Genomic DNA, 54,966 nt, shown 5'->3' with positions numbered 1-54,966 from the left:
TTAATTATTTGTTTAAAATGAAAATTGGTAGGTAAGGATTCTTTCACATGGATTGGCACAACTCCAAGAGTGTATATAACAGAGCCTGAACAAGTGAAGATTGTTTTCTCTCAAATTAATGATATTCGTAAGACATCTTCTTTTCCTCTTAGACGTAGAAAGGGAAGTGGTGGGGTCGTCTCTCTTGAGGGGTCTAAATGGGCTAAGCATAGAAAGATCATCAACCCTGCATTTCACATGGAGAAATTAAAGGTATAATTCTTAATTGTGGCCTAATTTTGATGTACTCCCAAAAAGTTCATTTGGGTGCATTTAACTTTTTAAAAATGACTATTTTAGTCTTTGTTTATAGATTCTAACACGAATTCTATAACGGAGTAGAAGCTAAGACTATTAGTATTTAGAACGTTACCATATATAAATTTTCCTTGTATGCTTCATAGCTTTAGTATATATGTCTGTATTATGCAATGGGAAAAATAGGGGTGGCTATTCAAACCACAAAAACCAAACCATTTCTAGAAATTGAACCGAATCGAATCAAAAACTCAGTAAAACCAAAAAATGTGGTTCAAATTTAAAATCAAACCATTTTTAATTTGAAGAACATGAACCGTTTCCACCCCTAGTGAAAAATTAGATAAAAGGCAAGTATAATGTTGTCCACTTTAGATATAATCCTCATGACTTTATTTTTGGTTCATTTCAAAAGGTCTCATATTAATAAAAATAATTGTTCTCACTTATATATCGATGATCATTTCCATCCATGATGAATGTGAGATTTTGTTCGCACTCCTAACAAAGGAATAATGACAAGGAGCTCAACATAATGTCTAAAGAAGAAAATGAACAGCCAATACAATTGCAATAACATAATCATTCAAATTAATATTAAATGAAAGAATATACGTTGTGAATACTCTATTACCTCCTTTATTCTCTTATTCATAAATTAAATGTGGTTTCCCATCTCATGAAAGCATAGGAACCACACACGTTTCAAAAGTGAGGACTAGAACAATGAAGAATTTTTATGGCTTGTAATGACATTTAAAAAAAAAAGTTGTGAAATATTTGCAGGATATGTTTCCAGCATTCTCCAAGAGTTGTAGGGAAATGGTTAACAAATGGGAAAAGATGATTCCTGCTGAAGAAGGAAGTTGTGAAATAGATGTGTGGCCTGATTTGCAAAATATGGCTGCTGATGTGATTTCTAGAACTGCTTTTGGAAGCAGTTTTGAGGAAGGAAAAAAGATCTTCCAGCTCTTGAAACAGTGGGCCATGCTATTGATGACATACCTAACAAAGGGAGTTTATTTCATTCCAGGCTTTAGGTAAGATAATTCAGTCCATCATTTAAATATGTTGCTATTATTTATAACTCGTCAATTTATTTCAGAAAAAAAAAAAGTTAATAATTCAGTCCATTTATTTCAGAAAAAACAAGTTAATAAATGCTGGTTTCATCTTTATGGAAAATAAAATAAAATAAAATAATATTGCCAACATGAACGTAGCTCAATTGGCATAGTGTTCGTACCGACTATAGTGTCGTTCACGATTGTGTCTCTTTGAGTTCACTATTTTTTGGTTGGATTCCAATATTTTGGACCACCAAATGCACCTTTGAGCATAGCATATTAAGTTTAGTTTCTATTTTATGCTTTTTTAGTGTTAACTTTTAGTTACTTAATTTATAATAATTATGATGATTTTTTTAATTATTTTTAATAGAGATGGAAGTTAATGGAAACTAATTTAATTATAATTAATTGAATTATTTTAAATTTATTAATAGAAAACACAATTGACCAAAAAGTAACTTTTGGAAACATAGAACCAAACGGAAACTATCGCGATGGAAATGAAAACTGAACTCAAAACAAAGCGGTAAAAGTACACTCAAATTTGTGAAGTAATGACTTTTTAGTCCATAGGTTTTGGGTTCTAGCTTCTATTTGGTCCCCTAAATTTTAAAATGTTACGATTTCAACTCTTAAGTTTTGAGTTTGATTTCAATTTAGTCCTTAGGTTTTAAAATGTTATAATTTTACCATTAAGATTTGAGTTTGTCACGATTTGGTTCTTATGTTCAAGATTTACCTTTTTAATCTCAATTTTTCACTATGCACTCACTTTAGATAGTTTAAATTAATTAATAGACATTAAAATTGAAGACTGAAAATTAATAATTAGTGAAAAATCGAGGTTTTAATAATATAAATCTTGAAACTTATGAACTAAATTGAAATAAAACTCAAATCTCAAGGATAAAATTGTAGCATTTCGATACCTAATGACTAAATTGAAACCAATGTCAAAACTTAAGAACCAAAAGTGTAACATTTTGAAACTTAATAGAACCCAATGGAAACTCAAACAAAAAATCTAGGGACCAAAATGATCTTTTTTTTTCTTTCACTAGAAATAAACTATTTCGTTGGAGAAAGCTTTGTGCATTTTTTTCGTTTGAAAAATGGTGTAAAATATAAACTAATAAGTGAAATGATTGGAATGCCTTGAATCTGTTATCTAGCATTCCAAATGATCGAGTACAGGATCTTGTTGCCCAATCAGCGAGTAAGGGTCTAGGCGTGATGTGCCCTGGTGCAGACTCGGGGGCAATAGCTTCGAAACCTAAATTGTATTAGTATTTTATGTCATTTACGATTATATGAGCTTAAAGTTTAGAGAAGTGTCAAATATAAACCCTACCTTATTGACACCTCTATAATCTGTATTATATAATATTTCTCACTAATAATTAATTGATGTAGAAGTAGCTAACACATTGTTATTAAACAACGTAAATCTCTGTATCATTCTTTACTATTTATGTTAATTTCTTACTTTCTTTATTTGTCGATTTCATAACCGAAATCATTTTCATTAAATACATTAATTCTTGATGAATTGTACACATTTTTTTGTAGGTACATGCCAACTAAATTAAACAAGCGGATGGAAGAGATTGATAGGAAAATACAAGATATGGTTTGGGGTATTATAAGGAAAAGACAAAATGCAATGAAGAAAGGTGAAGGTTCCAATAATGAAGATCTATTAGGCATCCTTTTAGAATCAAATGCAAGCCAAATTGAAGAACACAAAAACAAGAAAGATGTTGGAATGAGCATAGAAGAAGTAATTAGCGAATGCAGGCTTTTCTATTTTGCTGGCCAAGAAACCACAGCTGCATTGCTTGCTTGGACAATGGTTCTGCTTGCTCGATACTCAGAGTGGCAAGATCGAGCCAGAGCAGAAGTTTTGGAGGTTTTCGGTGATAGCAACAAATTGGATTTTGATGGTCTAAGTCGTCTAAGAGTAGTAAGTAATCATCATTAATTTTTCAACTTCTTTTTTGGGTCCTTTCCAAATAAAGAAATATGAGTTAACTAATTTATAAATATCAAAATGTCATTGTCATCATGATCGATCGATCGATCAGTGATATAAATCTATCGCTGTCTATTTAGACAGTGACATTTTCTTGTACTTTAAAATATTTTCATTCATTTTACCATTTAAATTAATTATTACCCTTAATCTTTTATTAAAAAGATCAGAAGTTTAGCTTATGAATTATATATTGGTTTTGTGTATTTGGTCTAAAAAAGTGTTTAATCGATATTTGCACTTAATTTTGTGCCCACTTGACCTCTACTTTAAAAAAAGTGTAGGATAGGTACTTAAGACGCTCATAATTTTTTTATCCAATGGGTTCCTTTTGTCTAATAATCATCCACCTATTTGCCGTTTTTCTAAAATAATTCATGAATGTTGTAGACTCAAAATTAAAAGTTTAGGACATTATTGAACATAAACTTGAATAATATATCTATGAATTATTTAGTTTTAAAATATTAAATAAATTAATGATTTTGTGAGAGAAAAATTAAAAGTTTAATAATTTATTAGACATTTTAAAGTTGAAAAGCCTATAGGCACAAATTGGAAGTTTAGGCGTCATTTGATTACTGGTTTTTCAGTTTTTAAAAAATTAAGCCTATAAATATTACTTTTCTTTGTCTTTTTGTCTATATTTTGGGAGTGCTTTTAAAATTCGAGCTAATATTTGAAAACCAATGTCTCGTTTGGTAACCATTTTGTTTTTTGTTTTTGTTTTTAAAATTAAGCCTAGGACACTACTTCTACCTCCATAATTCTTCCTTTGTTATCTATTAATCACAAATGGTTTGAAAAACCAAGTCAAATTTTGAGAACTAAAAAAAGTAGCTTTCAAAAAGTTGTTTTTATTTTTTGAATTTAGCTAGTAATTCAATCATTGTACTTGAGAAAGATGCAAATCATGGTAAGAAATGTAGATGATGTAAGCTTAATTTTAAAGAAAAAAAAAATGGTTACCAAACAGGGCCTTAGTTTTTTGTTTTTATTTTTGAAAATTAAGCCTATTTTATCTACATTTCTTATAAAAATTTGCATATTTCTTAAGTACAATGGTTTAGTTCTTAGCCAAATTCCAAAAACAAAAACTTTTTGAAAGCTACTTTTTTTAGTTCTCAAAATTTGACTTGGTTTTTTAAACCATTAGTGAAAAGTAGATAACAAAGGAAGAAATTTAGAGGGGAAGTAGTGTCCATAGACTTAATTTTAAAAAATAAAAACAAAAAACAAAATGTTTACCAAACGATGCCTAAAAAAAAGTAACTTTTAGAAATTCATTTTTCTTTTTAGAATTTGATTAAGAACTCAAATGTTTATCAAGAAAAGACGAAAATCGGGATTAACAAATTCCGAAAACAAAAATATATTATCAAATAGGACCTTAGAACATGCTAGGCACTTTACAAGTAAGATTTAAACTTGAAAGTTCATGAATATAGACTTGCAATCCTCTTTTTTTAAGTTCAATCTTCATTGCGAGGACTTCAATGTTTTTTTTCTTTTTCCACTTTATAGTTGGACTGAAATAGTATTGTTATATATTGATTAATCCTTTATTGATGTGGTTAACAGGTCAATATGATACTAAATGAAGTTCTAAGGCTATACCCTCCCGTTGGAATGCTAGCTCGAGAGATTCACAACGAAACAAAGTTAGGGAATCTAACATTACCAGTTGGAGTATCAATTGGAATACCAATTTTAAGCATACACCAAAATACCAAAATATGGGGTGAAGATGCAATTGAGTTCAAACCAGAAAGATTTTCAGAAGGAATTTCCAAAGCAACAAAGAATCAAGTATGCTTTATTCCTTTTGGATGGGGTCCTCGAATCTGTCTTGGTCAAAACTTTGCGATGATTGAAGCCAAAATAGCATTATCCATGATCTTGCAACAATTCTCGTTTACACTTTCTCCAGCCTATACTCATGCTCCTATCTCAAACATTACTATTCAGCCACAACATGGGGCTCATCTCATCCTTCGTAAGCTGTAATTCTCGTTTTCATTTGTGTTATCTTTCTTCTCCAGAGTACCTACTTTGTTTATTTCTACTATAGTTTTGATTTTATAAATAGGTTCTTTAATGTTAGTTCGGTTTATTGGGGCAATTTAAATATAGCAATCAGGTCCAGAATATTAGCAGATAAAGCTCAATGCAAAAATATTTTCAATTATGACAAAATTTAGATATAACTCTTAAAGTCTTTCAATAATAGAATCTTGGTGATAGGAGTTTGTCTGTTTTTATTTTGTTAATAAAGAAAAGATAATTTACGATATTTAAGAGATTCAAACTCCATCAATTTACTTGATTTTATGGATAAAGACGAGTAATTATGAACTAAGCCCAATATTTCATATTTAAAATGAAACTATAATAAAGATTAATGACAAAACCAAATAAAAAATAGGAAGAACTGGTAAGCAATGGCACTATAGGAAAAAAATGTCTACGATAGCTTAAAAAAAAATTCTATAAGATATCTTTTGTAGCATTTTCTGTACAGTCGTAACAATCCAAGCTATTAAAAGTATGAGGCTTTTTATAGCGTTTTTAAAATGCTATAAAAAATCTAACTTTTTTATAGCATTTTGTAACATGCTATGAAATACTTTACTTTTTATAACATTTTGCAAACTATATTTGATCTTTGTAAAATGTAATATAACATTTTGAAAAAGTTATAAAAATACTCTTATACCCAAAATATGAGGTTATGTTTGTCTATTATAGCATTTATTTGTGGCTATGACTATTTGTTTAACGAAAGCTATAATAAGTCTTTGGATGTTAAAAAAAACTTCTTTCCATGGCTTTTTTAGGAAGAACTTTTTATAGCTTCCCGATTATATTCCTATTATTATTATTGTGTTTTATACATTACTACACATAAAAGTGAAATAAAAATTATTTATAATCCAAATAATCAAAATAAGCATTCATACAAGATTTATATTGTAAAAAAAAAAAAAAAAAAGACATCAATTATTATCATATATTTGAAGATGAACAAAACATAAATTTTGTAAATTACAAAATGTTGATATAAAAAATCCAATTAATTTCAACTTAGTTATGTTGTTGTCTAGACATTGCATGCTTTCATAGTCCTTCAACAACCTACACAAAGTCATTAAGTAATAAAAAGATAAGTAAAATCATTGAAATAAATAATAAAAACAATAAATAGATATACATACAAGTTAAAACTTTATACTACCAATTGCATCTTCGATGTGTCTTATGATGATAGAAAAAAAAAAGATGAAAAAAAATAAAAATGGAATAAAGATGGAAGAAACAAAGAACCTACTAATATCTATAAAAACAAAATGCGTAAAATAATTTTCCACGAATTTTAAGCGCATAATATCTATCTAAACAAATTACAAATATAGTCACAATGATATCTCTCCTAAACTTTTTCACCCTCGACAACATAGCAAATCCTTGAAGTTATTTTTAACCAAATACACCTATTCTATAATCAAAAGATCACAAAAGTGTCAGATAAGATCATGCACAGATTTTGAAGCATGTTTAAGAGCTAAGACTAGAAGTGAACAAAATTCAATTGGCTTCAAAACTTCACTACAAGAATTTTAGTTTTTCCCGACGAAACTTTTTCCTACGAAGAAAAAAGCTTCGGGCATACCTATTTTTCCTGACGTTCTTACTGCGGCATCGGGATAAAATCATCTCCAGATAGGTATATGATAAGGGCCAGTATAAGTCAGCTCTCTCGATGGTTTTTTGGACCCTCATCGGGCTTGCCCACTAAGCCCGACGATTTTTTAGATCATCGAGTTAGGTTCAATTGTAAAAAAGATTTGAGAAATTTTTATTAGAATTATCCCGACAGTTGTCCAAATGACCGTCGGGCATACCTACTTCGTCTGATGGTTTCCTTCACCGTTGAACTAGGTTCAATTGTAAAAAAAAAAAAAAATTGAGAAATTTTTATTAGAGTTTTTCCGACGAATGTCAAAAGACCATCGAGTGTACCTACTTTGCCCGACGGTTTACTTGACCATTGAGCTAGGTTCAATTGTAAAAAACATACGAGAGGTTTTTATGAGAGTTCTACCAATGGTGGTCCAAATGACCACTAAAAGTAGCTATTTGGTCCGACGATTTCCTACACCGTCGGACAAGGTTCAGTTGTAAACAAAGTTTGAGAAATTTTTATTAGAGTTCTTCCAATGGTTGTCCAAACGACCGTTGGGAGTACCTACTTCATCCGACAGTTTTCTTGACTGTCGGATGAGATTCAATGGTAAAAAAGATTTGAGAGATTTTTATTAGAGTTATCCCGATGGTTTTTCAAACGACCGTCAGGCGTACCTACTAAGACCGATAGTTTTCTGGACTGTCGGGAGAACTTCAATGGTAAAAAAGATTTGAGAGATTTTTATTAGAGTTCTCCTGATAGTTGTCCAAAATAATTGTCGGGAGTAGCTACTTAGCCCGATGATTTTTAGCACCATCGGAAAAAGTTCGACGGTAAGAAGATTCAAGAAATTTTTATTAGAGTTCTTCTGACGGTTGTCCAAATGACCGTCGGAAGAACTCACTTAGCCCGACGGAATTTACATTGTCGAGAGAACTTCAATTAAAACCCTCGAACTTCCCTTCATTTTCCCCACCGTTTGTTTCCCTCTTTCTCTCGAACCCTCGTTTTCTCTCCTTCCCTCACACCCACGACTACCACCGTTCGTCACAAATTGCCACTGTTCGTCGCGGTTTGTGCAGTGGGTTCATCATTCGCCGTTTGCTGCAAGTAACTCTCTTTTCTTTCTTTCTTTCCCACTCCTTTGGATATTTGCATGTTCCCCCCTCCCCCTTTTCTGTTTATAGGAACATTCTGTAGTGTTGTAGCTAAACGAGATTCAATTTATTTTGACCATTTAATTGTTGAAACAAATTTATATGATTAGTAAACACCAAATTCTTCTCTAGTTTAAAGATTTGATGATCAAATTATTAACAATTTATTATTATTATTATTTTATCTTTACTCTATTAAGAAATGAGATGCTTGAGAATTATTTGTAGACATGTCTTTTATTTAATTTTAACATTCAAAAAACACTTAATATTAATAATTTGTATACTTTATTATTTCATGTTTTTAATTAAAATAAACGTAACATATTTATGTTCTGAAACTAAATGTATTACAGTAAGTTGAAAATGCTCTGAAAATCCTAATCAACATTTAAATGGAAAAAAACCTTTTCTTAGCAAGGTCACTTGTGAAACTTATATTTGTATACTTTCAAAAGCAAGGCCACCTATGAAACAACTCAAAACCTTAGCTGAATTCTTGTCCATCACCTTTTTCTTAGCAAGCCTATTATCATGTTGTGAGACTTTTTAAAAGGAAGAGAACTTCATAACTCAAGGTTAAGGTATAATCAATACATAGGTGGTACACTATTAAACTATTTTTGAAACGAGAATATATAAAAATAGAAACCAAATGGGTGTAGTTATTCAAATTTGATGACTTTTTAAAAAAACTTTTTTTTTTTTTAAATTTAGAAAAAAGAAAATGTGGAGGATTATCACACAAGTAAAAATGAAAAATAGAAACAAGAATGTTATCAAACGATCCCTAAACTTTCATCAAAATAATAAGTTAGTCTCTAAATTTTACTTTGTAATTTTTGGCCTAGTAATGAGATTTATTAATTTTTTTATGTAGATTGATACCTTGATTGTGAATATTAGTCACTACTTAGAAAACAAATATACTTAATTTCGATGAGACATTTTATGGGTAGATTCTTAATTTAACAAATTAAATTGATACTTATTTTTAATAAAATATTTTTCAAGTAGAGATTAAATTTTTACCTACTAAAGTTTAATAACAACAATGTTATGAATTTGAAAGTATAAGAGGTAATTTGTTTCTATTTAAAGTTTATAAATTAAAGTTACAGTACTCCTCCACTATCTCTACTCTCCATAAATTATCTTTACAATTTTCATCTTTATCTATCACCTTTTGTCTTGTATATTCAATTATTAATGAGGCACAAACTTAGCCCTTCAAATCCAATATGGTGACATAAGAAAATTTTTTATTTAAATATCCGATTGAGTAATTGTGTTGTAGCAATTGTCGCACAAATGTATTTTGAATCTATATGAGGTATATAAATATAAGGGATCCAATTGTTACTATGAGAAACATCCACATCAGGAAGTTGCAAATAATAGTTTATAGAAGTCAATAGAAGGAGTTGAACGACATTTATTCATTAATGAAATTTCTCCATCGTATTATCAAAGGATATATCATGAAGACCCAATCGACTTTTCTAGGGAATACGAGAGTCAGACATCTCAATCGACACATGATGATGGATTAAGTACGATAGAGATGAATGTTATAGATGAAGAAAATGAAATTTTGAATATTATAATTGATCTACAGTGTCCAATTGCCGATGTAAATGAAGAAGATAATGAGAATGAGATGCACACCAATGCCCAAGAAAGAGATAACACTTCAAGCTTATTTTAAAACTTCATAAATGAAGCACGTAACAAATTATACCCTGGTTGTACAAAATTCTCTTCATTGTTGTTCTTGGTGAAGTTGATCCATATTAAAGTACTTAATGGATGGACTAACAAGTCGTTTAATTTGTTATTTAAATTGCTAAAAGTGATGGAGATTAAACATGTAAAATGTGAAAGCAAACAGAATCAAGAAGTACTCTAATTACACTTACTTTGAGTTTAAAAGCATGCAAAAACAGATTTACAAAAGGAGAGAGTTTCATGTGAAGTATACCTTTGTTGAAACTCTTCAAATCCTTGCTGAATTCCACGAATTTAATCTTCAAATCAGAAGTAGACTACCAAGAGAGTCTTCTCTACTATTCTCAGTCTTGGATTGAGTGATGGAAACTCTCAATTAAGTTAGAGTTCAAAGGGTTTCAAAGAGAGTTGAGAGTCAAAGTAAAAAATTGAAAATTCCACTAATTTTCAATGCATGATCTGAAAAATAGCAGATAATGTAGCTTTTATCAAGCTTAATCATGGAAGCACTATACTCATTCAGCAAAATGACACTTCAAATTGAACTAAGTGCATGGCCTAGGTGTCAAGAATTGGAAAACCCCACTAAAAAACCCAAATGTGGGACTTTTCCACTTACAAATTTAAAATTCAAATTTTATTTAAATTAATTAATTTAAATAATAAAATCAATTTCTAAAATTGAATTTATTAAATTTGAAAAATAATTTTATTTAAATAATTAATTAAACAAAATTAATTAATTAATTAATTGACAATAATTTAATATCAAATATTATGAACGGCCTTATATAATGAGACTAAGCATTTCGTGGTCTGGTCTTATACAAACTTCTTTGTATAGAGTATCCTCGTTCACATATCTATACATGAATGATCAGGATCAGATCATTTGTAGAACTTTACAACAATTGTAACACCTACAAAGTGGGCCATACTCGTAGTGTCATCGGGATAAGGTACCCAGCCTTATCCATCTACTACAGACCATTTAGGTTATCACTTAAACATGATCCACTCGTATGTCTCTACATACATGTTTAAGTTACCCTGGATGTTAGTTTATTGGTTTGTGTTTAATGCTACTAAAATATTATATATTTTATAGACAATAAATAAAATATCATATCTATTATTAAATACACAATGAGTTTGTTCAATAATGTTTATAAACTATAGGACCCTATGAGATTTAGGGTATCAACCCCAATAATGTACACAACATAGTGTACATCAAGCTCCCTACTTCTGATGCATAAGGAATTCTTTTCATTTCCTCAACTTCTTGAGGTGTTTTGGGATATTGTTTCTTAGACAAATGAATATCGTGTCTAAAAGGTCGCATACCCTTTTTGGAATTTTGCTTGTTATAACTTGACAAAATCTTGTCAATATAAGATGCTTGAGATAGTACTAGCGTTATGTTATTTCGATTCTGAACAATTTGGAATCCAAGAACATATTGTGCATCTCCCAAATCTTTTATTTGAAATTGCAATACTAGCCATCTTTTTACGTCAACAAGGAACCCTCTCTCATTTCAAATAAGTAGTATATCATCAATATAAAGAACCAAGAAAGTTACAATTCTGTTGACTATCTTTTTGTAAACACAAGGTTCGTCAACATTTTGTTCAAAGCCATAATATTTGATCGTAGTATCAAACCATATATTCCAGGATCGAGACGCCTGTTTCAATCCATAAATGGATCTATTAAGCTTGCAAATCTTTTGCTCTTGACCCTATTCTATAAACCGTTCTGGTTAAGACATAAATACTTACGTCAAGATGACCATTCAAAAGGCGATCTTGACATCCATTTTCCAGATTTCATAATTATAAAAGGTGGCAATGGATAAAAGTATTCTAATTGATTTAATCATGGCAACATGAGAGAAGGTTTCTTCATAGTCTACCCCCTCTTTTTGGGTAAAATCTTTTGCCACGAGTCAGACTTTATAGGTTTGCACTTTACTAGTTTGGTCTCGTTTTCTCTTGTAGATCCACTTGTAACTAATAGGTTTAACCCCATCTGGTTGATTTACAAGTTTTCAGACAGAATTGAAGTACATCGTCTCTATTTCTAAGTCCATGGTTCCAATCCATCGATCTCTATCTACATATTCCATGCCTATTTAAAGGTTAATGGATCCTTTAAGCTATCATCAGGTATGATGAAATGAGTTTCCTAAACCCATATAGCAATCAGGCTGTTGAATAATTCTCCAACTACGTCGAGGCATTCACATCTCATGCGAAGGATGTGATAGAGCAACAACTCTTGTTGAAGGACCAGCTTGATCAACAACTCTTGTTGATTTATCTGAGTTTCTTTGGTTAAGTAATACTAGTTTACTGCAAGGTTGATGATTTGTTATATGATTCTCTTTTAAGAATGTGGCATTTGTCGATACAAATACCTTATCTTCTTAAGAATCATAAAATAACCCACCTTTTGTTTCTTTAGGGTATCCTATGAATAGGCATATTTTTTAATGTCGTTCCAATTTTTTAGTCTTTTGCATTAACATGTGTGTCGAGCATCCACAAATTCTGAAGTGACGTAAACTACCTTTACGTCCTCTCTATAACTCATACAGTATTTTTGAAACACTTTTTAAGGGAACCATGTTTAGTATATGTACAGTAGTTTGTACTGCATACCCCCAAAAGGACTGAGGTAACTAGGCATAACTCATCATTGAATGAACAATGTCTAACAAGGTTTGGTTTCTACTTTCTGCTACACCATTTTGTTGTGGTCTACCAAGTGTTGTGAGTTGGTATTGTATTCCATGTTTTACTAAATAGTTCTAGAATTGTATATATATATACTCACCATATTGATCTAATCAAAGTGTTTTTATCCTTTTACCTAATAGGTTCTCAACCTCAGTCTTATATTCTTTGAACTATTCAAGAGTTTCAGAGTTTTGATGCATTAGGTAAATATAGCCATATCTTGAATAATCATCAACGAAATGACATAATATTCAGATCTTCCTCGAGCTTTGACATTCATCAGACCACAAAAGTTTGAATGTATAAGTTCTTGAGGTTCTTTGGCTCTAAGACATTTTGCTGAAAAAGTTTTTTTTAGTCATTTTTCCCTAAAGACATGAGATTTATGTGGCAAAGTCTTAAGTGCCAAAGATAGGCTTTAGGAGAAATATTTCTTTTCTTATTTTGAGTTCTTGCCTTTTAAACATCTCTATATTTAAAATGGCTTTTGCCTCAGTTGTTTTAACACATACAAGTTATTTCAAGTTTTGTTGTACACATTTGAACAACATTTGAACTAATGAACACTTCACTTATATCAAAGTCGCTTTATACATATGTTCCAACAAAAAAGATACAAGAATTAAGTTCCTTTTCATTTTTGGTACATAATATAAATTTTTAAGTAAAATGTAAAAATCTCCTAAAAATAACTTGATATCTCCCACTACTTCTGCTAAAATGACTTCACCTATTCCCACCTTAAAAGCCATTTCATTTTCTAATAGGTGCTTCCAAGAACAAGTTTCATGCAAGAAAGTGCAAATATGATTAGTGGCGCCTAAATCCAGTATCTAGATTAAGTGAGAACTTTCCACTAAACATGTTTCTATTACAGGTAAATCAAAATTTACCTTGATTTGCCTTCTCAGCTTTCTTCTCTGTAAGATACTTAAGGCAATTGCATTTCCAATGTCCGTCAATGTACAATGGAAAATTTTTCCTTTTGCAACTTTCTTTTTGCTTTTAGTGGTAGGTGACTGTTTCTTCCCTTTTCCCTTTTTCTTCATCTAGATACTCTTATCTTTTGAAGATCCAGACTTCTTTTCAGTGGGCCTTAAACTAGATGAAGCACCCTTCTGAAATTTCCTTTGGGAAACAACATTTGCTTCCTCTTCTTTATTTTTCATTAAAGATTGAAAAGTCTGGAGCTCTTGAGAAGATTCGTTAAGTTGTAATCAATCTTATTCATTACAGCATTTGCACGAAAATTTAGAAAACTCTTCAAAAGAGATTCCATTATCATACTAATTTGGCTCTTCTCATCTATGATAGCCTCATTTCCCTCCGCGATATTGAAGTCGACCATCATGTCCAGGATATGTTGTCTAACAGAGGTTCCTTCCTTCAAACACGAATTATAAATGTATTTGATAGCATCATGTCGTGCTGATGAGGACGGTTGTCCAAACATCCCTTGCAACAATTCCATGAACTCTCTTGCAGTGACCATAGATTCATGCTTTTTGTTAAGCACATTAGATATACTTGCAAAAATATAGGCTCGGGCTTTTTCATTTGTCGAAACCCATCTGTCATAGCTATCCCAAACATTTCAGGCTCCATTAGGATTGGGAAAAGGAGGACGTTCCTTCGTTAAAAAAAATTTCAAATCGTTAACTACTAGTATTGTGTTTATGTTCAACTTTCAATTCGAATAACTCTCTCCATTGAATTTGTCAAAAGCTAATAGTTGTATAATTTAGACATGTTGAAACATAAACAAATTCTATAAGTAAATTGCATCTAAATCAAATTTTAGCAAAAATAATAAAGTACCCGTGTTTCTTTATTTATTTGCCACGATACTTTAGTTATTTAGAATAGATGCTATCAAGGAGCAGTCAAATACTCCTTCACTAAAACAAGACATTGTTGACCAAATACTATATCCTAAGTGTATGGAGAAATGAGTTATTTACACTAAGGTGTTATGTGTGTGTGCAAGAAGATACAAAAGGGTAGAGTAGAGAATGATGGGTCGTGTGAAAATGGATTTTGATGCAAGTGATATGCATCGATCTAAGTTGGATGTACACGAACAAAAATATAATGCGAATGAGATGACTTGTTTATCTTCGTTTATGCGTTAGACTCTATTCAACACTTCTCAATGCGAATATCATACAATACCTATCTCTAGAATGTATGCGTCAAACACAGGATGTAATAAAACACTAGTGCGTCTATCTCTAGAAGTACTAGGCATTCTAACTTGATGTTGACTTACTTATTCTCCCGAATAGTTTATGCTAAAGATGATTTTATCAATTGATTTAGTTGGCTTAAGCGTTTGAAATGAAATTTTGCATGAAGTATAGATGCATCCAACATAAACAAGAAATAAACAATGGAAAAGTATGATAGATTAAATATGTGAATTTATAAAGAAACTGATTGTCTTTACAAAACCAATACTTAATCAGATGGAAAGATGAAAGCAATAAGTAAGATGAAATAAAATAAGTCAAGCCGCAGAGTACAATCTCTTGTCCTCTTTGGCTCAATTCTAGTTGTGTACAACCACTTGTGGAAGAAATGGAAGAAGTGTCTCTCTCGAGCTCGGCTTCCTCCGTTCCTTGATCGGCGATGACAGTGGTTCTTTTCCCTCTTGTTCTTCTCGGCACCACAGCACAGCTCTAAAAATCTAAAACTAAGACTAAGCTAAAACTGAGAGTTGAGAACTTGGAACTTCGAACTCTAGTGGGATTTCTTCTATTTATAGGTGTTGGTCTTCTCCAACTTGATGATAGGCAGCATTAAATTCCATACCTTGGTCAGCCGCCTGACACTCAAATGCTTTTCAGACGCCGCCCGTTACAGGTGCCCATGCTTGCAAGTGGTGATTTGACACAAACAACATGAATCAATGAATCTTCCTTGCGTTGAATCCCTCCGACTCATGCTCATGCATTAGACTTTGCCTGCGACACTTTTCTTAATCATGTGTTAGCCTCTTGTTGAGATCCTGCAATATCATGCGTTAGTGCTACAGTACTTTAGCAATATACATTCTTTTGCATGAGTTTTATAATGTTCGAGTAATTCCATGCGTTTTCTCTAAAAATGATGAGATTTTATCACTAAAGACCCTAATTTTTCCAACTTATGAGCCACAATAACTTCTATTTCTACAAATTATCAATGTCTAGGTGATAAATCAGATTTAAAACCCCACACCGCTCACGCATGCTCATAAAATCGATTAATAACGCTCAGTTTATCGGCTAAAATCCCCAAGTAGGAGGTGTTATGTAAACTGTCAACTTAAGTACCTCCAGCCTTAGACAGGATTATAGACCAGTTGAGTTTGTATAAGTCCACCCATTTTATAACTCTTATAAGAAAAATAGACATACTATAACATTCAAAAAAGCATTTCATACATTAATATACCACTTATATTAAACTTATGAAACCTACTGATGCATATTTATACATTATAACTAATTTATAACATATATCAATGCATAAAACATGTTTTTCTATGGGGGAGATTTTAAATCTACATGGCATACAATACGCACATACATGTTTAAATTACATATAACATACATCACATGCATAAGATATTTAAACAAAACATGATATGGTTCAACTTAGGCATCCTAAGCAAGCAATAACTAAATTATTACAATAATAAATTCAAAAATTATTTGAGGAAGCCTCTAGACTGCTCAAACCACCCCCAATCAGACCCGAACCACCCGAATGGCCCTTCAAAGCTACAAAAATGGCTTAAACAATCCAAACTAGGTCAAACTGGACCCTAAACCACCATAATGGTTGAATTCAACCATTCCCACAAACTGATTCACGGAAGCACACGATTCTAGGCTAGGATGAGCAACATTACAATGCTCCATCCCAGCGTTGCAACGTCACAGTTTCTAAGAAGAACAACATTGTAACGGTATCTGGGTAGAGTCGCGACACTGCTTGGCAGAAGCTTTTTCTCCAGTTTTTTTAGCTGAGCTTGTCTGCTTCAATCTTCAATTACAACCTAATTTCGACTCTATTCGCTCTTGTAAAATTACAGACCCTTAATCAAACATTAAGTCTCATTAACCAAGAGCCAATTACAAATATAAAACTTGAATCAAAGAGAAATCTAATGCCAAAGTTGATTGAAAAATCACGTCAGTCATCAAACATGCAATGTTAGAAATTCACCCATCAAACTCAAATTAACGTTAATTGAGTGTTTAAATAATGCTTTGATACCAATTGATAGATTAAACATACAAAATGAAAAAGCAAACATAATCAAGAAGCACTCTAATTACACTTAATTTGAGTTTGAAAGCATGCAAAGACAGATTTACAAAAGGGGAGGGTTTCATATGAAGTATACCTATGTGGAAACTCTTCAAATCCTTACTGAATTTCATGAATTAGATCTTCAAATCAGTAGTGCACTATCAAGAGAGTCTTCTCTACTATTCTCAACCTTGGATTGAGTGATGAAAACTCTCAATTAAGTTAGAGTTCAAAGGGTTTCAAAGAGAGTTGAGAGTAAAAGTAAAAAATTGAAAATTCCACTGATTTTCAATGCATGATTTGAAAAATATCAAATAATGTAGCTTTTATCAAGTTTGTTCATACAAGCACTACATTCATTCAGCAAAATGACACTTCAAATTGCACTAAGTGAGTGGCCTAGGTGTCAAGAATCGGAAAACCCCACTAAAAAACCCCAAACATGGGACTTTTCCACTTACAAATTTAAAATTCAAATTTTATTTAAATTAATTTAAATTAATTTAAATAATAAACACAATTTCTAAATTTAAATTTATTAAATTTGAATAATAATTTTACTTAAATAATTAAGTAAACAAATTTAATTAATTAATTAATTAACAATAATTTAATATCAAATATTAAATTAATAAAACACCTAATTTAAACATGAATCATATTCATGTAATTAATATTTAAATACTTTAAACTCTCCAATTTACGTTTAATTTCAATAAATTAAAATGTTTAATTATATTGAATATAATTATCTAAACACTTGAATTTGAACATTTCAAATTCAAAACCCTAATTTCGAATTTTGAACACTTCAAAATTTGCTTAATTTTGTAAGCCAAGGTGCTAATGTTTTACGAGGTAGTAAAGAGAACTTATGGACCTATAGATCATGAGCTCCAACAATTTGAGATTAATCGGTTACTCTTTAACTCGAGTCAATCAATATTCATTAACCACCAAGACATACCCCTATAGCTCGATGGTTGCACTCTCCTCATTGTAGATATATTTCTGTCCACCTGATTTAACAATGATCAGTAAGTAGATCCTTCACAGGTCGTTCGTATTTACAGCTGGGTTAAAATTCTCGTTTTACCCCTATAAATACATCTTGCTACTTAAGCTCCCACTGATCCTCTATTGAACAATTGGTTTATAGTCCAACTAATAAACCATGTCCCTCTCGGCCATGTGAGGGCGGGGCCCTTTTGTTCAACTGTAGGAATCAACACGTAAGAGAACAACCTATCTGCTAATCCTAAACTGAGTAGAAGTGAATTCCCTCGTGCAAAACTATGGCCCCAGCTATCTATCCGATCTTATCCTCAAAATGGAAGACTTATTGAGCAGTGTTGTTGAACTACTTTCACCTATGTAGATCAAAGGATAATCCCAAATAAACAGGAGTTTCTAGTTAGCTAAGGATTAAGATCGAGTTACCCTAGGTCATCGAATTGAAATAGTCAGTTCTAATAGTAAACGGTCATTATAAAGAAAAGTGACTATTTCGTGGTCCGGTCTTATGCAAAACTCTTTTGCATACGATACACCTACTCATATGTCTCCACATGAACAATTTCAGGATCACGTCATTTATATTATTATACAAAGTACGCCGCATTCATAGTGTTCCCAAGATGAGGTACCCAATCTCATCCATATATTTATAGACCTTTTTGCCTATATACTATAACTTGATACTCTTTTATGTCTCTATAAAGTTACAATATTCATGCAATAGTCATGGATATATTTATTGGATTTTTACTACATAAAGTGATTTCAATAACACTTTTATTGAATAAAAACTTCAACAATACTTTTATTGATAAATAGAATATGTTTCCATGATTTACGAACTATAAGGTTGAGGACATTCCCAACAAAAAGAAGCATTTTTCATCAGAGCATCTATACCAATTTCATTTTACGAAGCTAAAAGAAAATTACGTGACTTAGGACTAGGCTATGAATCTATTCATGCTTGCAAATACGATTGCGTCCTATATTGGAAAGAATTTGTCAATTGGCAACAGTGACCAGTATGTGGTAAGTCTCAATACAAAGTTGAAGATGGAAAAAGTAAAAAGATTCCACATAAAATTTTACGAAATTTTCCTTTAATACCAAGATTGAACCAATGATTTGCATCTAAACATAGTGCACCTGAAATGAGGTGGCATAAAGATAAACGTGTTGAAACTAATGGAGTGTTGCGACATCTAGCTAATGCTGAAGGGTGGAAGCATTTTGATTGTTAGTTTCCTCAGTTTGCTTCAGACCTACGAAATGTTCCTTTAGGACTAGCTTTAGATGGCTTCAATCCATTCTGGAATATGAGTACTTCGTATAGTATGTGGACAGTGGTGCTCATTCCTTACAATTTGCTACCTTGGAAATGCATGAAAGAGACAAATTTCATTGTCTCCCTTCTTATACTCGGGCCGAAATCCTAGAAAAGAAAATTATATTTACTTATAACCATTGATTGAATAGTTAAAGAAGTTATTGAATGATGGTGTGCACACTTATAATTGTGTTAACAACGGATACTTTCAACTATGTGGGAGTTTATTGTGGACTATTATTGGCTTTCCTACGTATGGTGACCTATTTGGATGGAGTACTAAATGTTACCAACATGCCCTATTTGTAAAGAGGATACTGTTGGGGTTTGTGCCCTAAAGTCTCGTGTCCAGTAGTTTGTAAACAACTTTGTACAAACACTTGTGATGTATAATATAAATGATATTTACTTCACTACTTCACTTTGCACATTTAGATGTTTTTTATTTTTACCACAAACCAATAAACTTAATATCCCTGGTTGTCTTTATGTAACTTAAGCATGTATGTAATCACATACAAGTGGATCATGTCTTAAGTGACAACAAAAATAGTCTGTAGTATATGGATAGAGGAGGGAATCCTTATCTTGGTAACACTACGGACGTGGCCCGCTTTATGGAATTGTTACAAATGTTGTGACTTGTCATAGATGGTCTGATTCTGATCATTCGTGTAGAGGACATGCGAGCGAGGGCGTCCTATACAAAGAGTTTGTATAAGACTTGACCTCGAAGTATTAATGTCTTGTCATATAACTCTGTTCATGACTAAGACTTCACTTCACTAGGATGACCATAGGTAACATGACCTCAATCCTGAGTGAGTTGGGAACTCCCGCCATTGAGGGCAGTCCTTTGATTTGCATGGGTGCGAGTGGCCAGAACACCGACACAAACCTACCATTTTGAGGATTCGTTTGATTTGGGAGCTGGGAAATCAGCTTCACAAGATGAAGTTCACTCATTCTCCAAAGTAGGGGTAAGTAGATAGATTGCTCTCTTAAGGGCTAATCCTGTGGCTTGAACGATGTGGCGCCACAAACCTTCTCATGGCTCGAGAGATGTTCACACATAGTAGGACTACTTTGTATTGTTCATTAAAGGGGTCAGTGGTACTTAAAGAGGAAGATGTAATTATAAGGGTAAAATGGTAAATTGGCTTGCTGTAATTACGAGCATCTGTGAATGGTCATCGTACTGATGATTGATTATATCCAATGGACATAGAAATACATCTATGGAAAATTTTTCTGTGATCTGTGTGCAAAAACAATATCTATAGGGGATTTGGATTGATTGCAAGGAAACATTATAATCATACTTTGTAAGTTAGAAAAAATATTTCCACTGACATTTTTTGATGTAATGGTGCACCTATCAGTTCATTTACCCTATGAAACAAAAGTTACAGGTTTAGTTAGTTATAGTTTGATGTACTCTATCGAAAAAAGTTTATGGATATTAAAACAATACGTAAAAAACAAAGCACGTCCTGATGGTTTTATAGCAGAAGTGTATATAACGAATGAATCGTTGGTATTTTGTTCTTTGTACATAACTGGAATTGAGACAAGGTTCAATAAAGATGAAAGAAATGATGAAGACTTCCAGAGAATGAGATATTTGGTGAATTTTCAATGTTTAGACAAAATGCATGACCATTAGGAGCACCAAGAGTAAGAACATTATCAAGAGAAGAGAAATGCAGTGCACATTGGTATATCTTGAACAATTGCATGGAAATAAAATCTTATCGAAACTCTATTTTGAACATTCTATTGTAATTGATGATTTTGATACAAAGTAGGAAATAGAAAATTGACATATCTTTCTTATAAGCAATATTTGAGACTAATTCGACATGAAACTCAGTGTTTGGATGATTTATACAAAAGGCACCAACGAGACTTTTCTATTTGGTTCAAATCTCATGTAAGTATGTTATTAAAAGACAAGTAATAATTCCATTTAATTAATGTGAGTGACATTAGTTTTTAATATCTAGTGTGTTATACTGAATTAACAGGTTCTTTCATTGCGTTAAAATGGAGATATGTCTGATGATATATATTCTCTAGGGATGGGGTCGAATTCAAAAGTGTGCTCGTACAGTGGATGTATTGTTAATGGAGTACGCTATCATAGTATTGAGCGTGATAATTGTCGGAGTGCACAAAATAGCGGGATCATGGTGCTTTCAGAAAGAGAAGGTGGAGATGATCTCCATAGTTTCTATGGTGTTATCAATGAAGTCTTGGATTTCTAGTATGCCAAGAGAAGACGTGTAATTATGTTTAAGTGTACATGGTTCGACACAGACCCTAAAAAGATCAATAGAGTACACATGGATTTAGGGTATATGTCAATTAATACAACTCGTCATTGGTTTATTAACGAGCCTTTTGTATTTTCTAGTAAAGCTAAACAAATGTTTTACCTCGACAATACAAATAGGATAATAATTGGAAAGTGGTGCAACTAATACAAAACAAGCGCGTGTGGAACATGTCAGAAGTAGAAGAACGTGAGAATGACTAATCTAAATTATTAGAAGTTGTGAATAATATTCCTTGTACAATTGATGAATCATTGAACGATATCAATTTATGTAGAGTTTATGTTGATCCTATAGTCGTAGAAGAACAAATAAATCAACGAGTTAATGATGACTTCATAAATGTCGAGGAATAGGATGTACAATCATCTTCTTATAGGAGTTCAATCTCGATGAATATCTTTATGATACGGAATAATCATGTAAATATGTATCTTCTTTTTCATTTCACAACTTACGTATTGTTGTATAACATATATATTTTTGTTTGCACAAGAACAATGGTAGGTCATATTAATGATGAGACATTAACGGAGTATTTAGAGTCCGAGCATATTGAAGCATCATCCACCGTGGGAGATAATTCAAGTTATTTTAGATACACATTTTATTTTTATAAAAAAAATGTATAATTTATATTTAAACTAATGTTTAATTTGACTAATGGATACTCTTATTCTTCAAAGGCCAATTGTACGACTAATAAGATGGGACACAGATACTCTCGGAATATTGATTTGGATAAATATGTTCAAGCATTAAGAGAATTCCTATCAAGATCGACCCTGTATGAGAGAAATCAATTTGTAATAATGCAACAAAGTTTAGCAATGTCATTGATACCAACATTCGGGAATCCTTTTCTGTTCGTTATGGAACATGGAGGGAGGTACCAATAGAAACTAGAAAGTTAGTTAAAAGTCGATTAATGGTAAGATGGTTATTTGATATTTTACAAATTATATATATGCATTAGCATGGATACTAATTAGTTTTTTTTTTCATTTTAATTCAGAACCATTTTATGTTTGACTTGTCCAACCAACTGGTCAATGATTTCATCGATGAACATATGAAAATTTCGTTTAAAGGATACAGAGGGAATTACACAAACACTATAAAAAAAATATGCAAATTCTGAAGAGGCACGAGCACTCACCTGATCAACTTAAAGACACCATCAAAGATTGACACTTTTTATGTATCAAGTTTGAATCAACCGAATGGAAAATAAGAACTTTTTTTGTTTATTTTGGTTTACTTACATTTCAATTACTTATTTCCTCTTAATTTCTTATTTTCTTAGAAAGTGGCAGAAACTAATCAAAAGAATTGGTCAACTCTAAAGTACACTCATACAGCTGGTTCTAAGACTTTCATACGCATACGAGAATCCATGAATCCATGATAGAAATAAAAATATTTCTATATTTGATTCTAAGAAATAATTATTAATATATTCTATGTGAATTTTTTTACAGGAAGGACCTAATGGTCAAACAATGGACCTAGTAGAATTATTCAAGCATACGCACTCTAAAAGTGACAACACGTTTGTTAATCAGGCCACTAATGATGCATATGTAAGTTTTTAAATGTAATATAACTTTATTTGTATACAATTTTCATACAATTCTTAGCCCTAATTGTTGATGTAGCGTCAAATGGTCAAGCTGAGAGAAGCATCCAACCAATAAGGGTCTAAACCGATATCGGAAGAAGAAATATGCGAGAAGTTGTTAGCCACAGGAGTGGGCCTTGGTAGGACACCAAAGTGTAAGAAATCAAAAAAAAAATAATAATAAATTATCGTCCAGTGCATCCTCCTCGAAATTTATAGAGGAGAAACAACAAGAGATAGAATCCTTAAAGGCTAGATTGGCTAGATTGGACGAACTGGAAGAAAGAAGACAAACTGAGATAGATGATATGAAAGCTATGATCTTACAGCTCATGAGAGATAAATCGAACTAGGTATGAGCTCTTCAACTTTCGTAGTAAACTAATTAGAAGATTGTGTATGGTGTTATCCTACAATTATGGTAAAACATAAACGTATAGTTCTGTAAATTATATTTGATGTTCTGAAGTTGAGTTTGTGGTTAAAATAACTGGGTTGGAGGAAGGGGATGAGATTGAATAAAGTTCATTTGAATGTGTTCATGTTCTTATGTTGGGTTTAAAATTGCTATAAGGGTAAGTGAATAATTATGTTTAAGTTTAAGTTGGGTTTCACGTTCTATTTTGGGTTTGAGATTCAAATATGTAGATATGTGTTGATTTGTTTTAGTTCTTAATGTTCTCAATTCTATGTTGAGATTGAGAATAATTTTGAGATTAGTATATGCTATTTTTGAGTTTCCGGTTAAAATAAGTTGGGGGGGGGAGGATTGAATAAACTTCATTTGAATTTGTTTATAGGAAGCATGTTGCATGCATAAAAAATATGTTATAAAGAGTTATAATATATAGTATGCATGTTTAGGGTTTCAAGTATTTAATATAAAGTGTATAAATCTAAGAAAGTAAATAAGTATGTTGCAGGAGAAACCAGAATCAATAAGCACTCTAATTACACTTAATTTGAGTTTAAAAAACATGTATGAAACTATTGTCATAGAAAAGGGTTTCAGAACTTGTACCTTTGAAGAATCCATGAAATCCAAGTTGTTATCCACGAATTTGACCTTCAAATTAACAGTAGACTACCAGGAGTGTCTTCTCTACTATCCTTTAACTCAGATTGTATGGTGAAAACACTAAATTGAGGTCAATTGGGTTAAGAAAGAGGAGGGTTTGGGAGAGAGTCTCTCAACCTCAGAATTTCCAACATCATGGTTCTCTTCAAAACTAAGATTCGGCTTATTCAACAGGATTAGCCATGCAAGCACTTATTTAGCTGCTATATGACACCTTAATTAGCATGTCAATTAGCAGCTAAGTGGGAAAGATGTCTAAATTGGATGAAACCACCCCAATTGAAGAGAAAATGTTGGAAAAATCCACTCAAAGTGGAATTTCCAATTTAATTTTCAATTTTTCTATTTAATTTAATTTTCACTAAATTAAAAATAAAAAATAAAATCTGAATTGATTTTAAAAAATTGAAAAAATATTTTATTTAAATAGTTAATTAAATAAATTTAATTAATTATAATTAATTAATAATTTAATATCAAATATTAAATTAATCAAATACCTAATTTATACATGAATCCTATTTGTTTAAATCAATATTTAAATATTCTACTCTCTACGATTTCGTTCAATTTCAACAAAATTAAACGTTTTAATTATGTCAACTAAAATTAACTAAACTCTAATTGAATTTGAACACTTCAAATTCAAAATCCTAATTTCGAATTTGAACATTTCAAATCCACTCAATTCACTAATCCAAGATATAATTTTACGAGCTAGTAGAGGGACCTTATGGACCTACAGATCATGAGTTCCAATGATTTGAGATTAATTGGCTAAACTTTTTAAATCGAATGAATTAGTATTCATTAACTACCAAGACACACCATTATAGCTCGATAGTTGCACTCTCCTCACTGTAGATATATTTTTGTCCACTTTAACCATAATTAGTAAGTCGATTCTTCACAGGTTGTTCGTATTTACAGCAAGGTCAAAATCATCGTTTTACCATTGTAAATACATTTTGCTCCTTAAGCTCCTACTGGACCTCTATTGAAGAATTGGTTTATAGTTCAACTAATAAATCATATCCCTCTCGACCATGAGAGGGCAGTGCCTCTTTGTTTGAAACCAGGAGTCAGTACTCAAAGAAACAATCTATCTACTAACCCTAAATTGGGTAGGAATACATTCCATCTTGCAAGACTATGTCCCCAGCTATCTATCTAGTCTTATCCCCAAAATTGGAGGCTTATTAAACTGCTGTTGAACTATTCTCACCTATGCAGATCAAAAGATAATCCCAAATAAACAGGATTTTATAGTTAGCTCAGGATAAAGATCGAGTTACCCTAGGACATCGAATTTGAAATAGTCAGTTTTAAAAGTAAACGGTCATTATAAAGAAAAGTGACTATTTCAAGATCTAGTCTTACGCAAACATCCTTTGAATAGGATGCCTCCACTCGCATATCTCTACATAAATGATTTTGAGATCACATCATTTGTATTAGTATACAAAGTGGGCCGCATCCAATAGTGTCACCAGGATGAGGTACCCAATCTCATCCATATACTTATAGGCCATTTTGGCTATAAACTTAAACTTGATCTATATTTATGTCTCTACATAAAGTTAAAGTATCCATACTTTAGCCATGGATTCGTTTATTGGATTTTATAATAGAATGAAATATAAATAACATTTTATTAAATGAACAACTCAATAATACTTTTATTAATAAATAAAATATATTTCCAATATTTACGAACTGCGAGGTTTAGGACACTCCCAACAATTTCTCACTTGGACTAATACTCCAGTGAGTTACAAATATATACAAATATATATAATGTACATAATGTTGAGATACAGAGAGAAATACAATCAACTAGGGCATTTATATACCTTTGATATTCTCCCACTTGCCCTAGATTATGAAGCTCGTAGTCCAAGTCCCACCATGTGGCCCTCGAATACTTTAGTCATGAGGGCCTTCGTAAATGGATGAACAAGATTATTTTCAAAGGCTATCTGCGTGACTATCACGTCTACTCTGTGTACTATCTCCCGAATGAGATGGTACTTTCTCTCGATGTGTTTCCCACGTTTGTAGCTTCTTGGTTCCTTTGAATTGACAACTACTCCACCATTATCACAATACAGTGTGATAGGCAGATACATATTTGGAACCATTTCCAAATCTGTCAGGAACTTTTGTAGCCATATAGCTTCTTTAGTTGTTTCACAGGTAACTAGGTATTCCACTTCCATCGTGGAGTCAACGATAGAACTTTGCTTGATGTTTCTCCACACTATAGATCCTCTGTTATGAGTGAAAACTAATCCTAAAGTAGATTTTCTAGAATCTACATCAGTCTAAAAATTAGAATCAGTGTATCCCGTAAGGATCAAATCCTTAGGCCCATACACGAGCATATAATCCCTTCTTCTCCGGAGATACTTAAGGATGTTCTTAACAACAGTTCAATGATTATACTACTAGTGAAATTGGATTACTTGACGTTTTTCCAATGTCAATTAAAAGGTATACTTGACACTTATAAAAGTGTCAACTATTCGAGTGCCAAGTATAGTGTGATAACTTGACATTATAAAAACGTCAAGAGAAATAATTCTTGACACAATTTCCGTGTCCAGAAATATGATACATTTGACACTAATGACATGTTCAGTGTATTAATTCTTGACACTTATTATTGTGATTACTCTTGATATTTTTTATTTGTCAAATATATTTTTATCTTGATACGAAATAAAGGTCAAGTAATCAAATTCTTGACACATTTCCATTGTCATCTATGTTTTTTTTTTTTCCAAATTAAACATTCAAATTTAATTTTCATTTCTCATTTCCTGCATTACATTTGTTCCAATAAGACAATTCCATCAACTAAACAGTTGCACATATATTTCAGGTCTACATATCAGCCCAATACATCCATGTAATAATTGAGAATACTAAAATAAACAATTCCATTCTTCTATTACTCATGTCTACGTGAACGGTTCCAAAATTTACAAGAAGAATCCTACAACAGTACGATAATTCCAAAATTTTACATTACTCTATCAACCCACCTCAATATATGATAATTTCACAATTGTAAGACCAATCTATATGTGTTATGTATTCCAAAAAACACAAGACTAAAATTCTATCATCTACCACACATTTCTTTGAAGTATATAACCTATAATGGCTAAACAAAACATTTACACAAAAAAAGTTTTGGGCATTCACATGTAGCCACATACACAATTTATAGGAAGTCTATCAGATATAGCGACCTAAATATTCAGCCCATTCCATGCGTACTTCATCCAATTCAAGTTGCGAGTACAAACTTCTCGTATTAATCTATAAAACATAGAAAGTGAGATATACATATTTATTTACTATTTACACTATCTATATTGTTACAATATATATAAGTAATTTAAAGACATACCGCATCTGTTATAATATTCTTCTAGCTACGATTTCTCGCATATATCTCATAATGTAATACCCACATTCGACAGTTCCCACTTGTAAAGGACACTACAATACAAAGCCAATAATTAATACACATATCATACAGATGTATTAAATAAACATCATTCTATTAATTTTTTCAATGCTCTTATACTTACCTTTACTGTTTTCCAGAATGTGGTTTTTCGAGTCCTTTGCAAAATTTTTTGAGACTGGAAAATGGTCATTACCCTACATTCGTCAAAGAGTATAGTATAATATTCAGAATGAAATAAACTTTACATCGAAAAAAAAAAAACTCAAGAAAAGTTAGCTTACATATTTGTTATGTATTTGGTATCTTCTCGTGAACTTGTTCTCGATGAGTCAAGATAGTACACCACGTCATCATACGTATTGATAACAATTAACAACCAATGATCACTAAATAAATATACATAAATAAAGTCTTCACTCTTTCGGCCAAAACCAAAGAGCTCAACAGGTAGTTGGAAGGAAATACTAGTCTTATCAACCATTACCTTTTCAGCGTACTTGAGAATAAACTTCAAGGATATTGATAAATTGGATGGTGCACTAGTAACTTCATTCTCTTTCAGCATCGTCTTTGAAGCTTCTTCCTAGCACAATGAAGATAGAACATGAGTAAAATGTTCATTACTAAATAAGATAGAAGAACATGGGACTTATACAATTCACCTTCAAGATCGGTGGTACACTAATAGCAATCAGTTCCTCATTCTTTCCTGCGTTCTCTGAAACTTTCTCCTAAAACCACTAAGTTATAATTTTATAAGTAACTAATAGTAAATTTACCTCATAATACAATTCACCTTCAAGATCTGTTGTACAGTAATAACTTATATCTCCTTCACCTTCTTCCCTTCCTTAATCTTTTGGATTTTATTCTTGGAGCAACTACCATGCTCAGATCTTGGGCTGTTTTGAATTTGATCTTCCAACTCCTTAATGCGCTTACGAAGTGCTTCATTTTCATCAACAATTTTTTTGTGTGTATCCTCTCTTTTTCCTGTATGGAAGTAAACAGTATGTGTAATGAAACCACCCACCCCACATACGCATCCACCATATTTTGGAGTACCCAAGGCTTGAGTCAAAACATCATTCGGTGAATCATTTTTTTTTTTTAATTTGGAAAGTGGATCTTTATTCTTTATGATCTCATCCTAAATGAAAATTATATATATTCAATAACACATATAAATATTATAATGATTTCATGCAAACGTAACATTAGTAATCTTACTATTCGATTGGCGACTTGTTGGACATCCCCATTGTCATACTCTCCTTTTTTGTTTATCCGAGATTTTTTTCACATATTAGCTTGTCCAAAATCACATTCGCTGGACGAAGGTAATTTTTTCTGCATAATAAACATATTGTTAGATATAAAAATATTTGTAAAATAGTTAAACTTAAGAATATTCGTATCATTTCCTCGACAAGATTCGCATAACCTCTTCTGGACATCCGATGATTATACTTGTTCTTCTTTCTTCGTGCTTGTTGTTGATTTCTCACTTTCTATATAAATGTAATAGTTCAAAATAAAAATGACAAGAAAGTGACAAATATTGATGTTCTTAATGAAAAGTTTAATACCTCAAACTCCAGATATAGTCTCGATTTGACAAACTCTTGCCAATGATGTGTTTCAATTATGTGGGAGTACATCGAAGGTGAGTGCACCAAAAGTTGGGGTTCATCCTTAAAAGAGATAATATATTGTGTCGTTAACTAAGACTTGAACTGACGAAATGCAACACCCGCAGTTTTGAGAATAACCTTCTTACTTCTACCATCAATTATGAAAGCACCCTAAACATTTAAAAAACTTGATTATTATTTTTCAAGTATAATATTGATATAATGCATCAACAAAGAAAAATATACATACCTCAACAATATTAAACAGTTTTTCCTTTAATTCGGTTGGTACACACTTCCAAGTTATATATGTAATCGGGATATGATGATGCACAGTAGATCCAATGAAAGATTTTAACTTATATCCATTTTCTCCAATAGGCACTCTATCATCATTATATTCAACCAACCTTTTCTCCTCTACACTCCTAATTTTTATTTCCTCATGTATAATAGTTGGTCCTCACATTCACCTTTTCTTTTTGTTTGGTATTTCATCTTTCTTCGGTTCCATATTTTCATTGACATTATCCAAACCAAGCTACAAGTCCTCATCACTTGCCATCTCCAGGTGTAAGAATTATCCTGAAAAATGGAAAAGAGTTTAGTTAGGTGTACGATACAACAAAATTATAAAAATTAATTAGTAATTGAAAACCGACCCATACATTTACTCTTTAGGAATCCATGTGCCTTCACAATCAACTCTTACATATGTTGAAGTGTTCTCATCCAAATCAATTCTAGATTCAATATCTAACATGGCTTTAGGAATTCCTTGACAATGTAGAGCAATGTCTCCAAGTTCATCGTCATTGTATTGATGCTCAAAATCTCTTTGCGGTGGATTAAGAACAATAGACCATCGACGATCACTTAGATCCTCAACATAAAATACTTGTCTTGCATGGGATGCCAGTATGAAAGAATCATTCTTGTGGCCTATTCTATTTAAGTCAACTAACACGATACCAAGCTCATCAATTTTTATGCCACCACTATTCTCGACCCAATCACATTTAAAAATTGCAACCTTAAAAGTATTATAATTTAGTTCCCAATCACCTCACAAAAGGACATATCTCCAATTATAGGATTTTTATCTTTTGCAATTAAACTAACCCCACTATTTTGTACACTTTTATTTTGTCATATGACTTTGTGTGATAGTGACATCCATTAATAACATAGCTATTGTATGTAGTCACAATTGGATGGGGACTACGGGCAATCCACCTCAAGTTATCTGATACCTCCACATCTCCCATTTCAAGTTCATTTCCAACCTGGGAACCAAAAGGTTACATAATTAAAATATAAGTGACAAAAGTTTATGTTAAATTGTATATTTAATGTTTTACCTTTTCTCTAACTAAGATATGAATTTCGATTATGTTCATCATGAATTCGTTTCTGGTTTTTTGATCTACTTGAGAGCTGTAATTCCAATGTCATCATATGTTTCCTTATGAAGAAAAAGAAAAATGTTCAAATATAATTATTTTCAAATTCATGTATTTAATGAAATAAATGGATCCAAGTCATAATGACTTATTCTATATATGGTTGCACATCAATTGTATTCTCCAAGACATATCGATGAGCTTGATATAAAAGATCTCGTTTAGGTATGTAAGGAACTCCACCTGACAATGGTCTACCAATTTCTGAATTGCCTGAGTTGTCTCTTAACTTTTGACACCCATGTCCAATAGGATCTACTCCACATAAAAAATCCGAACAAAATTCAACGGATTCTTCTAATATATAACTTTCACCAATACAACCTTCTGGATGATGCCTATTCCTCACAGAGTTTTTAATCACTTTCATGAACCTTTCAAAGGGATACATCCATCGCAAATATATAGGCCCACAAAGTTTGACTTCTCTAACAATGTGTACTGTGAGATGCACCATTATTGTGAAGAATGAGGGAGGAAAATACTTCTCTAATAAACATAATGTAATCACAATGTCTTCCTGCAGCTTCTTTAATTATATAATATCTAGGACTTTGTTACATATAGAATTGAAAAAAATACACAGACGAGTTATCGCCTATTGAACATGTTTTTGTAGCACAAATCTGATGGCAATGGGGAGCAATTGTTGTAAGAGCACATAACAATCATGAGATTTTAGACCATTGAGTTTTAAATCTTCCACTGACATAAGATTTCTAACATTGGAGGAGTAACCCTCAGGAACCTTCATTTTTTATATCGTCTTTAAAACACAATGTTTTTCTTCTCTAGTAAGAGTATAACAAGCAGGGGGAAGGAAAATTTTTTATCCCCATTAATAGGTGTAAGCTTTGGTCGAATTTTTAAATCAGCTAAATCAGGTCTAGCATTCAATCCGTCTTTTGTTTTTCCTAGAATATCAAGAAGAGTACCTATGATATTCATGCAAACATTTTTCTCTATATGCATCACATCTAAGCAATGTCTAACATGGAAATATTTCCTATAAGGGAGTTGGAAAAAAGTAGACATCCTATTCCAACAACATTTGGTACTTCCTTTTGTGATTTTTCTTTTTTTCTTTTTTCTTTTTTTTTTCCTCTTTGAAAATGAAGATCTTTAGTTTTTTCAAATACAACATCCCCAGACAAAGGTTCTTGAATACTTCCAAGTTCTCTCTGACCATCAAATGATTTCTTTTGACGTCGAAATGGATTATTTTGTGCTAGAAATTTTTGATGCTCAAGGTATGCCATTTTTTCTCATGTTTCAGTATTAATGAAGTTGTGTTATCTCCACAAATTGGACATGCCTTATAACCTTTGACACTACATTCATTAAGGTTTCCATATGCTAAAAAATCATTGATCATCCACAATAGAACTATTCTTAAGTTGAGTAGTTCCTCTTGATAAACATCATAACATTGCACACCACTTTCCCACAGAAGTTTTAAATCATCAATCAATGGCTCTAAGTATATCCCAATGCCATCCCTGGTTGTTTTGGACCTAAAATCAATATTGATCGCATCATAAACTTTCTTTTCATACACAACTATGGAGGAAGATTATAAATGACCATAACAACTGGCCAACAATTATACTTAGAGCTCATATCACTATGTGGATTTATTCCATCTGCTGACAATGCTAAACGAAGATTCCTAGGTTTAAAATTAAAGTTCGACCACATGGTGTCATATAACTTCCAAGTTGAGGAGTCTGCAGGGTGACGTAATTTATCATCCATTTGTCTCTCATTAGCATGCCAAGTCAGATTTTTAGCACATTCAACACTTCTAAACATCCATTGGAAACGTGGTATAGGAGAAAAATACCACATTATTTTGGTAGGGATTATCTTCTTCTTATTTGTGTTTTTACCATATTTCCACCATGACTCACTGCATTTAGGACACACAATTGCATTGGCATATTCCTTTCGATACAAGCAACAATCATTAGGGCATGCATGAATCTTTTCATATTCCATTCCTACTGCACCTAATGTTTTCTTTGCTTCATACATTGATGTAGGGAGGTCATTAGTAGAAGGTAAAATATCCTTTAATGCTTTTTAGTAGTTCTGAGAAACTAATGTCACTCCATCCATGTCTAACTTTTAAGTTATACAACTTCACTAATGTAGACAACTTGGTGAACTTTTTGTATCCTTCATACAATGGCTTATCGGCATTATTAAGCAACTTTACGAATCCATTGGGATCTTTTGAATATTGCTCATGAGCAATTTCAACCATTTCTTTTATATTTCCAACACATTCTCTTCATACCTACACTCAGAGGATTTTCCATGCAAGGATGAACTAGGAAGTTCCTCACCATGCCAAAATCAAATCTTATAACTTTCATCAATCCCATTAAAATATAAATGATCTCTAATATATTGCCATTATGACTTTGACAATTTCTACATTTCAAACAAGGACAACGTATAGTAGTATTATTTATATTGGAAAATCCAAATTTGATGAAGTTTTCCACACCCAACTCAAACTCTTTAGATAATCTACTATTTGTCATCCATGATTTATCCATACTTATAATAAGCTAATCTTGGAACTACAAAAAAATATTACAATAATTCAAATTAGATAACTAATACAACTTATAAAATTCGTATGGAATTGATATTTATAGAGAACTTAAGAATCTTTATTCGCGAAAGGTGATTGAAGACATAAAAACCAAGCAGATCAGCAAAATTAACATCTAAAACATAAATAACCACCAAAATTTGGCCCAAATAATCAAACATTATATTCCAACAGAATCACAAAAACCCATAAAACCAAGCAGATCAACAAAATATCACAAACTAATAACAAACTGCATCATCCAACTAAAAAAAACTGTATCCATAAGTGCATCCTCAAACTAAAAAAAAGAAACATCATAAGTGCATCCCCAAACTGTAATCTAATCTAATCACAAACTGCATCCTCAAACTAAAAAAAAAAAAAAAAACATACACATAACAAATATATACACATTCCAGTTAAAAAAAATATACACATAACAAAAATGTTTGCATGAAATACTTACTCACAGCGAACGATCCCAACGGCACCATGGACCGATGACCCACCGAACGACACCATTGACAGCGGACGACCACGGACGGCAACACTGATAGACTAAAGAAATGAGGGTGGAGGCGACTAGGAGAAATGCGAGCAGACCTTAGTGGCAACAAACCTCAGCGGCAGTGGACGACCCACCAGACGACACCGCCGGGAGTGGACAACCCACCGGACGACACCATCGGCAGTGGAAGACCACGGACGACAACACTAACGGACTAAAGAAATGCAGGTGGAGCCGACTAAGAGAAATGCAGATGGCCGAGGGTTTGGGGAAGGAGAGAAATGGAAAAAATGAAGTTATAAATCTTGGGCTTTTCATTAAAGTAAGGAAAAAAATATCATTAGGTAATTTTTTTTATATTTTACTTGACACTAAAAAAATGTCAAGTAAAGGTTCACGTGAAAATATTAATAGACAAACAGAAACTAGAAGACCGCTTAACAAGTCTAAATGATCATTTACAAAATACTATACGATCGCTTAAATTATCTACACGATCGCGGAGCTCTGCTACACGATTGTTGAGTAACAAAATGTTATACGATTGCCTACCCAATGCTAAATGACTGCCTACCAAATGTTACATGATCGCTGAGCTCGGTTATACAATCGCTTAGTTCTGCTACATGGACGCTAAGTAACAAAATGCTATAGGATCGCCTACCCAATGCTATACGATCGCCTACCAAATGCTACACGATAACTGAGCTTGGCTAAACGATCGTTTAGCTCTCCTACACGAACGCTGAGTAACAAAATGCTCGATCGCCTACCCAATGCTATACGATCGCCTACCAAATGCCATACGATCGCTAAGTTTGGCTACACGATCGCTTAGATCTACTACATGATCGCTGAGTAACAAAATGTTATACGATCGCCTACCAAATGTTATATGATCGCCTACCAAATGCTACACAATCGCTGAGCTCGGCTACACGATCGCTTAGCTCTGCTGTACGATCGTTAAGTAACAAAATGCTATACAATCGCGTACACAATGTTATACGATCGCCTACTAAATGCTACACGATCACTGAGCTCGGCTAAACGATCACTTAGCTCTGTTACACGATCACTAAGCAACACTAGATGATCGGCCATGAAGACCCCACGATCCCTTACTCGGAACTACCAAATGCTATACGATCGCCTACCAAATTGGTGGCCTATCAAATATCTAAAATATTTTATCAATCTTCGCTTTTTTAACCCTTTTACTTCACACGAAAAAAATGTCAAGTAAGAACTTCTTATATTTGACACGTGGAACGTGTCAAGTAAGACCTTATATTACTTGACACGAAAATCATGTTAAGTAAAGGTTCGCGTGAAAATATCTAAAATATTCCGTCAATCTCCACTTTTTTAACCCTTTTACTTGACAGGAAAAAAATGTCAAGTAAGAGCTTCTTATTTGACACGTGAAACGTGTTAAGTAAGACCTTATATTACTTGACACGAAAATCGTATCAAGTAAAGGTTCGCGTGAAAATATCCGAAATATTTCGTCGATCTCCGTTTTTTTAACCCTTTTACTTGACATCTTTTTTTGTCCAAAATCATATTACTTGACGTTTTTTCCACATAAATGCCAAGTAATTAAAAACTACAGATGTCAAGTAATGTAGATTTTATAGTAGTGTTATGTCCTGGGTTAGACTAGAACTTGCTGACAATTCTAACTGCAAAGCATATGTCAGGATGTGTACACAACATAACATACATTAGACTCCCAACTGCTAATGCATATGGAATTTTTTTCATTTTCTCAACTTCTTGAGGTGTCTTAGGACACTGTACCTTTGACAAATGAATTCCATGTCTAAAAGGTAACATACCCTTTTTGGAATTTCGCATATTATACCTTGACAACATCTTGTAAATAAAAGATGTTTGAGATAATGCTAGCGTTCTGTTCTTGCGATTCCGAACAATTTGGATTTCAAAAACGTATTGTGCATCTCCTAAATGTTTCATTTGGAATTGCAATGCTAGCCATCTTTTTACGTCAGTAAGAAAACTTGTCTAATTTCCAATTAGCAAGATATCATCAACATAAAATATCAGGAAAGCTACATTTTTGTTTACTATCTTCTTGTAAACAAAAGGTTCATCAATGTTTTGCTCAAAGCCATAAGATTTAATCGCAATGTCAAAGCTTATTTTCCAAGATCTAAATGCTTGTTTTAACCCATAAATGGATTTTTATGCTTGCAAACTTTTTACTTTTGACCCTGTTCAATAAACCCTTCTAGTTGAGACATATAAATACTTTCATCAAGATGGTCATTCAGAAAGGCTGTCTTGACATCCATTTGGTATATTTCATAGTCATAAAATACAGCAATAGATAAAAGTATTCTTATAGATTTTATCATGGCAACAAGAGAGAAGGTTTCTTCATAGTCTACCCCCTCTCTTTAGGTAAAACCTTTTGCCATGAGTCTGGCTTTATAGGTTTGTACCTTACTAGTTTGATCACTTTTTCTCTTGTAAATTCATTTGTAACCTATAGGTTTCACCTCGTCTAGTTGATCTCCAAGTTCCCAGACAGAATTGAAGTACATCGACTCCATTTCTAGGTCTATTGCTTCAGTCCATCGATCTTTATCTACATCCTCCATTTCTGTTTAAAGGTTAATGGATCCTTTAAGTCATCATCAAGTATGATGACACGAGTTTCTGATAAACCCATGTAGCAATCAGGTTGTTATACAACCCTCCCACTATGTCGAGGCATTCTCAACTCTTGAGAAGGATGTGATGGAGCATTAACTGTTGTTGATGGACTAGCTTGATCAATAACTCTTGTTGAATTTATAGTTTCTCTGGACATTTCATTGAATACTAGTTTACTGCAAGATTGATGATTCCTAATATGATCCTTTTCTAAGAATGTAGCATTTATCAATACAAATACTTTAACTTCTTAAGGTTCATAAAAAAAGTCCACCTTTTGTTTCTTTATGGTATCTTACAAATAGGCATAATTTTAAACGTCATTCCAATTTCTTGGGTTTTTGCATCAATACGTGTGTCGGTCATCTCCAGATTCTGAAGCGACATAAACTACCTTTACATCCTCTCCATAGCTCATATGGTGTTTCTGAAACACTTTTTAAGGAACCATGTTCAAAATATATACTACAGTTTGTACTGCATATCCCCAAAATGATTGAGGTAACTGAGTTTAATTCATCATCAAACGAACAATGTCTAACAAGTAACTCATCATCAAACGAACCATGTCTAACAAGGTTTGATTTCTCCTTCCTGCAACACCATTTTGTTGTGGTGTTCCAATTGTTGTGAGTTAGGATTGAATTCCATGATCGGATTGCATTCCATGATCTACTAGATAGTTCTAAAATTGTAAATACATATACTCACCACCTCGATCTGGTCAAAGTGTTTTAATTCTTTTACGTAATAAGTTTTCAACTTCAGTCTTAAATTCTTTGAACTTTTCAAGAGTTTCAGACTTGTGATTCATTGGGTAAATATAGCTATACCTAGAATAATCATCAACAAAATTGACGAAATATTCATACCCTCCTCAAGCTTTAACATTCATCGGACCACAAAAGTCTGAACGTATAAGTTCTAAGGGTACTTTGGCTCTAAGACCTTTTCTTGAAAAAGATCTTTTGGTTATTTTACCCTGAAGACATGATTCATGGAGGCCATAAACTGACCTCTAACTGATTTAGATGACCGTTTTTTTACCAGTCTCTCAATCTTGTTGAGATTTATGTGACCAAACCTTAAGTGCCAAAGATAGGCATTGGGAGAAATCTTTCATTTTTTATTTTGTGTTTCTTCCATTTCAAACATCTCTTATTTAAAATGGATTTTGCTTCAGTTGGTTTTAACACATGATAACTGGTAGAAATACAAGTTATTAAAGCTCAAATTATTAAAACAATTGAAGAAAGTGATGGTAAAATAGGCAATATTACGATTGAATGCGACAAACTAAAAGAAAATTTCGATCGCTAACACTCATCGCATAAAAACAGTTAAAATTGCGTTATTATGTGCAGGTACAATGTGATGACGTGCTTTAGTTTGTGATCCAAGGGCACAATGCGATGGCACTTTTGAGTTTGTAATCCAAGGGTACCTCAAAGATGATCGCGTAAAAATCGTACATAAAGGCGACAACATAATAAAACATGATGGGACGTAAAGCTGATAATGGTCAATTCAGAAATACAGTTGCCGATCGTTGAAAGACAATACCATTGCAAATACATTGAACTTCCAGTGACTATCAGGCAGCACAACAGGGTATGGAAATTAATGCTGCCCATCCACACAATCATTAGTAAGAAAAATTTTCTTGCCTAGAAGTCTATAAGTACCCAATGCTACCAAAGCAAAAGAGAGAGCACACGAGGAGGCAAGGCAAAGCCGAGGGAAGGGAATTCTTGAGAGGAAATTAATTTTCGGGGAGGTCGAGAGACTGCCGAAAACAGCACGAAGGAGAGACACCCAACCTTTATGAGAGCAAGATTCTACAATTCAGGAAAGAGTTGAAGTGATAAGAGTAGTGTAAAAAGCCACAGGAAGCAAGACATTGCTTATCTGGCTTGATACTTCTTACACCATTTATTGTTTTATACTCAACACTTTGTTTGCAAAAATGGAAACTTCATTTCAATTTATGATTAGTCTCTCCATACCATGCATGAGTAACTAAATTTGTGAATGGTTTGAGAAGTACTAGCTGGCATGACTTAAGCTATGCACTTTATGCGATCATCTCATTTTATGTATGCTTCATTAATCATTCGGAGTACTTAAGAGAGTAGTCTGAAGACAGAATCTAGGCTTGAGAGAGTCAGATTAGATCTCATAAGCAAGAGTAGAGACTTAGAAATAAGTTCTATCTGCTACATTCCATACACATTGCATGCATCCTAGAGATAGAAAATGTGGCATTATGCGTTGAGAAATGTAGTGCTTAATATTTGTGTATAGCATGATCGCATGACTTATACAAAATCTTAAGAAATGCTAGCTAAATCTCTTCTCAACCCCTTTATCACATACTTGTTACAACACCACCCTTTCATCGCTCCGCATTTAACTTCATCACATTAGAAAATCTAAGTTAAATCCCCGTTTACTTCTTTATCACCATCGCAATAGGATTAGAGAGTCTGTTGCATATCTATTTAGTAATCCCTACGTTCGACCCTGCACTTACCAGGACCCTAAGAAGACTTATACTTGAGCTTTGTTAGGAAAACTTGAATGATCATCGTATCCACACATTCTTACATCGCATGATAAATAAATGCATCAATACATATAAGTTATTTTTAAGTCTAGTAGGATAAATATTAACACCTTGTGAACCAATGAACACTTCATTAATATCAAAGGTTACTTTGTACATATTTCTAGTAAACAAGATACAGAGATTAAGTTCTTTTTCATTCTAGGTACATAATATACATTTTCAAGTAAAATGTAAACATCTTCGAAATATAACTTAATTTTCACACTGCTTCTGTAGAAATGACTTTACCTGTTCCCACCTTGAAAGTCATTTCATTTTCTAACAGCTATGTCCAAGAACTAGTTTCCTAAAGAAAAGTACAAATATGGTTAGCGAGGCCTGAATCTAATATCCAGGTTAAGTGAGAACTTTCCACTAAACATGTTTCTACCACAAGTAAATCGGATTTACCTTGGTTTGCCTTTTCAGCTCTCTTCAGCAAGATACTGTGAGCAATTGCATTTCCAATGCCCGTCTTCATTGCAATGGAAACATATTTCTTTTGTTGCTTTATTCTTGCTTTTCTTTGCAGGGGCTTTGTTCTTCTTTTTTCCTTTCTTCTTCATTTGGATACTCTTATCCTTTGAAGAAGAAGCAAACTTCTTTTCCTCTAAGGGTTTTGTTCCAGAGGAAGATCCCTTAAGAGATTTTTCTGTGAAACAACATTTGCTTCACTTTCCTTATCTTTCATTAAGGATTGGTAAGTTTGTAGTTCATTTAGAAGACTAGTCAAATTATAATCAATCCTATTCATTACCGGATTAGTACGAAATATTAGAAAGCTCTTTGAAAGAGATTTCACTATCATACTAACTTGACTCATTTCATCTATGACAGTGCCATGAGCTTCCGTAATATTGAAATGGACCATCATGTCCAAGACATGTTTTCTAATAAAGGTCCCCTTTTTCATGCGGAAGTTATAAAGATACTTAATAGCATCATGTCGATCGAATTGTTGCCCGAACATCTCTTGCAACAATGTCATGATCTCACGTGCATTGACCATAGTTTCATGCTTTTTAGTAAGCACATTAGATATTCTTTCTAGGATATAGGCTCTGGCTTTATCGTTAGCTCGAACCCATCTATCATAGGCTTCCCAAACATTTCGGTTAGCGTTTGAATTGGGAAGAGGAGGACATTCCTCTGTTAAAACGAACCTCAAATCGTCAACCACTAGTATTGTATTTATGTTTGATTTCCAATTTGAAAACCCTTCACCGTTGAATTTATCGGAAGCTAATAGTTGTATAATCGAGTTCGAAATTACTAAAAAATAAACAACATTTTATTAGACTTATGCATTTCAATCCAATTTTAGCAAAAAATAATAATAATCAAGTACCCATATTTCCTTATTTATTTGCAATGATACATTAATGAGTCATAATAGATACTACTGAGGGGTAGTCGAATATTCCTTAATTAAGCAAGGTAATCTTGACTAAATACTATCTCCAGAATAACTCTTATTCCTATAGTCATTTAGTTACCATTTTCGATCAAGAATTTATTAACACTTAGTAATTCTTGTAAGTGTAACCTTCCATTTTCAGATTTCATAGAACGGTATGAATATACCCCCGAATTGGAAGACAATGTTCAAGACGAAACTATGAAACCCTATTCTTTTCTGAAGCTTGGGTTGTTCCAAATCCTATATTAAAACTCTCCAAGGTGATCGTCGTGATTAACGACTAGCTAGTGCTTCCTAAAAACGACAGTAGGCGAAATACATGAATCTCACGATTCAAATTAATGGAAGAGACCGTAGGATATGTTGACACATTTCCTTCATCCACTTACTATGAACTACTTCTCCTATTTACCATGTTATTGACCCATGTAAATACTTTCCGAATGGAGCCATCGAGGTAAAATTGACACAAAGCCGAGCATGGATCTCACGGTGTGAACTCTTAGGGATGTGACAGCTAAAAACGATATATCATATATATTGTTAATCTCCCATTGATGTATTCTAACATTTTGGGTATATGTTTACTAACATTTTTTGTATATGTTTACTTAGGTATATTTCAGCTAATAAAAAACCCTAAGTCTATGTTATTTATCCAAGTATAATGTTTATATTTGGATTTAACCTACAATGTCTAGGTGATAAAATCATTTTTTTACTTCACATCGCTCAACTTAAATACCTCCATCCTTAGACAGGATTATATATTGGTTGAGTTTGTAACCGTATTTTATAAGATAACAGCCTATTTTAATTATTAAAACAAGTTGTTAAACTAAATGAGCATGCAACTTATCTTTGTTATGGATTTTAATGTCTAATCCAATTTCAAAATAACTTATAAAATAATAGACATGCTATGCATCCATAACATTCATCAAATGCAATCTAATTTTAATATAACTCTTATATTAAACTTTAGAAACCCTAAACATGCATACTATATATTATAACTCTTTATAATATAATTTAATACATGAAACATACTTCCTATGGTGGGATTTTAAATCTACATGGCATACATTATTCACATACATGTTTAATTAAATATAACATACATCACATGCATAAAATATTTAAGCAACACCGATATTAGGGTTGGCAAAATTCCCCGCAGGGACCCCTTCCCCGATCGGGGTGGGGAATCCACGGTTTGACTAAGATGAGGTCAAACCGGAGAAATTTTTCGAAGCCCTATTCAGGGACGAGGTGGGGACGGAGACGATATCCCCACCCCGACCCCGATTTGATATATTTATATTTTTAATATTGTATAAATATATATTTATAATATATAAAATAACTTATTTATATGTATGTTTATAATGTATAGACTTATAGTGTTGTGGAGCCCAATATTAAATATCTAAATTCTAAATCTAAGCCCAAAAATCAAGCCCAAATTTAAATCAAATTTTAAATGAAATTTAAATTAAAAAAATAGGGAATCCCCACGAGGAATTAGTAGAGGAATCCTTGTGGGTAAACGGCGGGGCCCCGTGGGGACCCCGTTTCCCCGACGGAGAATCCCCGCCTTCAAATGGTGGGGATGGGGGAGAATTTCCCCCACGGGGCCAGGGATGGGGGATGCCCCTCCCCCCCACCCTGCCCCGGCCCCATTGCCAACCCTAACCGATATGGTTCAACTTTGGCATTCTAAGCAAGAAAATTTAATTAATTATTACAAATAATAATTAAAAACAGCTCATATTTGAATATGGACCAATCAACCCGACCTAAACCATCTGAACTGGCTCTCTAAGGCTCCAATTAAGACTGTACTGGACCAGAGCAGGTTGAACTGGACAAGAAAAGAACCAAATTGGTCGAACCGGCTTGACCCGTGCGAATCGACTCACGAATGCGCACGTCTTTCTGGGTTAGGATGAGCAGCGTTGCAATGCTCCACCCCAACGTTACAACGCCATGGGTTTCATCAAGAGCAGTGTTACAATGTTGCCTGGCAGAAGTTTCAAATCCAATTTTTTGTTGATGACCTTGCTTGCTACAATCTTCGATTACAGCCTAATTTGAACTCTATTGACTCCAATAAAATTACACTTCAGAGCATACATATAAACTCATCAAACAATAGCCAATTATAAATTTAACAACATAATCAAAGAGAAAACTTATGCCAAAGTTGAATTTCAACCATATCAATCAACCAAGCATATATTTATAGAAATTCACCCACCAAACTCAAATTAATGTTAATTAAGTACTTAAATCATGCTCTGATACCAATTGAAAGAGTAAATAAGCATGCAGCGGAAGAAATCAGAATCAATAAGCACTCTAATTACACTTGATTTGAGTTTAAAAAACATGTATGAAAATTATTTTCATAGAAGAGGGTTTCAGAACTTGTACATGTGAAGAATTCCATGAAATCCAAGCTGACCTTGAAATTAATAGTAGACCATCAAGAGTTTCTTCTCTACTATCCTCTAAATTAGATTGTGTGATGGAAACATTGAAGTGAGGTCAATTAGGTTAAAAAGGAAGAAGGTTTAGGAGAGAGTTTGTCAATCTCAGAATTTTCAGCAGCATGGTCCTCTTCAAAGCTGAGATTCAACTTATTTAACAAGATTAGCCATGCAAGCACATACTTAACTGCTAATTGACACTTGAATTAGCACTAAGTAAGTGGGAAAGGTGTCTAAATTGGGTGAAACCACCCCAATTGAAGAAAAAATGTTGGAAAATTCCACTCGAAGTGAAATTTCCAATTTAGTTTCCTATTTTTCTATCTAATTTAATTTTCTCTAAAATTAAAAAAAAAAAATCAAATCCGAATTTGATTTTCAAAAATTGAAAAAATGATTTTTAAATAATTAATTAAACAAATTTAATTAATAATTTAATATCAATTATTAAATTAATCAAATACCTGATTTATACGTGAATCCTATTCATGTAATTAAATATTTAAATATCCTATTCTTTCCAATTTCGTTCAATTTCAAAAAAATTAAACATTTTAATTGTGTCGAATAAAATACCCTAATTAAATTTGAACACTTCAAATTCAAAATTCTAATTTCGAATTTGGATAGTTCAAATCCGCTCAATTCACTAAATTAAGATATAATTTTACGAGCTAGTAGAGGGATCTAATGAACCTACAGATTATGAGTTCCAACGACTTAAGATTAATTGACTAAATTCTTTAGACCGAATTAATTAATATTCGTTAATTATCGAGACACACCATTATAACTCGAAAGTTGCACTTTTCTCATTGTAGATATATTTTTGTCCACTTTAACCATAATTCGTAAGTCAATCCTTCATAGGTTGTTCGTATTTAGATCTTGGTCAAAATTATCGTTTTACCCCTGTAAATATATCTTGCTCCTTAAGCTCCCATTGAACCTTTATTGAACAATTGGTTTATAGTCCAACTAATAAACCATATCCCACTCAGTCATGCAAGGATAGGGTCCATTGTTCAAAACCAGGAGTCAGTACTCAAGGAAACAATCTATCTACTAACCCTAAATTGGGTAGGAGTGAATTCTATCTTGCAAGACTATGTCCCAGCTATCTATTCGGTCTTATCTCCAAAATAGGAGGCTTATTGAGCAATTTTGTTGAACTACTCTCACCTATGCAGATCAAAGGATAATCTCAAATAAATAGAAGTTCGAGATTGAACTATGTCTCAGCTATCTATTCAGTCTTATCCCCAAAATGGGAGGCTTATTGAGCAATGCTGTTAAACTACTCTCACCTATGAAGATCAAAGGATAATCTCGAATAAATAGAAGTTCATAGTTAGCTCAGAATTAAGATCGAGTTACCCTAGGTCATCGAATTCGAAATAGTCAGTTTTAACATTAACGGTCGTTATAAAGAAAAATGACTATTTCGAGGTCCGGTCTTACGCAAACATCCTTTGCATAGGATGCCCTCACTCGCATGTCTCCACATGAATGATTTTGAGATCACATCATTTGTATCAGTATACAAAGTGGGCCACATCCAATAGTGTCATCAGGATGAGATACCCAATCTCATCCATATACTTAAAAACCATTTTGGCTATAAACTTAAACTCATTCCATATTTATGTCTCTACATAAAGTTAAAGTATTCATACTATAGCCATGAATTCGTTATTGGATTTTACAATAGAATGCAATATCAATGACATTTCATTGAATGAATAACTCAATAATACTTTTATTGATAAATAGAATATGTTTCCAATATTTACGAACTACGAGTTTTAGGACATTCCCAATAAAATCTTGAAATGATTGATGTATGTTATGTATAATCAACATGACATTGTTCTAAAATTTTTATAAAAACCAGATTAGACATTTTCAATCCATAACAAAGATAAGATGCATGCTCACCTAGAGTTAACAAGTAACAACTTTTTTTAATAGTTACAATAGGTCGTTATCTTGTAAATCCGGTTACAAACTCAACCGGTCTATAATCCTGTCTAAGGTTGGAGGTATTTAAGTTGATGGTTTACGGAACACCTCCTACCTGGGGATTATAACCGAATAATTGAGCGTTGTTAACTTAATTTTATGAGTATGCGTGAGAAATGTGGGGTTTTAAAACTAGTTTATCACCTAGACATCGTAGGTTAAATCCAAATATAAAAGTTATATTTGAAAGATCACCTAGACTTAGGTTATTTAATTAGCCGGAATATACCTAGGTAAATTTTTACCCAAAGCAAATAAAACACTTCAGTGGCAGATTAATAATATATATGATATATTGTTCTTAGCTCTCACGTCCCTAAGAGTTCATACTGTGAGATTCATGCTCAACTTCGTGTCACCCTGGGAGTGACCTCCATTTGGAATGTGACAATGGTGGAGCAGCTGCAAATTCTAAAGAACCTAGAAACCATAAGCGAGGAAAATACATTGAGCGCAAGTACCATCTCATCAGGGAGAACGTACACCGAGGAGACGTGATCGTCACGCAGATAACCTCATAAGACAACTTAGTTGATCCATTTACAAAGGCCCTCCTGGCTAAAGTGTTCAAGGGTCACCTAGTGGGACTAGGACTATGAGATAGATAGACCTAGGGCAAGTGGGAGAAATACTGAGTATATGATGCCCTAGTTTATTGTAATTATTCTCTCGTTACTCAACATTGTATATATTTGTATATACGTAAATCCACTGGAGTTTTAGTCCAAGTGGGAGTTTGTTAGGTTGTATGTCTTAAAACTAGCCGTTCATAAATATTCAACATATTTTATTTGCAATAAAGATATTATTGAGGTTTAATCAATAAAACTGTTATTGAATATGTAAATTGCACTGTACAAACTAAATTTAATAAACTAAGATCCATGACTATTATATGAATACTTGGACTTTATGAGGAGACCTAAAGATTGATCAAGTTCAAGTAAATAGCCAAAATGGTCTATAGTATATGAATAAGGATGGGTACCTTATTCTGGTAACACTATCGGATGTGACCCATTTTATATTTAGTACAAACGATGCAATCCAGATCATTCATGTGGAAACAGACGAGTGGGGGTGTCCTGTGCAATGAGTTTGTGCAAGAGCAGGACCAAGAAATAAGCCACTCTTACTTTATAACGTTGTTTACTATTTAAGACTGACTATTTCAAATTGATGACCTAGGTAACTCAACCCTAATCCTAAGTTACTATGAACTCCTGTTTATTCAGGATTATCCTTAGATTTGCATAGGTGAGGGTTGGCTTAATAGTGCCAACTCAATAAGCCTCCCATTTCAAGGATAAGACCAAGTAGAAAGTTTGGGACATAAGGTGCAGGATGGAAATCATTCCTACTGCTTTTTAGGATTAGTAAAGAGGTTGTTCTCTTAAGTATTGATTTCAGGTTTTAAACAAAGGGCCCTACTCTCTTGTTGGCCCGAGAAGGACTCGGGTTAGTAATTGGATCACAAACCAATTGTTCATTAGAGGATCAGTGGAACCTAAGGAGCAAGATGTAATCTCGGGGGTAAAACAGTAATTGACCCATTTGTTATTACGAACAACCTGTGAAGGGTCTACTTACTGATTACGTTTAAATCAAATGGGTAGAAATATATCTACGGTGAGAGAATTGCAACTATTAGGCTTGAATGTTGGTTAATTAGGTTAAGAGTTTAATCGATTAATCTCGGATCGTTGGAGCCCATGATCTGTAGGTCCATTAGGCTCCCCTACTAACCCACAAACAGATTAAACCTTAGAATAGAGTGATGAATTAATTTGAAACATTCAAATTCTCAGTAATTATATGTGATATAATTAAACATTTAATTAATAAATTAGACAAAATTGGAGAATTGGATAATATTTAAATATATTTTAAATATTAATTACATGAATAAGAATTGTGAAATTGGTGTTTAATTAATTTAATATTTGATATTAAATTAATTTAATTAATTAAAATTATTTAATTAATTATTAAGAATTAATTTAAAATTTAATTATAGAATTAATTTTAAAATTAATAGATTTTATTGAATGTTAATTATTGAATTAATATCTTTTTCATTATATATTGAAATTTGATTTCAATTAAGAAATTGATTTTGTTTAAAAATCAATTTAAATGAAAATAAAAATAATAAAATCCCAAAGCGGATTTATCCCACATTTGACTTGAAAAAAACCTAAAATTTTCACTTAATTCTTGAAGTAATAGGTGTCTTCTTCATGTTAATTGGAATTGCATGTTGAATAGAATAAAATTCATTTTTGCTGAGGTTAATGGTCATGCAATACTGAAACTTTCTAATTTTGATGAAGAAGAAGCTCTTCATACATTTAGAGAAGAATCAGAAAGTTGACTCTCCATAATTCTCCATCAATTCATGCTCATTTTGGATCCCACAATCCAATCTAAGATCCAAGAGAATGGTAAGGAAGATCAAGTAGTGGTCTACTTCAAATTACTGAAGAGAATCAAGTTGGAATTTGAAGTCTTCAAAGGTAATTTCTGAAACCCTCTTTTTATTCAATAAGCATGTTGTCTTAATTGTTAACTTTGATGGATTAGAGTGCTTATTATCCTGATTTCTTCCGCTAATTGCATGCTAACTCCATCATGAGAATAATTTTGACATAGGTATATGTTATATTGAGTTTGTCGTTAAAATAAGTGTACGTGTGTGTGTGCACGTGCGCGCATGGGGGGATTTGAGTTTAAAATGTGTAAATACGGGTTGGTTTGAAGTTATATGTTGAGATTGTTATTTGTATATTGAGTTTGAGTTTAAATAATGGAAGCTAATGTGAGTTTTATTTGTTAATGTTCTTATATTAGGTTTAAAGTCGGTATAGGGATAAATGTATAATTATGTTTAAGTTTAAGTTGGGTTTTAAGTTCTATATTGACTTTAAGATTGAAATATGTAGATTGAGTTAGTTTGTTTCAATTCATTAATGTTCTTAGTTGTGTTTTAAGTTCTATATTCATTTGAGATTGGTATATGGTATATTGAGCATTAAATTTATTTAAATTTGTATTTTGTAGGTATCTCGAGATTTATGTTGAAGATACATCTCCCAACAAGCTTAGTCAGGATCTAGAATTGTGTTTTATAGGTAGTTTGTTATTATGTAATGTTATTTTAGAGTTTAGGATTTGTTGATGTTATCTTATACTTAAGACGGATGGTATTAGTAGTTGTTTACTTGACAAATTCTTAAGATTCAAACATGTTTTCTAGATATTATTTACTATTGTAGACATCTAATTAATTTTGGTAATTTTTATTTTAGTTTATTTGATATTTGTAAGATTCAAACAGGTATGACATTTGTAAAAAGAGAAAAAAAAATAGATAAAAAATTTAGTAAATAAAGAAAAAAAGATATTTCTGACGCTTAAATATATAATCAAAAGAAGTAACCAACTCTCGACGGTATAGAGGTAGGAAAAAGTGCAATTGCACGATAAAATAGTTCTCATGATAACTTTTGCCGACGGTAGTATCGTAGAGGAAGTGTTGGGCTAAGTAACTATATCCGGATGCCGAAAAACACCATTGGTATATGTTAACTTCGATCGACGATATTAATTTATTCTTACCGTCGAGAGAAATGACTCGTCCCGAAAACATCATTAAGGGTCGATAGAAAGCTCCATCGTCGATCCATTGAGATATCTTTTTTGCCTACAACAAGGCATTTTTGGGTCGGGACAGGTTCTCTCGACAACGTTTTTTCGATGATGCTGCCGACAATTGGTTTACAGTAGAAAAAGATTTTGCCGATGGTATTTTAAACCTTAGCCGACGGTTTTCGTCGTCGAAAAATGTCCAAATTCTTGGATTGCTTCTTGAGAATCTAAAGGAATAGTATAATGATTAAAACATCAAGTAATAATAAAAAATAAAAAAAAATACAACATGGAGACTTAGAAATGAATTTTATAAGGGGAAAAAAGAATCATAATCCCAAATTTTCCCATAACACTAAAATTGGCCAAAACAAACTCAGATATACCAAAGAAACCTACTCGAAAAGAGGACTAAAAGAGTTCCTTTCGAACTTGCAAGTAATAAACTTGACACAACCAGCAAAATTTTGAATCAAACAAAGGCTAGCATCTAAAGGGGATGGCAAAGTGAAAGAAAAAAACCATGGAATTAAAATAAGCTATCATCTTTGATCTTCGTGCATGTATAAAAATATGATCATGTCAATCACCTACATAAATATATAAATATACGATTAATTATGTGAATGTCGAACTAGTAAGGTAAATATATAGATTTTTATTAAGTATAAATAAATAGACATCAAAATAATATACTAATAATGGTCACTTGTTAGATGGCCATGCAAGCATGAGATGTATATATATAGTTCATGTTTAAAACAAAATTATAATAAAGATAACGAGAAAAATAATTTTAAAAATGGTTGTTTTTAAATATAGAAAAATAAATCAAAATATTTATAAAATATGACAAAATTTTAGAACTATCAATGATAGAGACTGATAGACTTCTATGAGTGTCTATAGTGATATTGATAGTGTCTATCAACGTCTATCATTGATAATTCAAAAATTTTGTTATATCTTATAAATATTTTTAACAATTTTACTATTTGAAATAATTTCTCTTTTAAAAATCGTATGAATTATTGGTTAGCAAAAACATATATCTAAACAACAAAATAAATAAATGACATGAAAAAGAAAAGAAACTTAAGAAAAAAAAAATATAATATAAAAAGACTGATTTAAAAACCGAAAAAGTAAGATAATATGAAATTTCAAATTGAAATCCATATTTAAAGACAGATTAAATCTAAATTTAGAGAATTTTCAAATTTAGAATCGAGATTTATGTTAAATATCCGCATAGAAAGGGAAAGCCATATAGAGAGTTCAAAATTATGATATCGATGTAGCTCGAAATAATGAATATGATGGATTAATTATAATGCAATTAAAGAAGTTGTTAAAAGACATTTTAAGATTAACACAAAAGGGATTCATGAGTTGTTCATGTAGTTTGCTATAATTATGAAAACTTCCAATTATTACTATATTTGCTAATAATTTGTGCTACAAGATTCAATTTTTCATTTTTTTTATACTTTTCCCCATCAACAATTATTCAAGGGCTTCTAATTTTTTTCGGCTAATAAAAAATTGAAAATTTTTTTAAAAGACGAAGAAGAAAGAAGAGTTTATCACATAATAAATAATTATAATATGAGTACAATCTAAAATATACTATAATATTTTTTTCGGTTTAAATACTATTTTGATCCCAGTACTTTTGGTGTTTGTCCATTTTGGTCCTTATACTTTCAACGTTGGTTCATTTTGGTTCCTAAACTTTAAAAGTGTTTATTTTGATCATTGTTACTTTTAACTTTAGTTCATTTTGATCTTTAAACTTTTAAAAAAGTGACAATTTTTATCCTTTAAGAGTGAAAATGAAGGGATCAAATGATAACTTTTTAAAAATATAAAGACAAAAATGAACTAAAATTAAAAATAGAATGACTAAAATGAACATTTTAAAGTATGAGGACCAAAATAAACTAAAATTAAAAATATAAGGATGAAAATGAACAAATTAAAAATATAAACACTAAAATGAATTAAAATAAAAAATATAAAAACTAAAGTAATATTTGAACTTATTTTTTCCATCTAATCGTGCAGTTATTTCGCTATTATATTTAGATGAGGCATGGGCGCCCACCCATACGTTCACAATCACGTATCTTCGACGCCTTAAAATTTGGCCGCCGCATTTGATTTTATGAAAATTTGCAATATGGGCGTAGCCTAATTGTTTCATTTTTGTCCCTCAAAAAATTGCTTTATTTTCTTTTTAATTCAAATATCTTCGTCATATTCTATGTCCGTATAAAAAAATATATATAGAAAAATTATTTTAAATGATAAAATTGTTGAAAATATTTATAAATAATAACAAAATATCACAATTCATTTATAATAGGTCGCAATTTAGTCGATGATGTTGCTACAATTGGTGATGAACTTGTTTTGCGAGGATATATAGGGAGAAATTTTGGTATTTAGATATTATTTAGTCAATCATGAATGATTGGTTATGAGACTATATAAATGATAGGCACGGATGAGAGTATATCGCTATCTATCATTGATATATAGTAAAATTTTATTATATTTATAAATATTTTAATTCATTTTCTGTATTTGAAAACGATCCAAATATATAATTGATTTCTGTTTCAAAATATATATGTATACATAACTGATTCAATGGGACAAATGCACAAGCCGCCCACGTCTCCATAACTATCTTATGAGATAATGTCGACAAATTTAGACAATCAAATCTTCAAATTTATTCCAATCAAAGCGGCAAATCTTAGCTTCCCGATATTTTTTTGGTTGCCCACTTCTAAGCTCTAGCCATTCTAAATGTGATAAGTTTCGGTCCAATATCTAAACACTTTTTTTATATAATTATTTTTTAATTTAGCAAGAGATATGAAGAGATTAATATCCGGCATGAAAAAAAAAAAAAAAAAAGGTAGTACATGTCCGTCATTACTAATAGATATTTTTCAAGTACTTTCGTAAATCTTTTACCAAAACATATATGTTTTTTTATTATAATTTATTGGATACACGTGATAATATCATTTTTAGTGAATCTTTGAGCAAAAATCGTGTAATGTCCCAAACTCAGGATTCAGAATCTAAATTCGGCATCCGATAACTCCAACATTCTCCTACATCCCCCGCAACCTGGCATCGTCATCTGTTCTTATCTTGGACTGCCTCCAAGAGTGAAGCCACAAACCATCACAGATTCAACATAAGATTACTCCAAGCTAGGCATGCTTAACTTTGGACTTCTTATGATTGAACCACCAAAAAGGAAGGTGCACTTTGTTGGTAGAGGTGGCGACTTTCAATTCTTTTAAGTCTTTCTTAATCATACTTTCATGTTCTCATGATACTCTTATATCTCGGTTAATTCATGTCTCCCTACTAAACTCGGACTATTACAAGGTGTCATTCATATGTGATCTCGGTTTATTCATGTCTCTTTCCTAAACTCAGTTCATTCATGTCTCATTCATTCATTATCTATCAATGTCTATCACTTAGACATCTATCAGTATCTATCACTAATAGTTAGTTTGTTCCATAGAAAAGTGAAGATATTATCTCATTCGTTTACAACTCAAGAACATAATAAACAAAAAAAATAACTATCATAAACACTAATATCAAACCATTTGTCAATACATATAAAAAAAATGCAAATATATTACATCATTGATTAATTTGTTCAAATTCGCAAGTCCTACTATTGTGACCTTTGCAATTAGAACGACTACATTTTAATGTACTTTTAAATTCACCTATAGATCGAATCATTTGTTTTCTAGGTCTTCCAACGTGACATTTAACAAGAGGAGGTAATGCTTTCATGATGTCATCTTCAGCCCTCCAATCTAGATGAACTCCAACAGGTTGAACACAACTTTTATATGTTGCTAACAATGTTCTTGAACAATAACACTCAAATACGTAAGAATAAGTATCCAAATTAAGCATCCGAAGTACAACAAGTGCATGTGCACATTGAATTTCCTCAAGATACCATACTCGACAACTACAAGATCCCAAGTCTAACTTCACTATGAATTGTTTATCTTCATCCATTACCTTGTATTAATATTGTTAATGGGATCAACCTAATATATAAAAACGAGAAATGTAATCAGTATCCACAAGTGTAAAAGAAAAACGAGTGTCTATCAAAGATAGATACAGATAGAAGTTTATCAGTATCTATCTCTGATAGACCATGATAGTAGTCTATATGTGTCTATCAGAGATAGGCACTGATAGACACACATAGATTACCATCATGGACTATCAGAGATAGTCTATCATTGTCTATCTCTGATAGACAACAATAGAAGTCTATTAGTGATAGATGAAGATATAGACAGTGATAAAGTTTTCATGAAGAAAATTGTAAACAAATTTAATCAATCAAAGCGGAAGATGAAGAATGGTAATAAATGGATATGATGAGTAGAGATGGATGATGGATTAACTTCTCTCTAAGTAAGAAAAGTAGGCGATACATCAGAGTGGATGTAAGCACACCTTGTGAAATACGTACAAGCTTTCCTAAATCAGATCCAGGTATAAATCTAACTTAGGTTTCTTGGTAAGTCCCAGGTCGAATGCAGGAATTTTATAGTAGTCTAATGCAAATTCTGTTTTCAATCTAATGCAGAGGGTTCTTAAATTCACTTACGTGTTGATTATGTACACTAACCTAAATGCACGCATACAAGAAGAAGTAGGAGTTCAAAGGGAAAAAGGAAAAATTATGGATGAATAGTTCTAAGTACTGATGATATGCGTTGATCCCAAGTGAGAGTAACAAGCTTGTGAGTATGGTGAAAGTGAGATAAAAATGGTATGGATGCTGGTTTACAAGCTAAGTGTTTGTGTTATGCGTTGGTGTTTCTATTCCTCAGTTTAGATTTAGTTCAACATTTCTCAATGTGAATACCACATGTATTCCTATCTCTAGGGTACATGTGTTGATTACAAATAATAGAATAAAGGTGCAAGTAATTTTACCTCTAAACCTACTATGCGCTCCGACTTGATGTGTTCTATAGTTAAATGCCTTCTCTCAAGTGGTTTAACTACTTAGTAACTTCAATCAACTGATCAGGATGATTGACATATGGAATTCAAACGTTCATTAAGTCAGAAAACTAGTAGACACAAGCAGATTTGAATGTAAACAAATGGATAAGTGGTGAATAATCAACGATTGAATTAAAGATAGCAAATGTTTGTACGATAATTTCAGTTGAATGAAATGAGAAATGGAAATGAGATGTAAAAGAAGAAGTCAAGCTGTAGAGTCCAATTTCTTGTTCTCTTTGGCTCAATTTTAATACTTGTTCAACCAACTTGATGAAGAACATAATGAAGACTCCTCTCTCGAGCTTTATCTCCAACAGCTCCTCTTGGTCAACGGTGAAAATGGGTCTTCCTTCCTATCTCCTTTTTGCAGGCGACAGAATTTAGTTGAAGTACCAATTGAGTTACGCTCTTGTTGATAAAAATAATATTAATTTACTCTATCTCTTTATCTTTTACTTTGTGAAACATCAACGCTTCATCATTTAATTCTATTTAATGATAGGAATTTATTACGTAATGAATTGCAAGATGACTACAATTAATTATTTCGTTGAGTTTAAAGTGTGTTATTAAATGAGGGCATGTGCATATGCCTACCTTCACATATCTCCGATGGATTATAATCAAGCCGCCACATTTGACATGCTTCTTTATATCAACACCAATTGTTTCATATTTTATTTCAAATATATTCATCCTATTCAATGTTTCTGAAACTAATATAAATATATATATTTCTATTTTTGGAATGTGTACTTGGTTAGTTTAGATATCGACTTTCAATTTTTTTAAAACTTTCTTAACCATACTTTTATGTCTTCCGAATCTCTCTCATTCAAATGTGATTTCAGTTCATTCATGTCTCCTTTCTCAACTGAGAAATTACAAGGTATCACTAAAAATGTAACCCTTTTTTAATAT

The 54,966-nt window shown here is 32.2% G+C and overlaps 1 protein-coding gene and 1 pseudogene across 1 annotated transcript in view; one reads left to right on the top strand and one right to left on the bottom strand.

The window, feature by feature from the left end:
- Positions 1-5,502, top strand: part of LOC120090436 (cytochrome P450 CYP72A219-like) — a 6,919-nt gene extending 1,417 nt beyond the window's left edge. The window contains exons 2-5 of the mRNA XM_039048098.2: positions 32-252; positions 1,084-1,337; positions 2,937-3,330; positions 4,981-5,502. Of these exons, the coding sequence (XP_038904026.1) occupies positions 32-252; positions 1,084-1,337; positions 2,937-3,330; positions 4,981-5,406 (1,295 nt within the window). The 3' untranslated portion in view covers positions 5,407-5,502. The remainder of the gene's footprint in view (positions 1-31; positions 253-1,083; positions 1,338-2,936; positions 3,331-4,980) is intronic.
- A 25,558-nt stretch (positions 5,503-31,060) lies between these two features.
- LOC150032992 (uncharacterized) lies at positions 31,061-36,712 on the bottom strand (annotated as a pseudogene).
- Between the last annotated feature and the right edge of the window lie 18,254 nt (positions 36,713-54,966).

Source organism: Benincasa hispida, chromosome 11, assembly GCF_027475165.1.
Source record: "Benincasa hispida cultivar pf3 chromosome 11, pf3_genome.v1.1, whole genome shotgun sequence".
NCBI classification, from domain to species: domain Eukaryota; kingdom Viridiplantae; phylum Streptophyta; class Magnoliopsida; order Cucurbitales; family Cucurbitaceae; genus Benincasa; species Benincasa hispida.
The sequence above is the reverse complement of the archived record's forward strand: the minus strand, read 5'-3'. Positions and strand labels throughout refer to the sequence as shown.